At 37.6% G+C, this 72,089-nt stretch overlaps 3 protein-coding genes across 3 annotated transcripts; 2 read left to right on the top strand and 1 right to left on the bottom strand.

The window, feature by feature from the left end:
* The first annotated feature begins 25,801 nt into the window (after nucleotides 1–25,801).
* On the top strand, nucleotides 25,802–58,407 carry vstm2l (V-set and transmembrane domain containing 2 like). The gene is made up of 4 exons (XM_007253298.4): nucleotides 25,802–26,267; nucleotides 47,732–47,901; nucleotides 53,263–53,307; nucleotides 57,022–58,407. The coding sequence occupies exons 1-4, from the start codon at nucleotides 26,150–26,152 to the stop codon at nucleotides 57,655–57,657; spliced, it is 969 nt and encodes a 322-aa protein (XP_007253360.2). The 5' UTR covers nucleotides 25,802–26,149; the 3' UTR covers nucleotides 57,658–58,407.
* Nucleotides 58,408–64,488: 6,081 nt separating this feature from the next.
* Nucleotides 64,489–67,032, top strand: LOC125802245 (zinc finger BED domain-containing protein 4-like). The gene is made up of 2 exons (XM_049479628.1): nucleotides 64,489–66,057; nucleotides 66,293–67,032. The coding sequence occupies exons 1-2, from the start codon at nucleotides 64,489–64,491 to the stop codon at nucleotides 66,557–66,559; spliced, it is 1,836 nt and encodes a 611-aa protein (XP_049335585.1). The 3' UTR covers nucleotides 66,560–67,032.
* A 506-nt stretch (nucleotides 67,033–67,538) lies between these two features.
* LOC125802224 (radial spoke head protein 3 homolog B-like) lies at nucleotides 67,539–70,810 on the bottom strand. The gene is made up of 9 exons (XM_049479558.1): nucleotides 70,542–70,810; nucleotides 70,036–70,123; nucleotides 69,802–69,943; nucleotides 69,348–69,493; nucleotides 68,924–69,127; nucleotides 68,481–68,643; nucleotides 68,280–68,366; nucleotides 67,924–68,003; nucleotides 67,539–67,606 (listed from the first exon to the last, which is right to left on the bottom strand). The coding sequence occupies exons 1-8, from the start codon at nucleotides 70,646–70,648 to the stop codon at nucleotides 67,954–67,956; spliced, it is 987 nt and encodes a 328-aa protein (XP_049335515.1). The 5' UTR covers nucleotides 70,649–70,810; the 3' UTR covers nucleotides 67,539–67,606; nucleotides 67,924–67,953.
* Nucleotides 70,811–72,089: the final 1,279 nt, after the last annotated feature.

Below are 72,089 nucleotides of genomic sequence, written 5' to 3'. Positions count from 1 at the left end.
GAGACCTCCATCAGTCTGGCCGGACAGGTGACAGGAGAACCTGAGGGTCAAACATCCATAGCTATCAGGGCAGAGAGGTGGGCTTTTAATAACTCTGATGAAAGATGGAATTATGGAGGACAGAGCAACATGATCCGAATTTGGCTAACAACTAATAACTCTAACTTAAGCCTTACTAAGGAGAGAGCCAGAGGGTAACATAGACATGGAGGCACCCATGACAGTGTGGACTTGTAAAGGTATAATGGTATGTATTTGCATAGCTTGACAGAAAATGCTGTAGAATGCATATAAATTACAGTTATTCACAACTATTGGTTGACAAACATCATTGCTGTTCATTTATTTAACAGTATTTTACAATTAATATTACAGCAAAATTTAAAAAATTACAAATTGCACAAACTTCTCAGAATATTTACAGCAGTTCATTACAGTGTAGACTTCTCAGAAAAAAAATCTAATAGATATTGAAAAAACAGTAAGATTGTAGAGTCTATTGTAAATTGCCTGTTCAGGTTAATGGAAACACTACAATACATCTGATCATAACTTATGTAGGATGTCAACGTTGGTGCAAATCAGCCAATCAAAACAATATGGAATATCTGGAATACTGGAATGCTTTTCATTAAACAAAAACAGAACTAGCTTGGTGGAAAATACCAAATAAGCACAGTCAGCATACATTATCAAACATACACAATTGAACAGCAGTCACTTTTAAGGGGATATGCTCATAGCTATAGCATTTTACTGATTGGGTGAGAGTAAATAAGCTAAATAAGTAAATAAAATTGGAACCTCCAGAATATGTGATATACGTTTTTCAGACTTGCATAATTCAGAGAGGTAATTTAGAGAAGTGTTCACTGTAACGTTCTTTGCAGAAGAACAGTTGGTTCTTCTACAACATCACTGTAAAGAACCCTTTAGGCACCTTTATTGTAAAGAGTGTAGACACAGTGACAGAAATAATAGCAAAGCTCATAACACAACCATTATATAGAGTACCATTCCCTCCCCATATTGCATTGTCTCACTCCACTTCAGTTTGATGTATATTTTAAAATTGCATTGCTTTTTAGTCCCAGGTGCATTTGCAGCCCTGCTCTGACTCTCTTGTTTTTGCGCTAACTCAATCAGAACATTGTGTTTTTCCCTGGATGGCAGACACAGGCCCTGTGTCTTTCCATTTTCAGAGGTATCACAAGTAGTTTCCCTCCATCTCCTGCTCAGCCATTTGAAGAGGAAGAGAGCGAGAGAGAGAGAGAGAGTGGCAGGTTTGTCATCTTTTTTTATCTACATTCCATTTGCAGCTTCAGAAAGAGAGAGAAGGAAATATTAACATGTTTTGCTATTTCTAAAGGGGACACTAAAAAGCCATGTAGCTTTTGTGGCGCCTGTAAATTTACTTTTGAACCTTTCTATATAATTTAGAATGATATAAAAAGTGTGCATTTTGTTACTATGCCATCGAAGATTGGAAAACAGTGGTGTTTGAACATGTGGGGTTTTAGGATTTTTGATATTTCTGCAAAAATAAAAGTAGATTGTTTAACTTAAATAATAAACTTGGTCATTTATATTATGATGACAAGTAGCCTATGTTTCATATCTGTGAGTACCTTTGCTTCTAGTATCTGGTGAAATTTTAGCCCATTCTTCCAGACAAAACAGCTTCAGCTTGGTCATTTCAAAGCATTATTTTTTTAATAAAACAAATGTTTTTTAGGTCAATGACAGTAAGCCATCCTGGCCGAGATGTAGCAAAACCATCCTAAACTATGATACTTCCACCACCATGTTTCACAGATTTTGCTGTAGTGCAGTGTTTTGCTTTATACAAACATACTGCTTCTTATTTTAACTTTATATTTAATATATTGGTCTCATCTGTCCACAAAAAGTGTTCAATAGACTTCTGGCTTGTCCATGTGATCTGAAAAATCAACTGCAGACAGGCCTCTGATTTTTTTCTTTTTTTGGAGAACAACAACTTTCTTTTTGCAGTGCTTAAATACCTACAATTGTTGTTCAATGTTCTCCTAATGGAGGCCTTTAGTTGCTTAAAAGCTACCTTGGGTTCCTTTGGAACATTGTTCTTATATGCCTTACCCTTAGAATGATCTTTGTGGGTCTACCACCTCTGCAGTGGGTAATAATAGAAAAGAATCTTAATTTTTTTTTCCATTTGAACACAAACTGACTGTGGATTGGTGGAGTGCAAATACTTGTTGCTTTTGTAACATTTTTCCAGACTGAAAATCTGTTCTTTGTATCTCTTTTTTTGATTGTCATCCTGTTGATTAAAAACACCTGACACTAATTTCTGCTTATCCACTCACAGATATGTTATAATTTATAATTTACATTTATGTTCTAAATGGTTCACAAACTTCTAAGCATCATTGTATGTAAATAACCTTTTTTTCTGATTGGCTGCCATGTAAATTCCCTTATTCCCAAAGCAAAGTAGTCTAAAGCACTGCTTGTAACTTTATTGTAAATGAGGGATGAGCTAAACTGCTGTAGACTAAATGAATATGTAAATATGCAGCATTTTTTTTAAAGAAATCACAAGACTATGGTATTTTAAACGGGCTGTTTCTGCAGCTTAGTTTCCATATATGAATCTTCTGAACTTTAAAAGGTGAATGACGGTTGGGAGTCTGAATAGTTGCTTTGATGAGCTGGTGTGTGTTCACTGATGCTACAGTAGACTGGTGATTGCTTTATAATGGAAATGGCTCTTCTCTGATCAACCTTGCAATCTCTCATCATCAAAGGGCAAACCCTCACTCTTCCTCCTGCTCTCTCTCTCTCTCTCTCTCTCTCTCATCTAAAAGCTGAGGGTTAGACACTGAAAACAAATCAGACACAAAATCTGCTCAGTCTTCTCGTGCTGAAGTAGAGTGGTACACATACGAGGATGCGTCTGAGAGACTGTGTATTACTTATCAAGAAAAAACAAGACAATAAACAAAACACCCACAGCAATGGCTTAGAGAAGGCAAAGTGGAAAAGAGAAAGTAAGAGTGAAAAAAAAGTGTGAAAAGTGTAAGCAGTAGTAAGCAAAGAAGATTTTTTTATTATTATTTATTCAAAATAAATAAGATGAATTAATAAAAATAACAAATAATTTACACACAAAAAGAACCAAGGTATTAAAAAAAGAAAGAAAAAAAGGAACATCTTTACTATTGGCTCCTGCTATCGATTATTATCAATTATACCATCAGTGTGTAGTCTTAAGGGTTCAGTCTTAAACAATATAATTTTTCACTGCCTGTCTGCAGTGTTTTAGACCACAAGAGCAAATTAACAATTAATTTCTAGAGCTCATTTATTTTCTATAAATAGCAGCTAATTTATTGACAAAATCCTTGACCTGTATTTCCTGGAGAGCAGTGGATAACAATGCCGACTCAAGGCATTAAGACAGTATATAGCCGCATACAACCAGTAGGCCCCCAGAGCACCAAGATATCGTGATAAAAATACATATTTCTAAAAATATCATTGAATAATACAAACATAAAAGGAATACAGAATTTTAATAATTCTTATACAAGACAAAGGTAGTTTTGCATCTCCAATATTAAAGTAAAATTGTTAAGTTTATATTCTGCATAGGTTAGCTGGTTAGCTATATGATAAGATGATAATATGGTGGTTAGAGGGGCCCAAGTGAAATTCTGCTTAGACTTAAATTGGCCCTGATTCTTTTAAAGAGTATAATACTGTTACAGCACTGGGTAAAGTGTCTTTTTATTAGGAAGCATAGAAACATGTTCCTGTACTACAGCTGCTGTCCGTGGTGCTGAACCTGGGCATTTTAATCCTGCATAAGTCCAGTAAAACACTATCACAGGCTGGCAAATACAATTCAAATGTGCATCCAAGCGAGTGGTTATGTGCAACAAATAACACACTAATGGTAAGTGAGGGGGAGGATATGCAAATACAAATACATGCAAATACATGATGCCAGGAGCCAATTAAAAAGATGTATGTTATATGAAACAACACTGATGAAAAAGCCTTGGTATAACATTTAGTATACAAAAGCATTGTATACTAAAAGTAGGTTGAAAACCATTTTTAACTCATTTCATATAGTTAAGTCTTAAGTGTAGTTTCGAAATAACTTTCTAAGTTTTGGCAGGATGAACATACCTGAAATAACATATCTGAACCATCCTATAAATCCCCTTGACTTCATGACAAGTTTTACACCCTCCACTGCACCATCTCCTCCATTTAACTCCTCTAAGTTATCACTCCTTACTTTCTCTACTTATAGAGAGGGAAACTCGCTTTCTACGATAAGCTGAAGCTGCCTGAACTCCAGCCCAAAGTTCTCTGAGTTCTCTCCTCTTTCTCCTCTTCTTCTTCCTGCATTGCAATATTCTGATGGCATGTTTCCAACCAGAAAACTAAGCATTATGATACTAAATAAAATAATCTGACACAAAGTCACTTTTTATAGTGCATGAACTTTTAGCAGTGTGTTTTATTTAAACCACAAGCAGATCATTTGGGGAGGAGTATTACTCTGTGGTCTGGTCTGTCTGATTTAGAGGACAAGAGTGTCACTCTCTCCATTCTCTAAATAGATAGTCTGTGTAAAATAGCTTTGAAAATGCAGCAGAGTGTGAACAGCAGGCTGTTCGATCCAGATCATTTAAATTTACAGTGCTGTGTAAATCACTGAATGATACAGCACCAAAAGCTCTTATCCTCACAAAGTGCCTTTAAGGGAAGTTTCCAGGGACTTTAACAACAAGAATATGGCATGATAATGTTCTTTGAGCAGATGGGAACAAGAGGATGGTATGAGCTTGGAAACTTCACATACAACCAAATGACCCAATGGTTTAATTGACCTATCACCATCCCACACATACCAAATTCATTTGAACTTTGTGCTGATGATACACTGTTCAGTTCAGTTTAATGTGCATAATAGTTTTATAGCATTATCACAACTTTAAAGAAACTAAGTATATTCAAAACAACTGTTGCCAACTTAAGATTGATTATACAAAACCATTGACATTTTCTCATTTGATTACTTGACATTGTTTTCAATTAAATTTTGTATCCAACAACACTGCGGAAAAACATTTGTGATTGGAGCATATCATCTCTCACACTCTGGCTGCTAATGGCAAACAGCATAATCCAGGATTTTAAATGATGATCCCCTGCTCATAGCGGTAGTACCTCAGTCTGCGGAACCACTCAGGGCTGGCAAAAGATTCTTAAATTTGAATAAAAATGTATGTAAAATAAGAAGATTAATCAACACATTTAGAGCATGTCTGTTGGTCCATTCATCAAGACTTGCCTTACACAGTGTACAGAGCAACTACATACAACTTATACAACAGCCATAAGATTAAAACCACCTGCCTTATATTAAGTAGGGACCCTGCTGTCTCGTGATTTGTTAACTAATAACACCAACTCTGTGTATATATTGTAAATCTGAAGGTTTTAGGGTAAAATGTCTCTTTTTGAGTTTAACATTATGAATTTTCCAGTGTTGATTTTGCTGAGCATTTGTAGGCTGGTAAAGTTGTCCTGGTTTTAACACATCAGCTTTCTGTTCACTTGCTGTCTAAAAATTAGGATTGGTTTTAATGTTGTGGCTGGCATTGAGAAACACACCGTTTTCCTTAACTACAGCCTCCCTGTTGTTCCTACTTGTTTGCAGCTGCTACCCTCCTGATTTGCTTTCTGGGATGCACTGTTGCTCTTTTGTCCATTTGCTCATTTGCTTTGGAGCAGAGTATCAATTCTAAACACACAGCCTCTATAATAGCAGCAAATTGCTAAGGAGACAGCAAGATAGATGGAGAGAGATTAAGTGAGTGAGAGAGAGAGAGAGACAGAGAGAGAGTGCTCTCGGTGCCTCACCTCATGTGTGCATCCAAGGTGTGGGGCTGAGAGGTAATCAATAGAGCTGTGAGATTGTGTGTGTGATGCATGTCAGACAGCTGTGTGTGTGTGTGTGTGTGTGTGTGTGTGTGTTTGTGTGTGTGTTACATGCTCAGCATGCGATATCCTGGTGAGAAGGTGATGCTGGTAGGAAATCACATTCCAAGGTGCCAGCAGAATGACAATGCTCATGGCTACACACACACACACACACACACACACACACACATTAGGCTAAAAGGTGTAAAATACTATTTGATTTGTTTCTGCTTTTCTTCTTTAACATAAATGATTAGCACCATCTTTTTATGCTTATTGTCTCTTCAATTTAAAATGTGATTAATTCACAAATACAGTTCTGTGCAAAAAGGATTTAAATAAGCAATATACTGTAATTGTGTTTGTATTAAAGTGACAGTCTTTAGTTAGTACTTTTAAAATGTGCTTTGTGGTGCAGGCTCTTTTTAGAGTGGATACAACTAATGCTAATTTTATTAAGAACTTGGTTGCAGTCTTTTACATCTAACAGCTCTATTCAGATTCATTTTTATGTGTTTCTCTTATGTATTGATGTGTGAATGAGCATCTTTATGTTCGCAGTTCACGCTTTTATCCGTACCATCAGCTGTGGTTGCTCAGGTTACCAGCAATAACCAGCAATAGTCATTCACAGAAATATTCCTGGATGTATGTTATTTTAAATTTGTCAGATTATTAATGAATGGTCAGGCTGTAAATAAATGTGGCTATTGACAACTAACTGGTTTTGCTAAAGCCCTCTAAACATCCATTTCACTTCACTTTACTCCATTCATTCATTATCCCTATGATAGAAAAACAGTTAATATTTTCTTGCCTTTTTTAAACGAAAGAAATAATTCTCTTAAACATTTCACACCACACCATCTACTCCTGAGTTTTAATTATATATAAAACCTCTCTTTCATTTTCTCTACACTAATTCTCACCCACACTCATATTGTTCTCTTTATACTGTCTTCTACATTTCAGCAGTGCTCTTCTCCATCCACATCTCACTATCTTCTATCATTCTCTCTTCTCTCATCAGAGAAGCAGTATAAAGGAGGTGGTGAGGTCTGCAAGGTCAGCAGAATGAGACATGTGTGTGTGTGCGTGTGTGTGTGTGTGTGTGTGTAAAAGAGAGAGAGAGAGAGAGAGAGAAAGAGAGAGAGAGAGAAAGTTCCATAAAGCCATGCAGCTGAGGTTTCTCAGGTATAGATTGTTAAACCCCGTGTCTGTCTCTCAGTGTCTGTGTGAAAAGTGAAGCGAGATTGTGAAGGGAGATTCAGAGCAGGGTGGGCTGGCTGCCCTTTAAAATCTTCAGCGTAACACACATTACTCATTCTCTTTGAGCTTCCTCTCTGCAGCCCACCCTCAACACTGCTGCAAAGAACTGATTTCATATCTCTCGCTCTCTTTCTCCCTTTACTCCCTTTACTCTTTTCCTGACCTCTCGTCATTGGCTGATGGTGTGTTACAGAATAAACCTTTATCAGGCTGTATATAATGATACCCTGCATAAATTACTGAGCTTATTGTGTTATGACTAAGTAAACTGTAAAATTTAATTTAAAGTTGATTTTATGTATTTATTAGAATTTAGGAAAATGCTTGCTGTTTTAAATCACCTAATAACTCTAAATAGTAATTTTTAAATGTTGACATTTTAGATAGCTAGTATTTTGGCAGTGCAAAGTATAAGGGAATTGGGTCTTAGGAGAATGTGTGTATGTTTTGTTTAGTTTAGTTATAGTGGTTCTGCTGCTGGAGTGTCACTGACACTCCTGATATTGGGGTGTAGAGTGGATAAGGGTCTCTGCCGGCAGAGCCAACATTTGGAGAGAGAACTGATGCTCTTTAGAGGTTATTTAATGCAATTTCCCTATTCTAAATAAAGTTGCTAAACAAGACTATGGCCGGGCTTCAGTATCCGGCCACTAGTGATGTTACTGTATGAACTGAACCCTAATATTATTTTTTCTTTTTCTGTTCTGCTTGTCAATTCATAGTCTCTCTGTCTCTTTCTTTTTCTCTCTCTCTTTTCCTCTCAACACACACACACACACATACACACACATCGGCTATTTGACTTTCACCTCGTTTTTATTGTCCACACTCATGTGTGCTAATAGAGCTGTCAGATGGACAGCGTTTTTTACAGCCTTAGGCTAGCTCTCAGTGCAAACAGAGAGAGATAAATGACTAGGTCTAATTCTGGGCTGTTTTATTGCTGGCCTGTAAAAGCAGTCATTTACATATGAGAGAACAGACACAGGGCAGAGACCCATTCTAACAGGGGTAGTCCTCTAGGCCTGAAATAACTCACTTAGATACATACTAATAATGACTATTGCTATTCATCAAATGAGACATCTTTTAGCCATGACTAACTCACCCAGAACAAACACTGCTTAAGAGCTTTGGCCCAGTACATGTTTAAATTGAGCTTTATGATTCCAGGGCTGAATCCAGGTTGTGATAATGCATAAATACAGAGAAAATAAACTGCTGTTAGATGTGTTGATTATTCATGCTTTGTAGTCGATGATATTGAGATAATGTCTGCATTGAAAAGGGCAAAAATAAGATCGCTGGGGCGCCGAGTGGTCCAGCGGTCTAAAGCGCTGCCACTACGAGCAGGAGGTCGCAGGTTCGAACCCCAGCTCATGCAGCGTTGCCATCAAGCTGCCGGCGTCAGAGGGAGCAAAATTGGCCCTGCTCCCTCTGGGAGGGTAGATGGCGCTCTCTCCCCACATCACTCCTACGGTGATGTCTGCAGCACAGGGCGTCTGTGAGCTGATGTACCGGAGCCGAGCCGCTGTGCTTTCCTCCAAGCGCGCTGGCTGCTCGGTAATGCTCCATCAGCAGCAGCTCGAAAAGAGGCGGTGGCTGGCTTCACATGTATCGGAGGAAGCATGTGTTAGTCTTCACCCTCCTGGTGTGCTGGGGCATCACTAGTGATAGGGGGAGTCCTAGTGGGTGTGTTGGGTAATTGGCCGTGTAAATTGGGGAGAAAATGGGAAAAATTTGAAATAAAATTATAAAAAAAAAATAAATAAATAAGATCGCTGTCTATGGTTATACAGAGTATGAGTGCTGATCAACACTAATAACATTTCTCTTGGTTTGACCTAAAACAACTAAACATGTATGCGTAGTGTTTTCTCAATTAAAATAAATGAGTTTTTTTGCGATATTTCATTATTTCTTGTAGACGCTGCCTACTTCATTTGTATTCAAAATTCTGCACACAGGCTATGATCAGGTATGGCCATCCCTTCAACTAATTTCACTGGTCACTGACGGTTTGTGGCTTGAGAGTGCCTTTCCAAAGCATGGTTAATGATGAGTAAAACTTTAGTAAAACTCTTCAAAGTCTTCGCATTGGCTCCTGGCACCTTCTTTTTTCATGCTGGGTCTATTTTTTCACTGACACTCACCATCAACATGTTGTCTTTACTTCTGGCCTACCTTCTCTTAGGTTTTCTTTATATAGATTTTAATGGTTGCTTGTTAACCATTTCTCTTCTACAGATAATGACCACTCGTGCACTAAAATCTAAGTTTATGAAAACTGTACTGAGATGCATTGTTTCAGTAACATACAATATAGTTTACACCCCAAGTTTCCTCTTTACTCTACTCAAAATAATTGGGTTTTCATGCTTAATTTAAAGTAAAGTTAAATAATTATATTTTGCTTTTAGAGTATACATAGAGTATACATTATACCATGCTAATGGATTGTTTATTTCAATCTGTTATTTATTTAGTTTAAACAAAATATTCAAACAAAGCAGCAGTTTATGAAGTATGAACAGATCAGTCTCAAACCTTATCCGGGCAGGATTAGTTTCTCAGGGGGTCTCAGGAGGTATTGGAGTTCCTCTGTGATTTTATTCCTCTGTGGAATTACCATGTATGTGTTTTTCTTAGACATCCTCTGAGAAAATTACAGGCTGAATTATCTACTGTTTTTTTCTGAACTCCGTGGTCCTCCGGTAATTTTAGTCCCGTCCGGACGCACATATCTGAGTTTCGTCTCCTCACATTCAATAAAATAGCTACTTGGCCACTGGCATGCACCATAATTACACATTGGACGCACGTTTACATGCAGATGCACGTAAACACAACAGTGAGTGGAAATGGAGGAGCTACTGAACACAATGTTATGGACCGAGAAAGCCAAAAACTCACTGGTCCTCCTGTTTTTTTTTAGTTGCAGTCCGAATGCAAGAGTTTTATCACGGAGTAAAAGTGTGAAATATTTTTCACAAGACGGCCCCCTGAGAAACTAATTCTATCTGGATAGGGCTTTAGTGTATGAAAATTGTACTCTACTCTACTTGAAAGAATTGGGTTTTCATGCTTATTTTTTTAGTAAAGTTAAATAATTAGATTAGCTTTTACAGTATACATAGACAATGCCAATGGATTGTTTATTATATATTATATCATCAGTTATTTATTTAGTTTAAACAAAATATTCAAACAAAGCATCAGGTTATGAAGTATGAGCAGATCAGTCTTACAGAAATTTCTCATTCTGTGTGTTCTTTAGTGCTTCTAGAATGCAGTAAGTCTTTTAAAGCTAAGGAAATCCCAAACATTTAGAGCTCAGCACTCTCCCCATATCCCTCTGCTTTTTATTCTGCCTCTTACCCATCCCTCTCTCCGCTTTGTTAGGCAGGAATTGCAGAGGTGTTTGAGTATTAAACTGATGTGACAGGCTGAGGTAGAGTACAGGGGGGACAGAGACGATAAGAGAGGGATGGAAAGAGGGATGAAGGGAGAAAACATGTTCTAAATATAAAAGAGGAGCTCTGGCAAATCTCAGTTTTATTGATTCCTTATGTTCTGTTTGAGACTGAAAAAGTGACTGTCTGAAAAGTGACTTCATATCAATAAAATATAGCCATATACCTGCAGTCTATAGCAATGTAAGGACTAGTCAAGAGTACTAAGAAGTTTTTCTGCATATTTGTTTATTTACTGGATCCATTTAGGTTCTCTGTGCTAATTAGAATGAAGTGCTCTCCATTTTCTATTGTTTTTCCGCCAGTGATTTTAGGTGCAGTCATTTGTTTCTATTAGCCTCGTCAGGTGCACAATGAAGCTGCGGCTTGGACTCCTGCTGGTGCCTTCTCTCTTATTTCTTTACAGCCTTATTACCAAACACTTGCTTTTGTCCTTGAAAAAGAGTAAATTATTGTCCGTTAGCTCTCTCTCGCTCTCATTTTCTCTCACTCTCTCTTTCCCTCTCACACGCTCTCTCTCTCTCTCTCTCTCCCTCTCTCTGTGTAGGTGTATGTATATGTGTGTGTCTGTGTTTTTGCACCTATGTGCAAAAATAACTTGTGACTGGCTTTTTATTTGTAAGAGACAAAACAGAAAAGAACCAGATATAAAATACTGGGAACAAAAGGAATATTTGTCTTGTTTTGTGCCGGTTTATGATCATTTCATCTCTACCTCAAATGGTTTATGCAGCCACCAAAAAAGAAATATCATTTTACTGGTATACCTATAAACAATATTAACTTTAATCCTGCAGGCAGCAAATGTGTTTGTCTATTGCACATGAAGCAATATTACTGAGAGAGAGAGAGAGAGAGAGAGAGAGAGAGAGAGAGAGAGAGAGGGAGAGAGAGGGAGAGAAATAGAGAAAAGAGGAATTCTGTCCTCTGCCTCATGAGAGACAATTACCTTGCGACAGAAATACCACCTGTCATGTTCCTCTCAGCTACAGAGGCCTGATGTGGACACACAGACACAGCAGGGTAGAGTGTTGGCTGTAAAGCTGTCCATGCATTCCTGCATCCACTGACAGCAAAGGTCAATCAAATCTGAATTTAATGTAGGAGGACAGTTACAGCACCTGCAGCTTCACTACTGAGAACATGAGATACAGTGCAGTCCATAAGAAAATGGACAAAGATGCCCAGTTGTGCTCAAAATGAACATGTTTTAGTAAAAAATATATTACCAAATATTTGGGAATATTAGGCTTACAATGATTTTTCTGAACTGTTCTGTTTCTGGAACTGACTGAGTGTATAATGTGCACCTTTAAAAAAAAAAAAAAAAAAAAAAAAAAAGAGTTTTTGCAAGCTTTGATTTTTGGAGGATCTACTGCTGGTAGCTTTGCTCACATAAAGAGAAGGTGGTAACCCTTTATAATATAGCCCGCATTTTAAAGGGGTTCCCTTTACTTAATAACTTCTTTGCATGAACCAGTACATTCAAACTGCCCTACCGGTACTTAACTGTATGTATAAATAAAGTACAACCAGGAACAAGAGTGTAACAACTGGGTAACTTTCTGAAACTTACCTTGTACTTTCCCAACAATTATAAGGTAACTGTTCTCTATGAATCAGCAAATACAAAATACTCATGGGTTCCTACTCATACTTAAATGTAGGTACAAATAAAGCACGCGAGAACCTGCAATTTCCCTAAACTTGTGGTGCAATTTTCATATAAAATATTATTTAATCATTTTGAACTTTGTTCACGGCAGTTATGAAGGCTTTATTCCAGTCACATTCCAGTGAATTATAATTCTAATAATTTTATATGTTTGAAAAAGAAAATGAGAATTTTTCATTTTTGAGTTTTAAATTTGCTTTTAAAACTGTCAAGGGTGGAGTAGGAAGAAAATGTATAGTTTGTTATGTCAAGAGTAAAATACAATAATAATTATATATCTTCAATAACACAATCAGGAATGCTGAGTTTTTAAAGAAAATGTATTAATTAATACACAGAAACCACATGGTTTTATATTAATGTTTAATAAACCCACAGCTCAATTCATGTTTACTGTTCTTACTCTCTAAGTACACAGTACTTACTCAGTACTTACTTAGTTTCTGAGTACTTAAGTACTTAGAAACAACAGGGAGCGGGCTGTATTATTTAGTGTACAGTGTTTTACCATTCTTAAACATGGGCTGTATTATAAAGCGTTACCGAAAAGGTTTGTTACTTGGTTGGATTGACCAATATAATTTGTAACAAATTCAATTACAAATTCTTGGATCAAATGGTAAGGAACAATTGAACACAAGTGTTAGTTTCTACAGCGGGAGTGGACAGTGGAAGCTGGAGTCTAGCACAGATTGCTGATATTTCCGTTCTAAAATACCTTCTAAACCTGGTGAGCTGAATCAGGTGGGCTTTAACAGGAAAAAAAAAACACAAATCTGTGCAGAAATCTAGCCCTCCAGGACCTGAGCTGCCCACCTCTGGTCTACAGGTTCTACATCAAAATGGTGTAAGAGGCTGCTATCTAAAAAAGAGGCCAGTGGTCCAAAAAGCGTTTTTTTTTTTTTTGGTTTTATGAATATAACAAAATCTTTGGGAGAATGAACATCCCTTAAGCCCCTCCTCTCACTCTAATATCCTATAAATTGCTGTGACATGTCCCCCGGTCTTTTAATGTGCCCAACTGTGCTAATCAGTCCCATCGGGCTCAACCAGGCACAACTGAGCAGGGCGTGCCTCATTGTCAAAGCCTCGTCAGCTAACAAACCATTTCTGCTTCATTCGTGCAATTGTCCACCTCGTCTCCTCCCTCTAATGCTCTGTCTCTCCTTTCAGGTTCGGCTTATCACACAGGGGGACTGACATCCTTCACCCTACAATCAGAAGCTGCCTGAACTCCAGCCCAAAGAGTCCTTTCCCCTCTCTTCAGTCTCTTTTCAAATAACCACACACTGATGGCTTGTTCTGAACTAGCAAAGGGCACCTTTTAGCTTAACCCTTTCAAACCCGAATGATGTGCCAGTGATGGAGAAATATAAATAACAATAACAACACTGTTTTCTGTCTGTAATGCACACAAAAGAAAGACTCTAATATTTAAATATAAAATCTATATAAACATTAAATCCAATGAACTAAAATGAGTAATTGTTTTTTTTTTTTACATCTATTGGATTGGAACCCTATGTTTAACATTTTTATTTTAGATTTAATATTGACCTTGATGTTCACAAACCATCCCTAAACATTAAAATAAAAAATCATGGAAAATGTGATAAAAAATCACATTAAATTAGTAACAATTAACTCTCTCAATTTACCTCTTTTTTCCAGTTAGTTTTTTCCAGTGCAGTGGGCGGGGCTAAGCTATTGTTTCATTGGCTTATACATTTTTTCATTGGCTCGATAGTAGTCTATTTTGATTAACAACAGGTCTCAATTAGTGTTATGTGCAACAAAACATAAAAAAAAAAATTCAAATATCATGTGCAGCTAAACACATAAAAAATGTATTAAAGATAGCTGTGGAATGGATAAAGTTAATAACATTAAGCTTTTTTAATTGCCTTTCCAAGGTCTTAAACTAAAATATGTGAACTGTGCATAAAAGTCTAGTTTGTGCCAGAAAACAAAATTTAATTGGCAACAAGAATTCTTTCACTACCGTTAATAGCTCCGCTAAAATGTTTTTTTTTTAGTTGAAGGCTCCGCTTCCTGTATTTAGTGACCCACTATTATCACATCACACATATAATGTGCAAGCATTCTCTTTTACTAATTTTTCTTTAGTCTTACACAGTATACAGCCAATCAAATCCACAATAAATTGTGCCAAAATGAGAAATGCTATTGACTGGTAATGAGTGACTTGTTAAATCATAAGCTGTTCCAATTTAGTCCAAATGTTCCTCATTTCTTCCTTCCACTACACATTCCTCTTTATCTTATCTGTCATGACCTTTCTATTTTATAAGCTTTTCACTGGTTGGTCACGAAAAAACATTTTATGTTTATGGCAGTTTATTTTATGGCATTGGTAAAATAACCATTAAAACACCTTTACGTTCAAAAATGTATAACATTCACTTCCTATATGAAATGGCATGCATACAATCCAAAGGTTTATGGACAATTAATTATCAATTATTAAGTCTTTTTGCCTTAATAATTCATTTCAGGATTTATCTTAGCTTTGCTTCCTTTGTATTTTGTTTTCTCACTTTCAGTTGTGCAGTCCTGCACCTCTGTTTTCTTTTCTTTCTTTTTTTTTTTTTTTGCGCTGGCATCATGTGGCGGGCACTTGTTTTATGAATAGACACGCATAGCCACTGGGGGAAAAGGGAAAAAAGGAGCGTATGCCAACTACCAGTGCCAGCCTGAGCAAAATCCTGCCTGGCATCACTCAACATGAAACAGTGTAATGAAAACCCATCTGCTGCAGATATGAAGCCAACAATCAAGTGTGTGTGTGTGTGTGTTGTGTAAATGCATGTGTCTACAGTTTTCTGTCAGAAGTATTTACCATGTTAGCAAAAACAGCTTGCTGCTGAAAGAAGATACAGTTTCAGAAAGTGAAACACTGTAAAGTCTTTGGCATTTTTCACTCCAGCTGTGTTTCCATTAACAGATGTCAAATCACTTATTGCTAAAAAAATGAGATAAAAAAGTTACGTAAAAAAATGTATTATATATAGATGTTTTAGGAAAGAAATACTGTATTTTTCACACTATAAGGCACACCAGATTATAAGGCGCACTATCAATAAATGTCTATTTTCTTATAAATTATATAAAACTAAGCTTGGATAGTGGGTAATGCTAATGCTGCTTCAGCAGTGGAGCAGCAGGCTACAATCCAACAATACTCACCTCTGAACTGCGAAAGCGCTATAGGCAATTTATTATGTAAAATGTTTTTAATATGCTATAAAGCACAATACATGTTCTGCTGGTATCATAAAGCCATACTTTCCTCCTACTTTCTGGCCAGTATCACTGCAGTGTGTGTCTAGTCCTTCATTACCCTTTAATCGCTAACTCATTAAGACTGGGAAAATCAGCAAAGCTGTCTCAGCAGCAAATCAATCGCTTTAATTGATCAATTAAAAGCTGAGGTGCAAAGAAAATCTCCAAATGGCTCACGGTGCAACCTTAAGGGACTAAAGCCACACAACCATGAAATAAATGTCCCTCTGTTAACTCAATGCTATTGAACAGCCTGAAGGAGTCTTGCTAATGTACAGAATAGTGCAAAGACCACTGTGTGAACTAAAAGTGTAATTCTTGTATTATTAATTCACTGTTTGTACAAAGAAAAAGCACAAAAGCTCTCTAGTTCATGCATTTGTACATATATGTACAAATGCATGAACTAGAGAGCTTTTGTGCTTTTTCTTTGGAAAAGTTGAAAAGGTGGAGTGTAGTTTACTCAAGTAATTTAATTTAACTATAGAAAATTACACAATTACACAATTACTAAATTATAATCAGTAAAATCAATAGGCTATTATGAAAATAGTTCATGAATGCTATTTAAAAAAGTGTAATTTTACCTTTTACATTGATTTGGATTTCTAACATTTTCTGCTATGTTCTATAGAACATAGCAGAAAATGTTAGAAATCCAAATCAATGTAAAAGGTAAAATTACACTTTTTTAAATAGCATTCATGAACTATTTTCATAATAGCCTATTGATTTTACTGATTATAATTTAGTAATTGTGTAATTGTGTAATTTTCTATAGAAATCCAAATCAACCTTTTACATTGATTTGGATTTCTAACATTTTCTGCTATGTTCTATAGAACATAGCAGAAAATGTTAGAAATCCAAATCAATGTAAAAGGTAAAATTACACTTTTTTAAATAGCATTCATGAACTATTTTCATAATAGCCTATTGATTTTACTGATTATAATTTAGTAATTGTGTAATTGTGTAATTTTCTATAGTTAAATTAAATTACTTGAGTAAACTACACTCCACCTTTTCAACTTTCCACACATTAAACTTGCACTTCAAATTTGCACTTAACTTTGTTAATATAATTTGCCAACAATTACTGGAGATACTATGTTATTTGAGGTCAGTACAACTCAAAATGAGTAAATAAAACTGTATTGTAGGTACACATAAATAGTAGAAATTAAGTAAAGATAACTTGAAAATAACAGTTATATTTACATAACTTTTTTCAGACAATCAGTAAAAACAACTAATCATATTTTTAGAGTGTGGACTCTTCTCTCTGCTGCATTCAAGGTCAAACAAAAAGAGCATGTGGAGGAGGTTTTTCCTCATAAACTGTCCATTCTCTTAACCATGACATCATCTAGTATTTGACATCATTATTTTAGCTTATATTTTAAATATTCTATCTATAGCGTATCTAATATTGTATTATTTAATTTGTGTTTTATATATTCTATATATTCTAACTTATCCTATGTGTTATGTATTCTTCTTGTTATCAGGCAGTCATTAAAACCTTTTACTGCTAGCTGTATCTTGTTTGAATATATACAGGGGTTGGACAAGGAAACTGAAACACCTGTCATTTTAGTGTGGGAGGTTTCATGGCTAAATTGGAGCAGCCTGGTGGCCAATCTTCATTAATTACACATTGCACCAGTAAGAGCAGAGTGTGAAGGTTCAATTAGCAGGGTAAGAGCACAGTTTTGCTCAAAATATTCTAATGCACACAACATTATGTGTGACATACCAGAGTTCAAAAGAGGACAAATTGTTGGTGCACGTCTTGCTGGCGCATCTGTGACCAAGACAGCAAGTCTTTGTGATGTATCAAGAGCCACGGTATCCAGGGTAATGTCAGCATACCACCAAGAAGGACCAACCACATCCAACAGGATTAACTGTGGACGCTGTAAGAGGAAGCTGTCTGAAAGGGATGTTCGGGTGCTAACCCGGATTGTATCCGAAAAACAGAAAATCACGGCTGCCCAAATCACGGCAGAATTCAATGTGCACCTCAACTCTCCTGTTCCCACCAGAACTGTCCTTTGGGACAATAAATTATTGTCAAAAAAGAGACTCAATAGATTGTTGTACATTTGTATTGAATTTATTCAAAATAAAACTAGAAAACTGGAAGAAGCCCATTATAAAAGAACACAAACTGCTTTTTAAAGTTATGGAAGTGCGTTTTAGGTCAGAGTTAGGTCTGTCAAAGAGAAAAAGGACATACGAGAGGGGGTAGCTTTATAAAATAAATAAAGACTGTGAAAGAGTACATTTGCATTCAGATTGTAAAAAACATTTCTCTCTTTTTTTCAACTATACTTCCTCTACTTGATGATGAAAAAAGAAGCATCTCATTAAGCATGAATCAAAGAATGATGTAAACACAGTGCAAGATGACCTCAATTAGCTAAGCTGCTGGAATGCTCTCTGCTCCAAAATCAAACATAATGTTTTTGAGGACTGAATATTTCTTCTTTATTTGTTGCCATAAAGTGATTCTACCCAGTCAGAAGCAACTAGCGTGTGGTGAGAGGAGAAATTAGTGCAAGAGAATTTACCAGCATGACCTAGGACAAGAAGCAAAGCAGATTGTTCACTGTATACCAAGTTTGTCCAGTAAGTGTAATGTTTTAACAGTAAAAGCACAGTTCATGTATTTTAATGCAAAACAAATTTGCTTTTCCACCAAATTCCAGTTCTAGAGCTGCGATTAACCCAAACCGAAAAAAATAATTTTGCACACTGGCCAAGACCACCATGTCTATCTACTTTTAAGAGAGACATTAAGCTGTGCATGCTGCTTCTAGAGCTGCGTTCAAATACATAGGCCTTGGCTAAATATAAACCCTAGAAATGCAGCCTGCTTTTAGAAGTCTCTCTTGTGATCCTTGGTTATCCCTAAATTTCTGTGTAAAAAGAAAAAAATGCACCACAAAAATTGTGAGAAAATGGCAGGAAGACTCTGGAGTAGAGTTTGTTCTTATATCTCAGTGTTCCACAGGCTACTGAGAAAGATTCTTTTACAGGGCAGCCTTAACTGCAGTCCAGACTTTGGAACGCAGCTATAATGTCCTCTACATTAATTGGTATGGGTGTTAATCAGTACGTCCAGTTGACACAAAGTTAAACATGTCTTAAAAGTGGGCTCTTGAGTCTCATGCATTGGACATGAGACAAACGCATTTAAAGCAGTTCAAACTCTCACATACCACACAGTAGGACAGCACCCACCCTTGTGACCTGTTACTTTTAAATCATTTTCCCACGGAGTTCTCTTTGTTGTATTTAATAACTTTCCAAAGAAGACGATGTAGGAGTGTCATATTTGATGAGTAGCATACAGTAAGTCATCTCATCATTTGTTTTTTTTGTTTGTTTTATGATGTTAAATATCAGTTTGACCAGAGTCTGTGAACTTATCAAGCCTTGTTGATCTTACACTTTATAAAACCACTTAATTACACAACTCAAAATCCCAATCTGAACAAAACTTAAGGGAGATGGTTTAGAAGGATTGGTCACTTACTGTGAAAATGTATGAAGATGCAGCGGTGTAAACAGCTGTAAACAATGTAAAAACAGTTCTACCATAAATATTCTTTTCTACAGAGTTTTTTTGTCATGCTCATATGTCAGAAGATGTGTTTTGCTTGAACTATGGGCTACACTGCCCATTTGATTTCCACCTGTATCTGCAAGATGTCAAAAAACATGCTCAAGCACAGATTCAATGAATATAGAGTACAGACATAAGGCCAACATTAACCAAGCCAACTGAATTGAAAATAATATTGAAAATGATGCACCTCATTCTCGGTGCCCCCTTGTGCTATGAGTAGGCTCTTGTATAATGTAGGTATTAAACACACGCTTTTGTTTTCGTCCAATACATTCAGACATTCAAACGTGTACAACACATGTTGATAACACATGTTGGTTCAGCATACTGAGGGCTCTGCCAAAAAATATTGGGAATGTCATTTAATGGTCCAACAAGTACTAGTTTGTTAGTTACTGCTTCTGCTACTGGAGGTTGGAAACAATTGAAAACAGTAACACATTGTTTTTTTATTATGTAAAAATAAACAATTTTATATTCTTTCAACAGTGATTCAATTTAAAGTATTCTATCTTGGGTATGAGGTGGGGTTATAATCATCCTTTACTCTATTAAAAACAGAATAAAATCTTTTTTAATAGCTTTGGTTTAGGAAGAAACAATAATTGGGCCAGTGTTCCAATACTTTTGTCCATATGGTGCATTTTTCTTTTAAAAATTCAGGTAACAAGAGTGAGAAAGACACAGGGAGACTGAAACCGCTCGGCCACATCAGCCACTTTTCTGAGGCTTTCTCAGGCTGAGAGGGTCGGGGTGACTCGACAGCGGCGGCTATCAAACAGGTAGGCTGAAATTGGGCTGGAAATGAGGGCTCCTTCAATACGCCACAATCACTGACCCACAAAACACCAGCAGGAATTCCTATCACCATATTTCATTTCCTGCTCTGCTCCGGTGGGTGACAGGTGCAGAGAGAGAGAGAAAGAGAGAGGAGGTGGGCTAACCTCTATGTGTGTAATTGACAGTGCAGTGGAGTTGCTGGAGTGGAAAGATAGGGTTTCTTTCCGTGTTCAACTTCAGTTTTGATTGATATCCTGCATCAGAATAGCATTTTCCTATCTTGCAGCATTATCATACAGACAGTGTTTATATAGAGATTTACTGCTTTTGAGTTTTCCTCTTTGTATTTAATGTATTCTGTGGTTTAAACAAGAGCTGCAGAGAAATGAAACATTTTAGTTGAAACGGAAACCAAGAAAAATGTTACTTTTTTCAGGAAGACCTTATACTGAATACCGAACAAACTTCAACACTGAAAAAAGCAATTACAACACAAAACAGCTTACAAATATGTATCGAAAACTGAACAATTTTAATATCCCAAGCAGACAAAGGGGTAACAGTTAGTATAACCAGGTATTATGCAAATAATAAACCACATAGGGTATCCGTCATTAAGAAGAAATAACAGAACGTTGTGTTTTCACAAAGCTGTTCACTCATCATTTTACAGTAAACCTGGCCCACTGGACATGCCTGTGTGACCTCAATAAAGACCAGCAATTTAAGAGAAGCATGTGTGCATATATTTATGTGGGTGACTACTGACTTGTGCTGTTCATTAATACAATACACAAATATTTGGTCTTCAAACATGTCTAGGCTGATCAACTTGATCACATTACATATGTCCTAATATTAGACATTAGAGGAAACACTGCAACATGATGATGATGATTATGATGATGTTTCACATTCAATAGTTTGCTATGAATAAAAATTACACATATGTCAAACACATTGACTCTGAAATTTCTAGTATACTTATTTCTGGTGAGGATCACAGCAGATCCAGAACCAGCTCTGAATCAATGGTGGCAAGGGATATAAGGAATTCACCATGGGCAGCGCACCAGTCCAGTTCATCACAGTGTACCACATGCTTCAATTCCCTCACACATAGAGTGCAATTTAACATAGCCAATTTACTAACCATGTGTGCGTTTGGGAGGTGGGACAAAACAAGAGTAGCCAGAATAAACGCACATGGACAGGTGGAAAAACGCCTGTCCTTACTCCATTAATTCTTTCTGGTTTTGTAAAAAATTGGGATGAATTTTTTTTTTCTCAAGCAAAATGTCAAAAAACCTCTGGTTAACATTAAGTCTTGAGCTGTGGTGTTTTACATTAGATGTGATAGATACAAAACTTTAAATACAAAATAGAATATAATTATTAATCAAGCAGGTACTCTTATTACAGAACGGATGAACACTTTTAACACACCACCACCATGCCATTTTCACTGCAGTGCTGAGAATGATCCACCTACCAACTAATACCTGCTCTGTGATGATCCTGTATGGTTCTGACCACTGAATAATCATTGTAAAAACAAGGAGGTGGTCATAATATTCTGAATGAACTGTGTATTCTCATGCAGCCACTGAATATTTTGAAAGCTAGGTTTAATGGTTGTGAAATGAAAGAGCTTCTAGTGTCAGAATTAGAAATGCACTCTCTTATTGGCTGATGTTCAGTCACCCATGCAAGCGGCATTTAACCGACATGATTTACATTCTGAGCAGCACCTCCAGCCGTAGCAAAATCATGAAAATTAAACCACAACATGTATTAAATCCTCATGTGATGTGAATGTGGAGAAGGATTGAGGCTTGTTAACACTGCCTGCATGTATTCGAGAGTGGACTGTGCAGAAAAACAAGGATCACAACATTAAGGCATTCACTTCACATGCTGCCGCTCGTAGGTCATTTGGGTTCCTCTCGCTCTGAGAGCTTCATTTAATATTCATGAACTTCTCTGAAAAAACATGAAGCTTTCATGATTTTCAAGGAAAAGTGGGAGAACTACTGTGATGCCCCCTCATAAGTCGAGCAGTAGAGATCAATGGAGAAATACAGAGAGAGAGAGCGAGAGAGAGAGAGAGAGAGAGAGAGAGAGAGAGAGAGAGAGAGGGTATGGCGTCAATATCATAAACGTTCTCTGAACAAAGTTATAAAGCTTCAGTAAGCTATGAACTACAAGCCTGTTTTTATATACTGAAAAGAGTGGGTAATATAACTTACTGTGCTTCTTCAGCTAGATCACCAGGCCTTTTCTGTAAACCACAAAAAATCACTCTAGCCAACCCAGCCTGTTCAGAATAGACTGCTTCACTGGGCAGAACAAGTAATACATTAAATATACAGTATGTGAATCTCATCTAACAAGATTTTAATATAATATATTCCTTTTAAATAAGTGTAAGTGTATTGATATAATACTGTATAAATACACCAGGGAATTGATGCAGAATGCTTTGTTTTATGCCCTCCTGCCTTACTAACAGCATCGATACAATCAAGTAAAGATTATTCATCATTTAAGAATAATTCCTGGCCAGCCACCTCAGCAGATCTGTAAATGGTATGTCCAGATTTAAAGCATTGTTTATTTACAATACACTGCTCTCGTGCTCATACTCAGCAGCTACTGTCAAAAGACAAAACACAGTTGAAGCTGAGCATTTGGACACATAGTTTGGGACTGGGTTTTTGGATGATGGTGATTAGTGATGAGTGGGCTGTCAATTATGTTGTCAGTTTATCCAGGAAGTCTCACAGTAAAAACACAAGTGCTCATTGCTATCTTAATTCCTGCCAAGAGTCTATTTTTGCACTTTCAGCCTACATCATTTGAATAGCAAAGGTGCTTGCGAATACATCCACATAGATGTAAGTGAGGTGTGTTCAGGTATTTTTTAGGTGTATTGCTATCTTATCTCAACGAAAAAACACTGGTGTGTCAACAGTCAGACGTTCATCGCTATCTTGGCAGTGAATTTTTAACACAAGCGCATGCCCAACGTGCATACACTCCACTTTTAACACATAAATGGACATGCAGCAGTGCTTAAACCCATAGTGCAAACAGCCCGTGCAAACTTTTACATCAACAATAAACAGAATACAAAATAAAATAACATTATTCTACATTAACTCAAAATATATTTTATTGTCATATTACTTTTGTTAGTGTTTGCTAATTCAAGAGACACATTTGCCACTCCTCCCATGCCTACTTCACCTTGGGTATAAACAAGCTTTTTTTTTTGCTGAGAGGAGGTTGATGCACCATTAAAATAGCACTCTGCCAAAGTGAGAGCGCACCTGGCTTTTAAAGAGAATGAAGAATGACACGCCGATCGGTTTCTTTCATGCTATGCCCAAAACACACCCATGATTAATTAAGAGAATAAGTACATGCCTTATGCACGTTTCAAGCCATGCAAGGTGTACTTTCACTGCCCTAAATCAAGCTGCAATGCATGCGATTGACAGCTCACCTACCTAAGCGATTAAAAGTGATTTTCCCATTTCCTATGCTATGAGAAACTAATGTGGCTGTCCATGCTCTGCCTGCAAATGTATTCTTTTAACTTTTAACCATTAGTTTTGCCAGGATTTAACACAAATAGTAAACTTCACAGGTAACCATAATTTAGAAATAGTAACAAGTGTTTTCACAAAGCTGTTCACTCCTCACTTTACAATAAATCTGGCCCACTGGACATGTCTGTGTGACCTTGGTGAGCACTCCCAATTTAAGAATAGTATGTGTACATATATTAATGATCAGAGGAAAGAAAAAATTGTGAATTTGGTTACTCCTTTAAACAAGCCCTTCATTAAACAAGAGCAAAACATTACACTAAAACTGTTAAAGATACTCAGAGACCAGGACTGGGGACTACTGTCCCAGAGGCAAACTGGTGTGACTTTCCTGACCTGCTTTTGTGTTGTTAGGAGGAGAGCTATCCTCTGCCGCAGTGCAGCTTCCATGTGAGCGACCACTCTACAAGGTCCTAAAGTGGGGTAGCAGTGGTGTTATCATACCCAGGTAATACACCCAGTGTTTTTTTTCTAGTCTCCCACTGAAACCTGAGGATGTAATAGCAATCAAAAGACATACAAAAGCGGTACAGTAACTGTCTACAGGACACAGCAGTGCCATCAAGGCCTGTAGGCAGTTATCACTCTGACGCTTGTGTCTGTCAAGTGGCATTAGCAGCCTCCTGATGCTGGAAAACCTGGCTTGCGCTCTTACTGGTGAGAGCACTATGTGTGCCATTAATTAAAAATAAAGAGAGCTTGTATTGTCAGTGACCCCGTGTTTCTTGTGTTAAGAGGGTTATAATCACTAGGGATAAAGAGATAAAAAGTGGTTTGTCACATGTGGGTTAGAAATTCCTCCAGCGACACCTCAACATCCAGCCCACAGTCACACAGCTGCTTTACACCACAAAGAGTGTGAATTAATAATTTCACACTGATTAAAACTTAATTAAGAAGTCGTTGCTTTGTGACTCTGATATCAGTCTGCTCTTGCTCTCTCTCTCTATCTCTCTCTCTCTCTCTCTCTCTCTCTCTGTAACACACTAGCCTAGATTAAAACGAACAAAATTAGTCCCCATAAAGGCCTGGTCGTCTTTCCATGTCACTAATACAATTCATTTAACTGAACATTCAAGACTGTGATAATTTTCAGATTGTTAATTGCATTTGTTCCACGTCACAATGGAAATCTCCTGAGCACGCGCACACAGAGAGAGAGATACAGAGAAAGAGAGAGAGAGAAACAGAGTGAGAGAGAGATGGAGAGAGAGACGGACAAAGAGAAGAGAAACAGACTATGAAAAAGATAGACAGAGACAGATCAGAGAGATGGAGAGAGAGAAACAGAGTGAGAAAAAGGAGACAAAGATCAGAGAGAGAGAAAAAAAAGAGACAGAGAGAGAGAGAGATGGAGAGAGAAGAAAGAGAGACAGAGAGAAGAGGGGCAGGAAAAAGAGAGAAACAGAGAGAAAAAGAGAGAGATGAACAAAAAGAGAGACAGGGTGAAAGAGAAAGAGAGAGAGACAGAGTGAGAGAGAAAGAGAGAGAGAGATATACAGAGAGATGGAGAGAGAAGAAAGAAAGACGGACAGAGATAGACAAAGCGGTAGAGAGAGAAACTAAGAGAGAGAGAAAGAGAGATGAAGAGAGAAGAAAGAAAGACGGACAGAGGTAGACAAAGAGGTGGAGAGAGAGACAGAGAGAGAGACGAAAGAGAGACCAAAACAGATAGCCAGAGAGATCGTGAGAGAGGTACAGAGAGAGAAAGGGAGATACAGAGAGAGTAGAAAGAAAGACGGACAGAGAAAGACAAAGAGATAGAGAGACAGAGAGAGAGAATAAAAAGAGACCAAAATAGATAACCAGAGAGGTAGAGAGAGATAAGGAGAGAGGTATATAGAGAGAGTCTATTTGATGAATTATCCAGGGTTAGATTTTTTTCCAGGTGAAATTTAAGCCCGAGCCTCGGTGCGCTTTAAATGTTTAATGAATTAATTACCTCTTGGTATCACTCCGCCTAATTGATTATACAGCAGAGCCCTGCCTCCTTACTCCTCCTCCTCCTCCTGCTCACTCCTCCTCCTCGCGCTTTTCTCCCTCCGCCACAGTCGCGCCGCTCGCTAATTCGTGCGCGCCGGAGCGAGGCGGAGGAGGGAGGAAACGGAGAAAGTGTGTGTGTGAGAGAGAGAGAGAGTGTGTGTGTGTGTGTGTGTGTGTGTGTGTTTCGGTAAGTGAGGCGGCGGAGGAAATTCAGCGACACTTCCACTGTTTTCTTTTCTCCTCCCTGAAGCGCTAACGCTGACTCCCACTCCCTCTCCGCGGAGGACAGCAGGGCAGTAGCGCACCTGGACGGAATATTATATTATATATAAATATATATATATATATATATATATATTTTAGCAGTAGGTAGGTCGCCTCATGTGTCTGAACTAGACTAACTCTTGCTGAAGAGCGTCAGAAAGCAGAAATGGGGCCGTTTGGAGCGCTGCTGTGGATTTCACATTATGTGGGACTTTTCCTTCAACTAAGCGCCGCTTCTCAGGCGAGTGGAGACGCCGAGGTGGACAACCACTTATCAGGCAACGGTAAGCTGGGCTTCCCGCTGGATTCGCTGGATTTCCTTCACTAAAAACGGCTGAAATTAGAGAATTAGGGTCGCCTTGCCCCGGTATGAAGGAACACACTTGATGTGAAGGGGCGGGTCTGATGAATGAACGCTGCTGCTGCTCACTGTAGGCTTATCGATCAATTTCAACTTTTTGGCGTATCAGATAATAAGCCCTTCAGGCTGGACTTATTTGGCCTACTTTGCGTAAATCGCTCGTTGTTTAGTTATAACCCTAGGCCTGTCACGATAACAATTTTTTTTGTGTGGACCGTATATCGTCCCAGATTATTTAGCAATGATATTAATGATATTATTTTCATTTTAGTACTTAAAACATTAGGGACCACTGATATAATCATAACAAAATAGCTTAACAAAGCAATTATACCCCTTTAAAGACAACTAAATTTGGTATGGTTCATTATACAGCTCTGGGGAAAAAAAATTAAGAGTCTACTTAAGTTTCTAAATCAGTTTCTCTGATTTTGCTATTTATAGGTATAATCTTGAGTAAAATGGACACTGTTATTTTATTCTATAAAATATGGACAATATTTTTCCCAAATTCCAAATAAAAAATTGTCATTTATTTGCAGAAAATAAGAAATGGCTGGAATGTATGCAGAGCTTTCAGATCTCAAATAATGCGAAGAAAACAAGTTCATATTCAAAAAGTTTGAAGAGATCAGATATCAATATTTGGTGGAATAACCCTGGTTTTTAATAATAATTTTCATGTATCTTGGCATGTTCTCCTCCACCAGTCTTACACACTGCTTTTGGATAACTTTAGGCCGCTCCTGGTGCAAAAATTCAAGAAGTTCAGCTTAGTTTGATGGTTTGATTAAATTGTCACTTTTTTCCAGAGCTGTAGATGCCTCGTAGATGCTTAACTAACGTTTAAACTGAACTATGCATTTAATAGGCAAAAGGTGAAAGTAAATAATTCTATATTCAATGTAACCATACACCCAAAGCTAAAGCAACAGCTATTCTTGTCATGTAAGGGTTGGTTAGGAATAAGTGTAGGGTAAGGTTCTTTACAAAATAATTTACATTGAAATAAGAGTTCAACATTGTTTGGGAAATAATTTATTCTATATATGTGTGAACAAACATACAAATAACACTATATATGATATCACCATTATCAAAAAATATTCAGGTGATGTTTATTTATTGTACGATAAGTTGATTATGTAATTATATGTAACTATCTGTATACACTGCCTAAGCAAACAGGTAAGGTCCTCTTATTGGATAATTACTGCATTGGTGATTATGTTTCATCCAGTTTACACCTAAATGATGCAGTTAGTAACTTTTTTGTTAAACAAGCATGTGGAAAGATACAATCCATTGGTTGTAGAAAATATGTCTCTGTTTTAGAAGGTTCAAATTATTGGCATGCATAAAGCAGAGAAAATATTTAAGGAGTTTGCCGAAGATACTCAAATCGGTTTAAGAACTGTCCAACACATTATTACGTGGTCAGAAAAAAATACTCAATGATCGTGATCGATGATCATTTAAGTGTTTGGTGAAATCAAATCATAGAAAAACAACACTACCATACAAAACAACAACCATACAAGCATGTGGGGGCAGATCTAAGATTGTTGCAGTTGCTCAGGTGTAGGTTCTGCGACGTTATGTGCCCAAAAAGTGAGGTCAGCTGGCTAGCTGAATTCACAGAATATAGACCAGGTTATTCCATTAGTGGATTTTTTTCTTCCCTAATGGCACGGGCATATTTCAAGAAGACAATGCCAGAATTCATGGGGCTGGAATTGTTAAAGAGTGGTTCAGTGAGCATGAGATCATAATTTTCACACATAGATTGTTCCAGACCTAAAACATATTGAGAATCTTTAAGATGTGCTGGAGAAGCAACTCAGGGCAGAAATACATGTTGCGACAGTGCAGAAGGTTGTGGAAACTATAAAACAGCGAATGCAAGTTATAGTCGTATATTTACAATATTCTTAGTGACATAAAAAACACTGACAATTAATTTAAGAATAACTGATCATTAATTTAAGAATATACAACTGCAACTAAATAAATGTTTTTTTTTAGTATAACAGTTTCAGAAAATATTTTACAAACTCTAATCAGTGTCTAATAATGTAACAACAAAAGTGACAAGACATGTATGAATATTATGCAGCCTTAAACCCCCTAAAACAGAGAATTATCGATGACATAATATTGACATGAATGTCTCTCTCTTGCTGCTTAGCTCAACTTTAATCAAACTGACATTGAATGTTGGTTTAATGCTATGCTTGTAATGATTGGTGAATGTGTTAATACAAAATTAGTCAGAATAATACACTATTGATTCTATCAGATGGCATAATGCACTATTGCACATCATTATAAAATATCCACAACTGAATTAAAAGAATAAATGATTATCTATTTTTTTGCCATTCATATACAGCACTACCTACGGTGTCAATTGGATTCAGTGCACCTTTCTCTCATTGACACTGAGGCATAAATACTCTCACTGTTTGAGTTACAGTCCACCTACTTTTATCACTAAGTATAAATCTAATATCCCTGCATTAATAGTGGGCCTGTAAATTAATGTGGGATGATAAAGGTGCCAAAGCAAAAAATCTCAATCCTTGTCAAAGCCAGATGGAAGAAATTCAGATCAGTATCAAATGAGCATGTTTCTGCAGTGGTCTGAGCCCTACTGCCCATACCTTTAAAGTTATATAATACATGTATTATATTTTCTACCTGCAGTTTTCATTCATGCTCTGTCGCACAGCTGTGGTGTTATTAAAAAAATCCCAGTGGTGATAGTTTTATATTTGTTTAATTATGGGGCAGTTTCCCCAGACAGAGATAAAGGCTAGTCTTGGACTGCACAACATTTCCAATGAAGGTTTGTCTACTGAAAGTAATATATAGCCCTTGACTAAGCTTAATCCCTTTCTGTGAACTGCAGATATATGTTTTATTATGGTACCTTCTCATCTCTAGCGTTTTTGCCCAAAAATAGTGATTAAATAAAGATAGCTAAATAAAGAAAGCTAACTGTCAGATCTCTTCGGGAGCAAAGTATCTTTCAGGAAGGATAAAGCTTTAATTCACACAACTGTTGCTTCCTGAGCTCCGTGTATCTTAAGTCTTTTAGATTACCAAAAATCTGCAATGTACCATACATTTGGATTAACCAAGAATTCAACTGCTATGTGTTTGTGGTCTCAATACAACAGCAAAATTCCTTAAAAATAATTTTCTCATGAATATTCAAACACTCTCTGTTTATATCAGTTGTTTTTTTGAACCATATTCCCTGCAGGTCTAAACTCCAGACCCATCTAGACACATTTAGCAACATCACAGTGAGAAAATATCAACACAAGTGCTGTCATGCTGAGGTTCTGGGGCTTCTTTGTAATCATTATTATATTTTATCAGAAGCATTTTATTAAGCTGTCTTTTGAAGATGTGATGATCCGTGGAGATCTGAAGCTCTGAAGTCTTTTGTAGCCGCTATAGATTTCCATTTGATAAGCACAGAACACCGTTCTGTAAATTAGCTGGCAACTGATTAACTCGTGAGTTGTCAAAGCCTGTTAGTACATCCAGCTGTCCCTTTGGGAGGTCATTAAGCACTGTCTAAACTGTACCGCTGTCGCAAACAGCTCTATTATCATTATTTATTATTAGGTGCATTGAATTTTCAGTTTTTCTGAGTTTACAGCAGATGATGTGCTAGTATGAATAGTTCTTGGCTTTATGTGCAGCTCTAGATATTTAGAGATTTCAGTGCCAAACAGAGTTCTTCTGAAAAATGCCAAAGAGCAAAGCGACCTTCGTTTATAAAAGTGTGGCAAAAAGTGTGGAATCATTACTTCCTGTGGAGGATTTTTAAAGGTTAAAAGGCTTGTTCACGCTCCACACCCCCAACATGAGCCATCCACAAAAAAGCTCTTAATGGACACAAAGGTGATTCTTTTATGGCAAAGCTCCAAATAACCCATTTTAGTACCTTTTATTGTTGCAGTTTTCCTGTAAATGAAGCAAAGATTGTACAGTAAGAGGCACTCAGTTGTAGCACAGACTCAAAGAACATTAGCCCTAAAAGCTCCCACAAAGGACTGTAGCTCTACCTCCAGCTTTACAACAACAAGGGGGCTTAAACTGTTACATATAGTAACAACCCTAACAACCCACATTCAGTTCTATTCCAGGATTTAGTTGAAAAAAAATATATATTGTTTAGCACAAGCTTTAATAAAAAGTAAAGAGAAAACAGGAACATGTGAACAGCCTTAAAAAAGAAGAACTCGTTATAAAACATTTTTAGAATGCTTTCTTGTGTTTATTTTATAGACATGCTGTGATTGCATACAGAGCCATAGTTTGATGTTTGATAAAGCTTTATTCCCCTAAATGACAAAGAATTTATAGAAGATGGTCACACATGCAAGAGGTTATTTTTAGGAGATTCTAGGCTACTCAAATACATCTTAAAGTGTAACTAAACCCCTGAGACATTTTTACATTAATAGCTAAAATGTTGCTCTGTAACAATAACATATACCAGCTCTGCTTAAAATGCTAAAAATGAAATGCAAATATTATTATGATCTTTGACCATATTTTGATCAAAGGGTTATTTATGATACATCATGTCGCTCTCATTTGTTTAGGTGTCCTTAACTTTGTAGGTGTATCTTTGTTGGAGGCATTTCTCTCCCTCTCTCTCTATATATATATTTCTTTCTTTTTCAGGTCACGAGGGCCTGGTTTGATAAATTGGTTTAGCAGCAGTGTGATGTCTGTGCTCATGTAGAACAGACTGTAGTGTGTCTCCGACTCTGGAGGGTCATCCTTCCAGGTGCTCTAAGGTGTAGTCTGTTTCTGCAAGGCTCCTTAGCCAAGATAGGAGCAAAAGAGCCTTCAGCTGGACATGACCTCCAGCATGCTTCCTGTCCTTTACTTTCTCAGCATGGAAATCTTACTCCAGCAGTGTTGGGTCCTTTACCTTTAGCTGCAGATATCAGAACACGAAAGACAACAGCATCATTCCAACCACCCTGCTAGAGATCCAACATTACAGTTTTCTGTCAGCAGCATATAAAGATTTGTTGTCATTTTTTTTTCTCTTCACCCTTTTCTTGATACAATGTCAGGATGTGAGGTCTTTTGATCCGACCAAAAGAGGTAGCTTTGGTCCAGATTAGCTGAACCATGGTCCAGTTTGGACTTTCGAACGAATTAGGAATTGATTCGAAATTCCAGTTAGGAACAACAGGAATTTCAAACAGGCTATTGTCAGACAGCAGAAAAAATAACAGGTTTTGTGCTAAAATTAAACTCTTCTTCATGTGCACTTGTGTAACACGGGAGTACGGGCAAATAGGCTTATGCTAATGACTCTTCTATGATAGATGAATTAATTTAACAATGTATAAACTGACATGAAAGGATATCCAGTGGTGATCTGTTGCTCTCATTCCACTGAATGATGCCTATGTACACAAACTGAGTCTGATTTGGTACAATACCTGGAAAGGCATTTCGCCAAAAGTAAAGTATAGAGAGATGAAGCCCACCCAAAACGTAGCAGAGTTCTGACTTTCAGATTTGAAAATGCACCAAAACAAAAGCAGTGCCTCGAATACCCATTCTTGGTTACTATTTTTTAATGGTTCTTCAAAAGGCATACATTTTTACACTGATTTTTGTTCGGCTATATCCATTTAAATAGGACTAATAATTATTTACTTGTAATGATTCATGTATTGTGTTTACAATATTATGCAGTGTGCAGAATGTGGGCATAATTTTCATAAAACAGATGCAGAAAACGAGACAAAAAAATGAAAAATCTGAACAGAATGTGGGAGGTTTCTTCATATTATACAAATATAAATGTCATGAATATGAATAATATGTAGGAGGGCCCTATATATAAATAATATGACTAATATGTGGAAGAGTCCTGCATATTATTTGATGCAAAAAAAAAACAAATTTTGGAATTGAGTCATAAAACAGATCAAAACAAAATCACCCACCACAGATCAGCTGCTCATCATCCATCTTACTCTTCACTACAGATTACATCCAAGCTTACATGAACTCAAAGTGCTTCCATTAGTGGCGCTACTATGCTCCTGAATATATAAAACCTATGTGAATGTATAAAGACTTTTTAAAATTAATTTAAAAGCAATTTGACCAGTGGTAGGATGGTCCCCCCTTAAATTTGAGTCTTGGTCCTCCCAAGGTTTCTTCCTCCTCCTGCAGCTCTGAGGGAGATTTTCCTTGCCTCCGCGCTCACTGGGGGTTCTGTATTCTGTATTTTCTATGTTTAATGTTTTGCCTGATTCTTTGTCCTGTGATCATGTTTCTGTAAAACTGCTTTGTGACAACACCAAGAGTAAAAAGCCCTATACAAATAAATTTGATTTGATTTGAAAATAAAATCTAAATCAGAATCATGATCATGCTTATCAAAATAACAATGGAATACTGTAATGGTACAATACCACTGCATTTTCCTTATAAGTCTTATATATGACAGTTTTTATGATTAATTTCCCATATTTAACAGAAAGAAATCACAACGGAAAGTTCTTTTCACAACAACGTTTCACAGAGCTGCTTTACAGAGATCTGCTCCAAGCCTTTTTTGTGTCCAGGAAAACTCTTTCAGATCAGGAGAAAAAAAAACTTTGGAGGACTGAGAAGAACCTGTACTAATGAAACGCTTATAATCAATAAATACTGTAGCCTATTGATTTTAGTAAGAGTGGCACTGCGGAATTAGAGCTGGAAATAGTCCTGGTTATCATCCCTCCCTGTTTAGTGGCCATAAGGGGAAGGTGGTACTTAGACAATAGCGATGGTGCATCAGTGGCCCTGGCTAATTACTGTAATGGCTGCAGAATGGAGAGAAGCTGTGCATATTAAGGACCAGTGAAGCCACAGGAGAGACAGTTTTTTGTTTCTCTTGCTCTTTGTTTCTCTAATTAGGATGTGCATCCCTGACTGACTGTGCTCCTCCTGCAGAGAGAGAGAGAGAGAGAGAGAGAGAGAGAATGAGAGAGCAAAGGGAACGTTGATTTGTTTATTGTGTTGAGGCTCATGACAGCTCTGCTGTGGTTGTAAGTAATTAATTATCATCTAAATGTAGTCACTGATAGAGAAAAGGAAGTCAGGCAAATGTGCTGTGAAGGAAAGGAAACGATGGACAGCTGATGTGGAGGATCTGTTATGTTAATATTTAGGGGTGTTACTCATTTTTCAGCAGAGTTGTGAGAGTTGTGAGACCATATGCACTTTGAATACAGTCCATTTTAATGCTGACATTGTTTCAAATGAATGGTTTCCAGTTTTCTATTAAAACTTACATCCGACATTGTCCCTTTTTTATTTTATGCATGAAAAATAGGAGCCTCTTTAACCAGTAAGAATTAAAGGGGCGATAATTAAGAATGAACGAACATGTCTATGACCTCTAGCTGTTAAGAGGCAGGTCCGGTATTGGTAAGAACCTGGCGATATAATACATATCTATATACAGGTGTTACTATTCAATATAGTATGGTTATATATAGCATATGTTTTAATCTAATTTTAGGGAAACCCTTATAGTATAAAAATCTATCATATTAAAGAAAAGTTTGCCCATAATTTGTGTAATTTTTAACACCCAGTTTTCTGTTTAAGATTCAGTTGTTCTCATATTTCTTTTTAATTTATTTTCTTTCTTGGCTTTCACTGTTGTATACGAATGTAAAAATGAATCATATAGTAATGCAATCCACAATGCTGTAACATGTCAAAAAAAAACTGCTGCTACATATTGATATGTGATTCAAAACAAAGAAAAAAATATTTTTTAGAAATGCTCTCTACACACTCTACAGATTATTTTCTCAAACTCCTGTGTTTAAGGGGCATGATGGTGTTAGCATTGTTATTGTGTCCTGATATGTAGTGCTGCCCACTATGGAATTCCGCTTTTGGTAAACACTTTACTTAAATCATAAGTTAAACTGCTTCTCAGACATTTTAAGTGTATTTGCTGTCCGGTAGTTATATATGAGTTAAAAGCTCCAGTGAGTTTATCAGTCACAACCTGTGTTAGATTTAGCATTGTTAGATGCAGAGGACCAGTGATACATATATTTCACTATACTTAGTTCAACCAAAGCACTACTAGGCAGTGGCTGTGGTTTTCAACAAAGTTTTGTAACAATGTGTGCTGTTACTATTGGAAAAACAATGATTTATTTACTTTAATTTAGATTTTAAATTAGTTTTAAAAGGAAGAGAAACTCAAATAATGCACCAATTAAACAGACCTTTGCTGCTTTGTTACTTATGTCTTTGAGATTGCATTCTAGAGGCCCTATATTTTGCTTCTTTTTTATACATTTAGAGAGAATAGGCAGGGCTAAACAATCGTAAGCTGAAAATGCTCATGCAGGTAAGAGTTCAGAACAGGTGTTACGGAGCAAATGCTTGGAGTGTTTTAGAACTTTAACAGTGCTTATGTTAATTATATTTTATTTTTATTTAAAACACTGTGGAAAATTGAGCTCTTTATAATACTTTCTGCTATAATACTTTTACTTTGGGCATTAAATGTATTTTTCTTCCAAAGCAATATCTTGTTTACCAGTATACTTTTTTGCAAAGCATTGTACTTATATTTGTACTATAAATACATTGTGACTCAGTGTAAACATTACAATACATACAGTGTTGTGAACTTTGTATATCATTTCATCAGTTCTTTTAAAAGCCTTGAATTCTTATTAACTTTTCCCTTTTAAACTGATGCAGCGAAAACCTTTAGTTGATACATCGTGACTATCAAAAGCGCTTTAGCTTCCCTATCGTTTCATTATAAACTCACTTTCACAGCTTTCATAATGTCCCCCGTGTGAAAGAGAGTCTTGAAATACACACACACAGGCACACTGAAACACTCTCTCTTTCACTCTCCCACACACACTCATTCTACCTGTCCCTGGGGTTATAAGAGATTCGTGAAGTGCAGGCTACGGGGTCGCTGTGCCTGAGATGTGGTCTTATTTCATTAGTCTCTCTGCAGCCTTCAATTCAGCCTGATTTCACATGCTACCTGTGCTTATTTCCCAAAGGAGAGGCCATATACAAACACATACATATATATATATACACACATATACACACACACACATGCAAAGCATAAAAGGTATAAAAGGCATACTGAACAAAAATTTATTTCATTTGAAATTACCTCTCAATATGTATTTGATTTATTACACATAATATAATGCATTACATTAACAAAAGCATTAAGTAGAAACTGAACTGAACAAAGCTTTGTTGATATAGGCCTAATAATTTAATGATTATTTTGTACTGATACATATTAGGTTTAAGTCCAGTCAATTACATTTTTTTCTAATATTTTTGCCTTCTGTTGTATTTTGGACACAGCATTTCTGTCATTATATTGCCTTATTTAGCATTGTCAGGGTTCTAGAGGGATGCAAAGGCGAACAAACATGCAAACAATATTTTTATTACAAAATAACGGAAAAACAAAGACAAACACAAAAAAAACAAACACAAGCAGATATTGATATAAAACAACAGAAACAAACTGACTAAACTGGACAGGACCAAACTGAAGGCAGTCGTAACCTGACATGGCAACATTAACAAGACCAGACAAAGAAACACTGAAACATTAAAAGTATATAAACACAGAGACAGACCTGGAACACCTGGGGAAGATAACCAGAGGGCTGGGTTACATATGAGACACAGGTGGGAAAACTAATGGCAAGGCGGGGCTAGGGCAGAGACAAGACAGATACAAAAAAGAGACATACAGGAAGGGACAAAATTGGACAAAAGCATGACAAGTATAGCTCGATTTCACTTTTAGTTTGTTAGTATTATTTCACCTTGTGTAGTATTGTTTAGCATTGTTTTGGCTTATTTAACCATATTTAGTATTGTTTAGCTGTAACTCACTTTTTATTTAGCATTATTTAACCTAATTTGTAAACTGAAGTGCTCAAAGTACCAGTTGCCTGGACACAGATTCAGTTATAGGCTATGAATATAAATGCAAGCATGAAAAACATTTTGTACATTGCCGACAACCGTCTCCAGCCAATCTAAACGGAATTAATCCTAATTAGCCATCTCAGTCTGTGACTTCTCCCGCTCATAACTGTCTGCGCTGCATGAGATGCTGTGATTCATTCTTTTATTGTCATGAGAATGCAAATGACACACCACCTGCAATGCTTGTTGCTTAGGTTGAGAGCGGGAGAGAGAGGAATGCTGGACTTGCAGAGGGCGGGCTGTGGATGGCTGTTCTCTGGAGAGCCGACTTGCACCTTTACTTATTTATTTGTTTGTTTGTCTATTTAATTATTTATATCCTCTCTTCTCTTGCTCTTTCATATTTAATGCGAAAGCTGGAAAGAGCAGGCAACCGGGGCATTGCATGCATTTGAGTGGGTTTTTTTTTTACACTGTCATGAAGCATGAAACCTGCGTACACACACTTACACACTCTAATGCCACAAAATAGAGAGCATAGAGAGCCTGTACACATACTGTGCACTCAGGTACTCAGTTGTGCATATATTTCAAGGAGTCAATTAAAGTGATACTCCAGAAAATGAACGAAAGCTGCCTGCTCTGCTTCTAATGCAGGATAGATCAAATAAAGAGGCCCGTGTTTGAAGCTCATACTGTGGCTGAACTTGTAAGATATTTTCATGAAAATATTGTTTGCTTGGAAGCCCTTTAAATGTTTCATATTGTATTCATATTCAAAGCTTTTTCAGCTGTACAGTATTGTATCCATGGAGATGTTTCAAATTGAGAGGCTCCACAGTAATGTGTAACTGGCAGTGTGCCGGTAATCTCCACAGTGGGGGGATATGCTAACTCAAGAGGGCTGTGCTTTGCACGGTTGATGCAGCGAGTGGCCAAGGTTACTGCATTGATTTGTGATGCTGCTGATTTGATTTAAGTGTCACACCTTTCCCGGCCATTCTGGAAGGATCTGTCAGGGTCTGACAAAAGCACAAAGCACCCTGGGATACTCCCTGTTTGTCAAGGAGCCATGTTTCATAAGCAGGATAGAGGAGGAGAGCTGAGACCTGAGCTGTAAAGCAATCCGACAAGCCTCAAATCGATACAGACAAACAAGGGGAGAGAGAGGCAGGAGGGAAAGAGAGTGAGAGTGAGAGAGAGGGAGGGAGATGTTTTTTTAGCTTACTGATAATGACTGTTCTGCACTCTGTGTGTGTGTGTGTGTGTGTGTTAAAGAGTGAGAGCGGATGACATCATTACCATCAAGAGTTGCATTTGGTTCAAGCAAAACCAACATAGCACGAACTATAACAGAATGAAGGGTAATGTAACATGTATGAGTGTAACATTTTCTTGGAATTGCAGTGGAAACATGTTAATTATAAATGTTCCAGATTTAGTAAGTGCACTTCACCAGAGTTTATACAGCTTTAGATTATATATTCAGAATCATCTCCTTGATATATACAGCACCATTTACCTCAACAACTGAAACCTGTAGCCTTTTAAAGAGAGTAGTGGTTATAGATTTGCGTCCCTCAGTCTCAGTTTGTACTATTATAAGGTATGCACTCTGATCCAGTGACTCAGAGTTGTGGTAGATCCAGGCATATTTAATGAAATAGGAGTCGGCTATTTTTATCCCATTACAGTCCTGAGTGTTTGTTTTAACCAGGTGTCTACAGTGCCATCAGGTGTCCTCAAGGGAGAGTTCTCAGAAGGTAATTAAGAGACAGTGTGTTAGACTAGACGGTGTGGAGCGTGAAGACAAAATATCTAAAACTGTATATAACTATCGCAAAAACACAATGACACGTTCAGGAGGCTAATGCCAAATCTCACACACTATAAAAATGAGGGATGCACAATGATATTCAAATTATATATCGTTATCGGCCGATAACGTATTTATTATTTTTTTGTAAGTTATATGTATACTGGTACTGCCATTGGCAGATATGCATATGTGTATCCATAATAAGATACCTAAATCATGGCACATTCACCTCACTACAAAACAGTTAACAGTTATATGAAAACACTACAAACACACACACACTGAGTTTACTACAGTGTTCTAAAGAAGCTGAGATCTGGATGGTCAATCAGACTGATAAGATATAATTAGATACAATTACAATATAATACAAATATAAAACAAAAAATCTAAATAAAAACTGCTGAACTAAATAAATATGTTCAAGTAAACTAACTGTTATAAGGGTTAAAATAAGAGTAAAGTTATATTATAAGCAACACATCTTATCTAGAGTGCAGCTGTCATAACAGAAGTGAATGCTTGTGTGTTCCAGCTATGTCTGTGTAGTTGATAAGATATAGACTAGAAAGTCGAGAAAGATTAATTAATAATATAAATAGTTACATGTACAGGATACAGTGATGGAAAAGTCCATGTTCTGTTGAGTTAGAATAGACAAAAATATGTAAAAAAACAAATATGTACTATGTTGTTTATGTATGTCCTTATCTAAGTACCTTAGTGATGACTGTCAGCCAATACTTATCCAATAAATAATACAGCTAACGACACAGCATGTTGTTAAATCACTCTAGTAAGCACAAGTACATTTACTTAATTGTTAGTGAACAGTTTTTGTAATATATTGTAAACTAATATATTTTGTTTAGCAGCTTTTTGTATGAATGTTTTAAATTTAAAGTGTGTTAAGTATATTCTAAATCACTCCGACTGACCTAAATGGTCATCCTGCACCCTTGAAACACTGCAGCCAAGTCTTTCTTGGTGTGTGTGTGTGTGTATGAGACTTCTCCCTCATTTCAAAATGAACCATTCAGTGCTGGTTTAAAACCAAAGATAGGAGTCTGATTCTCACACTGGTAGAATGGCCACACTGATTTTAAATTAACTCCTATGTACTCCTAGTACTATGGTGTCACTTGTTTGCCAGCTTTCACACTGATGGATGCATATCAGCTACTTTTTAAATGGCTTGAAACCATTCATTATGAATCATTTCAAAGTCTTTATGGAGAGAAGATAAACTCTTTTATTTATTTACAGATATCAAGTCTAATTTTATTACAAATGAGTAGATTTCAGAATTTCATTATGCTTTTATCACCCTTCTCTATAGAGGTTTTATTGTCTATTTGTCTCTTTGATGCATTGAGAGAGCTCTCTGGTGTATCGATGTGTAGTAATTCCACAGGCTTTTAATTTGATTTCATTGGTTGCTGTCATTTTGATACATTTGTCTAAGGCACCTCTGACTGAGAAAGATGGATTGCAGACTATAAAAAAGTGAAGTCTGAGGAGAAGAAAAAGAGAGGACAAAGAGAGTTATTTAAAGCTGTAATCAAGGACTAGTACCACTGGCAGCCTGTTTTTTGGCCCAGTAATAACAGAGGCTGACAGCTCCTAGTAAAGTGTACAATATGGATGTGTACCATGCTCTTGTCTGAAAACAGCAGAACTTGCCCTGAGAATATGGTTTGTGTTATTTTGAACATATCAGAGTTTTTTTTTGTAAAATGCTTGTAAGATATAATTCATACAAACACAAATACAAAATATAAGTCCAACACTGTGTAGATATGCATTGCAACTGGTGAATTCAGCTACTTGCTACTTAATATTTTGTTCCAGCCCTACTTCAGAGGAGTCCTTGCCCTCTTTTGGCAACACAAGGGGGACCCACGAAAAATAAGGCAGGTGGTTTTAATGTTATTTAATGATGATTAGTTTGCTTACTGCTGCTTATTTTTGTATAATCATTGTTTTTTCCATTGCCTATTTACCTAACCACCAACACCCCCCAAAGCTCCCTTTGGGATAGGCTCTCCTTTGATGTCTATAACACTGGTGCCAGTGTTTGGGTAGATGGTAACTGAAAGCTTCGCCTCTGCATTATAACTCACGTGCTGCAGTGAAATGGGCAGATAGAGATTTTGCGCTCTCTGGTTCTTTTTGTTTCAGTGTTTTTAGTGTTTGTGTGTGTGTGTGTGTTTGTGTGTGTGCATGCATCTTTCCACCTATATCCTAATGTACAGTGCAGCTGTTCTCCTTTTCAGACTGGAGCATTTCCTCTGCGGCTTATTAGAACTGGCATGTCATGATGCTCTGAGTTTGAAGTGCTTGTCATTTTGCATATGCGAATAAATCTGACTGCAAGCAGTGGCTTTGTCATGAATCATGCATGGGCCTTTGGAGGGGCTGTGGTTTGAGTTGTGAGGAAATTAATTCATGCTTGGGGGTGGAGAAAAGATACATCTGGATATGAACAGGCTTTGGCTGGAATGGGATATGACAGAATTCACGCCTGGCTCCCCCGTGATCCACAGAGAATAGTTTAGCCTACCCAACCAACTCCTGTGGGTAATGGTTAAGTCCCTTTAGGCTACAAACACCTGCCAGAGTTGACTGAGTGTGTGTGTGTGATTGTGTGTGTGTGTGTGTATCTGATCTGAATTTTAAGGAAATTTCTAAAAGGATTGCTGAACTTATTGTATAATTCTGATTGCTGACGTATTTGTTTTAAACAATACATAGTTGAAACCTTGTGAATATGGAGGACGATCTCTACAAGTATAATACATAAATGCTGTAATGTATATTGGCTTAAATGGCTAAAAATATTGTATGAAATTTTTAGCCATTCATATCTTAATGAAGAAAAAATTACAAAGACGAAGAACATGTAAATACCATAAAAATACTAACAATCTTATGCTATTCATGTTAAAAAAATAAATGTTAAAAATTTGAAATTTCTATATTAACTGATATACACTATTTTCCCTCACTACTGCTAATTTATTCATTATGTCATTATGACAGATTTACTGCTTGTCTTCTTCCATCATTGGTAGCTTTGAAAAGAGCCTCTTCATGGAAAGACTGGCTAGACACACATTTCTGCCTTCATATAAAAAAGACTGAAATGCCTAATGATAATGTCCAAAATGTGGTGATTTTGTATAAATGGCTAAAATGACTGAATGGCTTCATACAATATTTTTTTTGTATTTTGCAGTGGGCTATTGTGTACCATACTGACTATACTGTGTACTATTTTGAGCCATTTTTCTCTACAGCAGACGTTTTAGAGGGTGATAGCCTTCTGCAGACTGAATACTGATTGACTGCACATAAGGTTGTGGTGGAAAGTCCTATGCCTCTAGTTAAATGTCAGTTTAAAATATGACGGCAATACTGAAATGTTGAGAAAATGAGTGCAGCTTTTATGCATAGAATCAATGAATAATTTAAAGATTACTGTTTTGCACAAAAGCTTTATATGATCCCATTTATTTTTGATTCACTCAGGAGAGTCTCCTTGTGCCTGGCCAACTCTGAGAAAACACGATCAAGTTCTCATGTTCTCTGCTTTGAAGACCAGAAGAAGGCATGTTCACATATAGATCCCAAGTGGGCTAGAGCCTCTTTCTTTCCCCCTTCATGCAGCATACGAATCCTTTTAGTCAGGATGTAAAACTGACAAACCTTTCACAGTATGAATCAGTGTTTGTTAATGAAAAAAACAGCAGATTAGCAAATGAACCATGTTGCATATGAGCTTATTGCTGACATGTTTGGCCGTTGTTCAGAATAACCCAGAATCTTCCAGTGTGGCAGTGTCTTAAAGAGAATATTAGGGCATTGTTGGCAGGATTTCTAGTGCTGTGGATTTCCACAGTTAGTCAGTGCTGCACTGACACAAAAAGCTCAAGTGGGAACAACTTGGACTCCAAGAGGACCCACTAATTTTATTCCCAAATCAAGACTGAGCTAAGCATTATTTAAAACATATATTTGGAAAACACTGGAAAACTAATTTATTTTGCTTAATTTTCAGCATTGCATAAATGAAATATCCTAAATATATTATTGTCTGGCTTTTTAAAGAAATTACAAAACTGGAATTGTATTGCCTCCACTTTTTTTGTGTCGTGAAGTTGCATATAAAAACCCGCAAAGGACTTTTAATTTTACATGAGGGATGTTGACACAGCTGGAGGGTTTTAGCCATAGGTGCTAACAGGGAGAACAGCTAGGCTCAACTAGGCTGGAGCCCTGTAGCTATGATGCTGGGTAACTATTTTTCTGAGCTGGATTACTCACTTTATGAGTTTATGACAGGACAGGTTTCTGTGTGAGCTCAATCTTCTCACAGTCCCTATGGCTATAGAGATCCCTCTTGTCTGTTGGTAGCTTTAGACTCACTTTTACATTTTTGGCTTCATTTTCTGTAAAGTGCCTAGAGAAAACACTGCAGTATGTAACCTAAAATAAATGAGTGTTTGTTCTGTATAACATAATTAGTCTTTTCATTAAAATGTTCCCTGAAAGTGCTTTTTTGCTATTTTCAGTCAAATATTTTCAATGACCTAATATCTTTGGTTGGCAAATATTTTTCATATACATTACTTCTAAGAAATTTTTAACAGGGCATTATTGTCAGACCTGCACTTTTATTGATATCCTAGAATTATTGCTTGAGAATGTCAGATTGGTGCCAACACAACAAATAAAAGACAATAGCTGATGTAAAAAGTATAAAAAGCTGCTAAAATGTGCAGTGCACATTTAGTTTTCTTTTTCTTTTTTTTTTTTGAGTCAAATGAAGTCTTCACGCCAGGCTAGCTTTGCGTATTTGTGGCCTACATTAGGGTGTTTGTGCCTTCTGGGGTACTTCAGAGTTGATAGTCATATTGTTTCTCCTGAGAACAAGCCTGTTTGATTAGTGGTAATAGACGTTACAGAATGTTTTTAAATGTTATGCGATTACACACCCACTTTATCCTTTCCATCCATTACTTAGATGCCGCAGGCCTTCCAAAATGAGATTTACATGAAGTAGTGGATTCATTTTCTTTTATGCTTGGTAGTAAAAGATGATCTGATTTTCAAGGCATAAAGTCAAAGAAGAAACATCTTTAATATTTAAAGCTAAAGTACTTTTTTATTTCCAGTTTTATAATAACAATAAATAAAAAGGTTTCGAAGTAAATTCTGGGTATCTTGCGTGTTGCTAGGTGATAACCCCTTGCTTTTTGTTTGGAAAGTGTTTCCTCCATGAGATTCTTGGGACATCTGCATGCACTTTCGAATATCGAATATTTTTAATAATGTTAGAATCATGGACTTTGAGAATCATGGCAAAACATGACAGGTAGTTCATTGTGGATTGATTGAGTTTTGTCAAAGTCATTCTGTCAAAGTCATTCAAAGGCAGTGTGATGTTTGCTTTCAGAATTTGCAGGTAGCTCATTGAATTAATTCTTCCTTCATCCACTGTAAGGCAAAAGTTCTAAAGCATGATCAGTACAACCTCATGCTAAAGGTATTTTAAGCTGGTGCTGCTGTACTTTTATCGTGTTTAACTGTGGTCTGCAATACTTGCTGCTTTGTTTGGATAGTGGTGTTTGTTAGCTGACTCATCTGTGTTGCTGTGCTAATAGCTACTTATTGTATTGGCTAATCCTGGTGTTAAAAGTCTTTGTTGTCTTTTCTATCGCCAACATTTTTGAATATTGTGAACGATATTATACCTTGAAATATTGTGCCATATCATCCACCCCTAATTATCACATCAGGGTACTTGTATTTTTAAATATCTCAGTTAGGGTTGTACAATATGTATGCAATATGTATGCAATACAAAAAAAAACATTTTTATTTTGTTGCAGTGGTGTATTCTTGAAAATATTTTTTTTAGTCAGTGTTTTGTCATATCGCCAAGAGTATCGTTATCGCGAAAATACCATGAAATATCGTGATATTATTTTAGGGGCATAATGCTCACCCCTAATCAACAGTCAGCCTTGCACTGAGATGCTGCAATTATTAATCACCAAATATGATGGGATTTGGTTGCAGATACCAGTACATATATATCTTTAGGATTATGCCTTTTCCATGTCAACATTTTTAGCATGGGTGCCTAAAGCTTTGTAAGCAATTTAATTGTGTCTTCTACAGGAGTGAAATTACAGGTTTACTTGTTTTCATTTGTTTTTCTTTTATACACACACTCACATGAGCATGTAGAACCTGTACAAGTAACTCATTAGTGTTTATTGTAAAGCATGGGTGTTTAATTATCTCTAATATTGTTTACAATCCATTTGTTTGCTGTAGAGCTCAATTTGAAAGTGTTGCCTTTCTAGACCTGCAAAAAAGAAATCTCATTATTTTTGCCACTGTTCTTCCGTAATCGCTGTGGAGATAATGATGGCTCCAGGCTTGAGGCATTTGTAATTAGACAAAGTGCCTCCTCCAACACAAAGACGCTGATGTGTAGATACACTTTAGTATTAATTTTCCAGTCAGTGTCCCTGTGTTTCAGTTTGACATCATAGCGGAAATCATTTTAGTCTGTGTAGCTTTTCAATTACATTGAATTGAACCGACAGCGAGCAGCAAAATGTTTTCACCTCAGACCTCAGCGTCATTTCTTGACCTGGGTTATCAGAGGACAGGTGTAAAGACTGCCACAGCAATCTGTGGAAGTTCTGCTCCACTTCCAGTCACTGAAGATAAAATGCCAGCAGTGCAGCTCTGACCCAGCATCCTCATGCTGTGGAAGGAGCGTGTTTGTAGTCAGGAGGCATTTCTGTCTGAATGTCACTGCTTCTGCAGTTACTACTGACTCATATAAAATCAATAGCGAGAGAAGCAGAGAGTTGCTGAGCATATCAATCTCATAAATAAGAGATCATATGAGTGACTGCTCAACGAGGCGTGGGCAGCACACAATAAGCCATGACCTTGGGCCTTGCCTCAGGTCACAGGGAGGAACATGCTGAGAGTGAGTTTAATACTGCATCACAGTGCTGGTTAGACCGAAAGATCAGGAACATGGGAAAATGTATTTGAACACGCAATTACCAACTACCAGCAGTAATCAATCATGATCACTACACAATGTTTAGAGTGGTCTTGGCTTGTGTATCCTTTTACACCTGGTTTGAGTTCATATGTTTGGAGGAATCAGCTCAGCAGTGTTGAAGCGGGTTAGCCACAATGCTAACCGTCGGTCTTGGATGTGTTGAAGCTGAGATGCTAACAGATACAACAGCCTGGCTCAGACATTTTAGTAGGTAATAATGATCCTAGGAGTAGGTCTCTGCAGGGTTGGAGCCATAATGCTAACAGACACAGCAGCCTGGCTCAGAAAGTTAGGAGCAGTTTAGCCACTTTGCTAACAGCTGGCCTTGAAGCCACAGTGTAACAACAATCTGTGCCTCAGGAGGGTTGGTGTGGGTTAGCCAAAGGTCTCTACAAGGTTGGAACCACAGTGCTAACAGATACAGCAGCCTAGCTCAGAAGGTTTGGAGCAGGTTAGCCACAATGCTAACAGCTGGGCTTTTTTAAGGTTGGAGCCACAATGTAACAACAGTCTAACATACTGCCTTTGGAAGGGTAGAGTGGGTTAGCCACGATGCTAACAGTCAGGCTTGGAGTAATTGAAACAGAATAGCAGTACAGCAGTCAGATACTGATAAGGATAAGAATCACACAAAAGGTGTGGCTGAATACAAAGCATTTGTTGTGTTCAGATGTGCGACATTAACTGGCAAAAATCGCGTACTGCCTAGTTTGAGTAGGTTTTTGAAGCATGGAGATGCCAAGTTTATGGGAAATAGCCAAAGAATGTTGTGTTTTTCACCTTTTACATCACTAAAGCTAGTTCATTGTGTAGTTCCCTTCATATATGATGTATAATGTTTGCAAAAACGTATCTGCCGTTCCTGAGAAACGCAACTTTTACTCAAAGTTTAAAACTACTTTTCGATTGGTGAGCTTTAAATATTATTCATTGTTCAATTCAGTGTTTTTAAATGAAAGAGTTTAAATCATCAGTGTCATGTTGCTTATGTCACTATATTGTGACATGTTGTTTAATTCTGCTAAGGCGTTTGCTGACTGACTGGGCCCTGCCCATCAGGGATACCAAGATCTGTCCTATCACATGAGATGTGTTAAGTACATGCAGTGTTGTGCGTGAACAAGTTCAAAAGAACGCTTTCATTGATCACGCTCATTTTTTCGTGAAGGTTGAACTGAACGCAACACATTTTTTAATAAAGAACTTGAACGTGAATTAGTTCACATTATGTGCCATGAACGGCAGACATCACTGTAAATGAACGTTGGCTAGAGAGCGCAAGGGCGAGAGAGAGAGAGGGAGCGCGGAGTGCGAGGGCGAGAGAGAGAGAGAGAGCGCGGAGCACGAGGGCGAGAGAGTGAACTGTTCACTTTGAGCATGTATGAACTGAACTTGAACTAGTTCAGAAAAACTGAACTGGCACAACACTGAGTACATGATGGTTCAAGCCCTGTTATAACCTGTAGGTTTAACCAAACAACAGATGTTGTGTTTGTTTTATTTAATAATGTACAATGTTGAAGATATACTGGACCAAAATTGGGGCTCTTTAAGATTGCATTTAAACAAGCTCTATTTAACGGCAGCCACCATCTCTGCAGAGAGAGATATTACTGCTGTCATTTCAGCTTTATTTACAGAAGCATACAGCTAAAGCCCACGCAAAGCTGGCAAAATAATTACACTTCCACAGTCTTTACGCTTCATCTCTCACACCTACGGACTCCGCTAGATGCTAGGATATAAAACACAGTATTTGGGATAATGATAAATTGTGCTTGTTTCAGCAGAATCTGTTAGAGACCCAATTTTTGTCCAGTAAATCCGCAACATTGTATTTTGTTAAGTAAAACAAAGACAACATCTGAATGCAAAACTATGTTGTTTGGAGAACAGGGCAGGCACTGTATAAGTTGTGTAAGTAAGTACATACATTATAGTCAGCAATGATGTTCTGTTGTTTTCAGGTAGTGAAATCTCCATTGTTTAAACACTAGGTTTCTGATGTAAAGAATAGTGTTCACTTATGAGCAGAGGTGTGGTGGGTTTTAAGAACCTGGGCTGCAGTTCTAGACAGCGTCTGCTTACATTAGAAGACTTATCTGCCCTTTTATGAACTAAAAGGCATAAAAACCAGATCAGACAGGAATAGAGAGGGGGTGGACAGGTTGATTAGTTGATTACTCACAGAATTTCTTTTGTTTAGAGCTGCACAGATAATAATCAGCAAACAAAATGTGTCTCAAATTTGTCCAAACACATTCAGTGCATCCCTACTTAAAATATACAGTACAGCTCTGGGAAAAAAAAGACCACCAAGATACGTTAGATAGGACAAAGGATGCCAGTGTAAAAATCTGTGGGGACTAGTGATTGGGTAAAACGTTAAACTAATACAATGTTGTTGGGTTGTTTTTTAATCAAGGTTAATTCCTCAAACTACAACATATTCTTCTTTTTTGTCTTTTTCTTCCAGCCCTTTTCACAGAGGTTCCTCATGACATAATCACTCAAAGTGGTCGAGATGTGGAGATGGCGTGCTCCTTCAGGGGGGCTGGCTCTTCCTCCGTGTCCTTGGAGATCCAGTGGTGGTACCTTCGGCAGCACAGGGAATGGACTGAGAAACCAGCCTGGACAACCAATCAGGTGTGTCTCTTTGTCTAAAAATGGACGTAATTTAAGATCATACTGCATATCTTAAATTCATTCCATAGCTTAAGATTATTATCATTAAGGCTTATTATCCTATAAACACTTTCAACACATAACTATATATCAACAATGTTTGCCGTTTGGGAGAAATAGTTTTCTTTACTATTGTAAGTTATTAAGAGTTAGTAAGATTTTTGTTTTTTAGAGTGAGAAATAGAAATGTGTATCCCCAAAAGTCCCCAACTATTTTATTAAATCAGTGCTTAATGATATTAAAATGGTGATGATGTTAGTGATGGACACATTCATACGTGGCTGGGGGTCTCCAGGATATGTTTTTTTTTTGTTTGTTTTGTTCACTTACTTCTGTTTTAATGTGATTAAAAGTTTCGTAAAAGTTAAACACTTCATTTGAAGGTAAATGATTATACACAATTCTATAGTTCTGTTTTTTTTGTCTCTAGTTAGAAATAGAACAGTGTTCAAACGAATACATGGAAAGAGGCATAAAGCTACATTACATCTCTATTAAGTCATGCTCAACCACATCATGCATGCACTGTGGGAATAAGCCTTTATAAACGTTATAGTAGGCTATTGTCAATTGTTACGAATGATTGTAGAGTATTTGTTGTGTAGCCTTATAAATCCCACCCTTGAGTAAAGTCTTATAGATGTTGGCATGGTGAGCTGTATGAGATGTAAAGACAATATGAAAGTCCTGATTGCTGTTCTGAGTCTGTAATAAAAGTACAGTTAAGTAGGCGGAACCTTTATTGCCCAGAAGATTCAGTATTAAACGAATCCTATATTCAATTCAATTCAATTCAATTTTATTTATATAGCGCTTTTTACAACAAAGGTTGTCACAAAGCCGCTTTACAGGAAAAACAGGTCCACGCCTCTTATGAGCAGCACCACAGAGATGCCAATTTTATGGTGACACAGTGGCAAGGAAAAACTCCCTTTAAGAGGAAGAAACCTTGGAAGGAACCAAGACTCAGTCCGAGGAACCCATCCTACTCGGGTTGACCCGCTCAGTACAAACAAACAACAAACAAATAACAGAACAAAAACAGTACAGAGAATTAATGTGAACTATGGCTAATATAACAGGTACTAATTTATGAATATAAGAATGTGATGGGCACAAACTATAGAGCTATGGCTAATACAGAAACAGATACTGAGTGTGTTAATGGTAATCAGTGCAGGGTTGCAGAGCCGGAGAACGACACAGCGGGCAGTGGAGAGCCAGGCTGGGAACATCAGGAACAGGGCATCTCCATACATGTAAAAGAGATAGATAGAGAAAACAGAAAGGAAAGGAAGAGAAAAAAAAGCAGGAGTTAGAAGGGCTGTGTAATAACTCTGATGAATAGAAGGACAGGGCTGATTCCTGAAAGCTGGAACCACAGACGGACGCATCCAGGAAGACCGGCTGGCCAGGCGTCTCAGCACATGTGAGAAAGACAGAGAGAGAAAACAGAGAGGGGAGGGAAGAAAAAGGGGTTAGAATGGTTTTATAAAACTCTGCTGGAGTGGGATGGGCACTGGTAGCAGCAGTTCAGGACATGGGGAGAGAAAGAGAAAGCAGATGATTAGGACAGGGTTTATATTTGCTGGATAAGCTGTAAGAGGAAGAAAATTGTAATGAGACATTACTCAAAAGCTTGAGCAAATAGAAATGTTTTGAGTCTAGATTTAAAGATTGAGAGTGTGTCTGAGTCCCGTATATTAATAGGGAGGTTATTCCAAAGTTGGGGAGCTTTATAAAAGAACGCTCTTCCTCCTGCATAGTTTTTTCTAATACGTGGGACTAATAACAGGCCAGCGTCTTGGGAGCGGAGTGAACGCGGCGGATTGTAAGGAGTAAGGAGTTCCTGTAGATAATGCGGGGCCAGACCATTAAGGGATTTATACGTCAGGAGAAGTATTTTATAATCTATACGAAATCTAACAGGTAGCCAATGTAGGGATGAAAGAATAGGTGTAATGTGATCGAACTTTCTAGCTCTGGTAAGCACTCTTGCGGCTGCATTCTGAACTAGCTGGAGTTTATGGAGTAATTTATGTGGACTTCCAGCCAACAACGCGTTGCAGTAGTCCAGCCTGGAGGTTATGAATGCATGTACCAGCTTCTCAGCATCTTCCAGAGAGAGTATACTGCGGATTTTAGCTATATTTCTTAAGTGGAAGAATGCAGTTTTGACTATGCTACATATGTGAGCATCAAACGAAAGAATTGGGTCAAAGATGACCCCAAGGTTTCTCACAGTTTTACCAGGTATAATTAAGTGACCGTCTATGTCTACAGTATTAACATTTATGTTTTTATCAATATTAGGACCTAATAGAAGGACCTCAGTTTTATCAGAATTAAGTAAGAGAAAGTTGTGTGTCATCCAATTTTTAATGTCTTTAATACAGTCTGTTATTTGATTTATACAGAGCTCCTCGTTGGGTTTAGCAGATATGTAAAGTTGCGTGTCATCAGCATAGCAGTGAAAGTTAATACCATGCCTACGGATAATTTTACCCAGTGGTAGCATATAAAGTGTAAAGAGTAATGGACCCAGTATTGATCCTTGAGGGACACCATATTTTACTCTAGACTGATAAGAGCATTCGTTATTTAAGTAAACACACTGGAATCGATCTCTCAGATAAGATCTGAACCAGGTGAGGGCTGATCCTTTAATTCCTATAAGATTTTCTAACCTATCAAGTAGAATAGCGTGATCTATGGTGTCAAAGGCAGCACTTAGATCTAGCAGTACAAGGATGGCATTACTGCCCCTATCAAGAGCTGAAAGTAAATCATTAGTTACTCTAAGTAGAGCTGTTTCAGTACTATGGTTTTGTCTAAATCCAGATTGAAAAACCTCATGCATACTATTACTTTGTAGATACAAGCGCAGCTGGTTAAACACAATTTTTTCTAGGATTTTGGCTATAAAGGAAAGATTAGAAATTGGTCTATAATTAGCAAGCTCGCGGGGGTCCAGATTTGGCTTTTTGATAATGGGCTTAATGACCGCCAATTTAAGAGAATTGGGTACGTAGCCCATGCTAAGGGATGAATTTACTATTTCTAGTATTGATGTTCCCACCTTTGGCAGTGCCTGTTTCAATAATTGTGTGGGTACTGGATCTAATATACATGATGGTGATTTTGATGAGTTAATTACACTAAGTAAATCTTTTTCTGTAACCGGGCTGAAACACTCTAGGTGTGTCTCAGAGCTGGAGCAGCATTCATCGATATCTATAAGTAAATTTTGGGGGTGATACTGAATTTTTTGTCTAATGCTATTAATTTTATCATCAAAGAACTTCATGAAATCATTACTATTAATGTCGACAGGGATAACGGAGCTAGTTTGTTTTTGACTGCCGGTGAGTTTAGCCACAGTAGTGAAAAGGAATCTAGGATTGTCTCTATTTTTCTCAATAAGCGATGAAATATACTGGGATTTTGTTTTAATTAGGGCTTTTTTGTAGTCTGTGAGACTATGCTGCCATGCTAGCCGGAAAAATTCTAGTTTTGTGTGTCGCCATTTACGTTCAAAGTTACGAGCGGTTTGTTTTAATGTACGTGTGTGGTCATTATACCACGGTGCTAGCTTTTTATCCCTGATTTGTTTTATTTTTGTCGGCGCTACGCGGTCAAGGTTAGAGCGGAGCACAGTTTGTAGATTTTCTGTTTTGTGCTCGAGATCATGCTCATAGGACGAAAGGGAGATGGTTAAGTCGGGGAGTTTATTTACAAATTCATTAGCAATTGCGGTTGTTATTTTACGCTTGCTGATATAGCGGGGCGGGAGGAGGATATTTTGATTAAAAACTATTTCAAACATAATTAGATAATGATCGGATATTGAGTCATGTTGAGAAAGAGTAACTATATTCTCAGCCTCAATACCCAGTGTCAAAACTAAGTCTAATGTATGACTACATCGGTGAGTGGGGCCAATTACATTTTGTTTAAAGCCTAGAGCATCTAAAACTGATTTAAATGCAATTTTTAGTGGATCCTGGTCCTTTTCAAAGTGGATATTAAAGTCTCCGACAATTATGATCTTATCAGAAAGAAGAATTACTGCTGCTAGAAAGTCAGCAAATTCACTAATAAAATTTGAGTATGGTCCAGGAGGACGATACAGTGTTATAAGCAGGAACGAATGCTGCGTTTTGGAAGCAGGAGACGGGCCTGCTACTTTAAGACTAAGAACTTCAAACGACTTAGCATCCAATTGTGAGTTTTGAGATATACCTAACATTGAGTCATAGATTGTGGCAACACCACCGCCACGACCAGAGCTGCGTGGGTAACTGAAATAGCTAAAACCTGAGGGGGTAGACTCATTTAAAGCGATATATTCATCAGGTTTAATCCAGGTTTCACACAGACATAGTGCATTAAGGTGATTATCAGTAATAATATCATTAACAATAACTGATTTTGGTGCTAGCGATCTTATATTTAATAGCCCTAGTTTCATACGGACGCTGCTGGTACTCTGAGAGACGGATGCTGTTGTTTTAATTTTAATAAGATTATTAAAACAGATTTTCTGAGTTTTTCGGTTTCGAGCGACACGGGGGACAGACACAGTCTCAATCCTACAAGGTAAAAATGCACTTGTATCTGAAAAAGGCACATAATTAAAACTCACAGCCTTATGCACAGGAAAGTGGCAAGATAACTCATTAGTACAATGTATATTACTAAACTGCCCATTACTTAGACCACTAACCTGGCCGGTATGACTGGTTAGAGCCAGTCAGTCCCGGCGTAGCACCGCCTCAATGTTACCAGAGAGGACGGTGGATCCCAGGCGGCTGGGGTGAAGCCCGTCTCGGTGGAAGAGGGCTGGACGTTCCCGGAAACTCTCCCAGTTGTCCACGTAGCCAACTCCACTAGCAGAGCACCAGTCCCACAGCCAGCAGTGGAGAGCGTAGAGGCGGCTGAACGGCTGGCTCCCGCGGCGGTAGGTGGGCATCGGACCAGAGATGAGGAGGCGGGCGCGGGTCAGTCTGCGAGCGGTGTCCAGAAGAGTGCGAAAGTGCTCCTTCAGGACCTCACTGCGCCGGGCGGACGTGTATATCTATATCTGCTCTGCCAGAGAATAATAGGCTAAGACGGCTGGCAGGAGATCCACTTTGTAATTACTGATTAATGCATGCAGTTCAGTATCATAGTCTGCTGGCTGATTTCAGCCCAAAGTACGAGAGTATGAATGCGAACCAGCCAGCATCCTGCTGAGCCAACACAGAATAATTAACATGGGCAGTCTAACACACAATGAATACGTCTTTCATTTTCCTTCCTTCCCTTCTTTTTCTCTATAGGTTGCTCCTGTTGAAGAGATGACAAGGGACGCCACTAAAATAAGCGTGAGTTCTCAATGTCAAATCTTTGTTTTGAGGTTTCCTATAACAGCAGTTTGTCATCTGTCATGTCGACAGTTCTCAGTTATCTGATAAGACTGTGCTTCAGCTTCAGATTTATAAAAGGATGGTGTCATCCTAGCCTGTTATAGAATTTCCATCTCAGTGGAGAATGGGATGCAAAACCCTACTCATCAGTCATCTCTTACTTTCATGGTTCCTGAGCAGCTCATGGCTTAAGCTGCACTTCTAAAGTTCACATTAATCCTGCAAGACAAGATGCGACAAGACATTTTTAGAAGGTCTTATATGTACCAAACTCTCCAGTTTTAGAATGATAAACACTACTGGGTGGCAATTTATAAAGCACAGCATATTCAGTTCTTAGAGCCCAGATTTAGAATTAGGTCTGCACGATATATCGCTTAAATATCGTCATCGTGATTTGTGCATGTGCAATAGTCACATCGCAGGACGTGCGATGTCACTTAAGGCAATTAAATCAGATACATCATGTTGCAATGTTTTGAGCGCTTTTAATACCAGAAAAAACTTTTATTTACCTTTTAAAAAGTCATTTAAATGTCTGATTAAATGTAATCTAAAATGGAAAACTGTATGTTCCAATTCAACATTGCTACTGCAGCAATAGCTTAGCAGCTACTAGGCACATTTGACATTGCTAATGTGGCTCATCCAATATCTCTACTGTAGTGTTGGCATGTCGGCAACAGGGCTTATCTCACATCACTAATGTGCCGTTAGCATGCCCCAGCAACCATACTCATCCAATTTCACTACCATAGGATTAGCACACTGGCGACTAGGGTTGTCCCATGTTGCTTATGTGGCATTACCATGCCGGCTACAGACCTCATTTACATTGCTGATGTAGCATTAGCACACGCTAGCACTGGCTAGCCAAAATGCAGATCCTTTAGTCTTTAAACCCTCCCAATCAGCAGTTCTGCATACCTAGGTACTTTTAACTTACCTTGCAAAAAAAAAACAGGCCCATTCCAGTCTATAAGGCCAATAACCACCAGAACACTTTCCCTCTTTGCTCAGAACCGGCAAATGTAAGGAAACATCCACGAAACATTTCCTCAGGCAGAGGCAAATATCTGATCTTGATGTATTATACCTGCAAACACTGGGTGCAAGTGAGGTATACACCCTAGACAAGGCACCAGTTCATCACAGAGCAGGACACACCTGTTTATTTATAAGCTCATGAACTACTTTCTCCCAGATGTGGAGGAGAAAGCATTCCAGTCGACCAGTTCTGAAAAAAAGGTCTGTTGGCAGCCACAGCAGACCCTCTCTGGCTTTACCATTGTCTTCAGGGAACTAAAGATTTATCTTTTATCTTTGTGGCATTCCTCCAAAGAACAGTTCACAGTGCCACCAGCTAGACCAACTGAGGCAAAACATATATAATAAAGTGTGAAAAAACATTAGCATCTTCTGCTTTCATCTTCACAGTATGCCATCAAAGAAACATTTACTTATGATTTAAATTGTTCAATTAGACATATGGAAGCAATTTAAATTTACATTAAAATTTAACAAGAACCTGACACTTTGATTATTAGAATTTATTTAATTAATGTAAAATCAAACCAAAACAATATATCTCTCAAAATATTGTGTTTGTTTTTTAAGAAACAGTCATGTAAATATATTTGCTTTTTTTTTTACTGTGGTCTGCAGCGTTTTAAAACTACATTGTCTTGTCTCATCAGATAAGTGTAAACCATGCTTATCTCTGTCAGCCAAGGTCAAGACTGTTTTGACCCAGGCAGTTATCTCATGCAGCTTCATGAAACTGTTTTAAGGAGATGTGCTGGCAACCTAAAGAAACTGTCACAGCTGTAACCTTTACTGACTGCTGGTGGTCCAAAATGATATGGAGGATCATCTAACTGCAACAGGGAGCTTTTACAGTTTTCTGCAGATATATGGGTCTAAATAAACTATTATAATAATGTGTATTCATTTCAGATTTTATATTGTGTGTGTGTGTGTGTGTGTGTATGTGTGTGTGAATGTCATTACACAATCCAAATGGCTCAGGTTACTAAGAATATAATTTAACTGAATGTTTGATTCGGTTCCTCAGTTTATTTACAGACCCAAAAAGTTAGGATGTTGTCCAAAATGTAAATTAAAAAAAACGAACGCAATGATTTGTAAATCTCACATACCCATATTGTATTCAAAGTAGAACATATAACACATATCAGATGTTAAGAGATGTTGAAAGGTTGGCACAGGACACCCAAAGGCTGGAAAAGTAAATGGTATTTATAAGAAACAATGTGAGCCAAAGCTTATTTAAAATGGAAAAATGTTTTGTGGTCAAGTGAATCATTATATGACATTTTAAATAAGCTTTGGCACAGAGAAGATGGCAGCGTTTCACAATGATGTTGATGTATGACTCTTTACAAAATAACACTTTAACTTGCATTTGTTTATTTCCACTGTGCTGCAAACTTTTTGAGACGCTGCCATCTAGTTTTAATTTGTACTTTATGGACTATAAGGCACACCGTATTATAAGGGGCACTGTCAATGAATGTCTGTAAATTAAATTAGAGGATGGGTAAATTAAAGGATTATAAATGCGCCTTATAGTGCGAAAAATATGTGAACCTAAAATTTGTCATTGCGAATAAAATGTGGGTATATGATGTTTGCAGATCATTGCATTCAGTTTTATTTATATTTGTTTACACTTTATACACATTCTAAACTGTGACATTGTTCTATTTATTTTTTCCATTTTTCTGAACTTTCTCAGGCAACCTGAACAGAACTCAACCAGTTATAGTAGTCTTTAGCATTGATGTGGTAACAACTAATTAACAAGCTAATTAATCAGCTCAAACTTTTTCAAACCTACTCAATTAAATATTAATTAGTGAGAGTGGCAGCATGTATAGAAGTAGACAATTGTGAGCATATCGTCACTGTCCAATGAAAAACATTTTTTGTTTACTGCATAGTTTGAACACCAAAACTGTTGATTACATTGACTTCCACTGAAAGTTAATATTTTATCTTTCTCTTGTAAAATTGCCTTTTGACATTTTTTAATTGAACAGTAATGATGACCAGCACGACCAGAAAAACAAGTTTCTACATTTTTTGTTTACTGCATAGTTTGAACACCAAAACTGTTGATTACATTGACTTCCACTGAAAGTTAATATTGTATCTTTCTCTTGTAAAATTGCCTTTTGACAATTTTTAATTGAACAGTAATGATGGTCCAGCACGACCAGATTCTGCAACAGCTTCTACCCCCAAGCCATCAGACTCCTCAACTGCAGAGACTGAACTGATGGTTTTCTGTACATGCGCACACACTCTTACCCCACTTACCCCAGAAAATGGAAGCACCAAAAACCCTACTACCTCACTGGACTCTATTGCACACTGTGTAATAGAGGTAATTACTACCTCACTGGTCTTTTTTGCACACTGCATAATTTGCACACTGTCTTGTTATTTATTATTCTTTGTCTGTATTGTGTTGTATTGTCTGTCTGCACTTTTGTACTGTTGCACTTATTGTTCTGTCTACACTGTGTTTATGTGCACCATGGTCCCTGGAGGAACGTTGTTTCGTTTCACTGTGTACTCTGTATATAGCTGAAATGACAATAAAAACCGCTTTGACTTTGACCCTTCTTCTTGTATGTTCATTTAAAGGTGGTGAAAGTGGCTGGCAGCAACATCTCTCACAGGCTTCGTCTGTCCAGTGTTAAACCTACAGATGAAGGCACTTACGAATGTAGAGTCATCGACTTCAGTGACAGCCACGCCCAGCACCACAGAGTCCGTGCCTACCTGCAAGTACAGCCTACAGGCCCCAATGTGCAGCTCCACAATGAGGACCAGCAGCTGCACAGCGACGGCCAGCTCCAGAGTGAGGAGCAGAATCTCCTCCAAGGCAGCCATCCCCTGCAGAAGGGCCACAGTCAGATCACAGATAGAGAAATGCAGAAGAAAGCAGATCAAGATCTTCAACATGGAGACCATAAGCTTCATCACCAAGTACATCACAAGAGCCATGGCAGTGATTCAGCCAACAAAAGTGAAAAGATGGATTCACCCCCTGCTCTGCATCATGATGAACATCACCGGCAGGACCAGGACCATCAACATCATTTTCATGAGGGGGGCCACCATCAAGCACTAGAGCGAGAGGGCCACCAACAGATGAGCAAACATACACAAGCAAGCAAGAAGAGTCAACCCAAAAGCCACCAATCAGAGGTCAGAGCCCACAAGGGACATGCTAGAGAGAATTCCAATGACTGCTCAACTGATGACTGTGTTCTCTAGAGAACGAGGAGGAAAGGTCCCAGTGAGAAAAAAAGACAGAAGACGATAGAAGGAACATCTAAGGCAGAATGTGAATGGAGTGCATGTGAAAACATCTTCATAAGAATGTTCATTAATCTCAAGGAGAAGTAGACAAACTTGAGCAGTGTGCGCTACATGTTACTAGGTGATATTTCCATTTATTTACTCTGCCATGCTTTTGCTCCTCAGTACACGTCTTTCAGACACGCCTACTTTTCATATGTTGGCCTTGGCGATCTGTCCAAAGACTGGGTTTGGCTAGTGGGCATCTTTTTGCTGTACCTCTCTGCTTTCTCTGAAATCTTCGAATGCTCTTTGTGTATGCAAGTGCACAGATGCACTTGTGTGTGTGTGCGCGTGTGCGTGCTCATGTGTGTGTGTTCAGGTGGGTAAATCTGTGTACTCTGTACAGTAATTTTTTTGGAATAATAAGTCTGTATGCTTTGAAATACAACCAAAATTCAAATCAGCTTTTGCATAATGGTTCACCAAAAAGAACTGCAGCATAGCAGTGTTTTGATGTTTTCTGCTTTCATATTGTAGGTAAGTATATACAGTATATATGTATATTAAATGCTGTGTCTCTCTTGACTTTACTTTGTTCTGCTTTGATGTTTTGTATCAACTTTAAAGGACAAATTCTGTACATTTCTAAATACCTTCTCATGTGTTGCGTGGGTGGAGAAATTCCCCTCTGCAATATTAAACTGAATCATGTTAACATACAAAGCAGTTTTTGTTTTTAATTCTCGTTTAACATTCAGTATCCTAAGTTAACTGCAGGAATTCAGGATTTTTTGGCAGTAATGAGATCAACATGGTTGCATGTATTTGGGTAATCCAGAACTGTAACTGTAACTGTGTTAGTTTGGGGCCAAAAACTTAGTGCTAAATTATCAAATATCTGACATACAAGTCTGTCACATCCAGTTATGTGTGCATGCATGTGCTGACTGAGAAAACAAACCAAAAAATAAGAGTAAGCATATACATGCACTAAGTACTCCAACTACTGAGCTAAAATCATTGAGAGAATTGCATTTTAATGCCTTAAAAAACTAAATAATAAAAAAAAAATACAGAAATTATTTTTGTGATTTTTTGTGAAATTATAATCACATTCTTTCGTTCATGTAAACCCATGCAGCCTTTCCCAACATCAAAATTTAGTAAAATACATGCATTTAGTATGGTATGGTGCTGTCTGCTAAACATCTGCTAAACATCATTCAATTAACCTCCAGAAAACATAGAATTCATGGCATTAAGTAACCATAATGTAAAGTCTGTCTATTGTTGGGGTTTGAACCAATATCAAAATTCAACATTTTCTTGAAACTAAAATAAAATAAAAAGTTTATGTAAAGTTTAACATCAGCCTAATTTTAACTGTCAATTAAATTTAGCATCTTTCTGATGTTAAATCTTTATAAGTTAAAATGACATCCATCGCATTGTTGAGCTGACACTGGAATGGAAATGGACACTAAATCATGACAGCTTGCACATTTAATATTCTTAAACCTGGTGCAACAGTGCCTCCTTCTGTACACTTTAAAAAGTTTATTTTTCATTAAACGCTTGCTTGAACAAGGCTGGGTTAAAGCAATTTTTTAGGTGTCCTTAACATGACAAAGAATATTCTTATTAGATTACCAGAGACTCCTATAATAAATGCAGGGATTAGCACTACAGTGTAAAATATTAACTATATAACTTTCACCAGCATGTTACCACAAGTATGATAATGTAAATGTGATCTTTCAGCTTACATTATTGTGGAAGATACACTGGATTATTATCACATTAATCATACTGACCCAATATGTTTACAGATGCAGAAGAAATGCTTAGTTGGGCAGATACGTCAAAAGACATGCAGAATCTAAACAAGGTCTGATTACAATGAGAATAAAATGACCACAGTACCAACACAAAATATGTGCACTGTTTATATGTTAGTTAAACACCTGAAAAAGACCCAAACCTGCTCTTTTTCTAATTCTTAAAATTGCCTCCCGAACAGACTGGTTAATTAAAGAAGGAACTCGTCCATGTGGTTAATTACTCCACATAAAGGTGTCAGTGAATGCATTTATTCAGTATTTCTAATGTTTAATTTTAAAGTAGGTAAAAAAACTTGAGCAAAGTTGTACAAATTTATTTAGAACCCTATTCTTTTACATCAGAATGAAGAACACTAAATCTTCATTTCCTCTGTAATGTTTCATGGATATCTGGAGTTTTCATTTATAAAATTAATATTAATATTACTTTTTTTATTTCCACCCACCCAGATGATTCTACCAATAAGTTTTTTATTTTCTTCAGTGACCTACAGTATTATTTTACTTTGGGCAATAAATGTACAATTTGTAGAATTATGTTCACGTTTTTTGGTTGCCACTAGATGTCAGCCTTAATCTATTTTATTTCCTTTACCTGCAGTGTTTAGGTTTTTTCCACTGCACTGTTGTTAGCACAAAATAACACCAGTATAATACCAGCAGTGAATTTTATATATTGCTAAATATGTTAAAAAAAAATAATAACAGTTAAAAGTCTTAAATTTAAGTCACAATAAGTCAACCGTCGAGCACAAATAGTAAGATATTTTAAGCAATGTTTATATACATTGTTGTTGATTCTTTGCATTCTTATATCAACAGTAACCAGATATTTTCAGCAACAGTTGGAATTTATGCATTTCCAAGGAATTTATTTTGCAATATGCTCAACTATCCTACCTATTCGTACCTACCTATATGCTCGATGTTTGACTTATTGTGACTTAAATTAAAGATGGCGGCGCCCGGAGATTTTCCTACGCTATGGGATGTAAACAGTGGCTTTTTTTTTGTCTTGTGCAGTTTTAAAGTTATTTATGCCTCGTTTTAAATGTCGGGGCTCTCTGGAGTCTACCAATGAAGTGTGGAGCTACTTTGAGGCTGGATAACGGTGTAAAAAGCCATTTATCTGCAGGCGCAAACTGTGCCCTGTGTTATCTATTCTAAAAGCCTGCTTGGGCAAAGTGCACAAAATACTGACTCTCAGAAAGCTGCAGGAGAACGGAGAAGGGCTATTTAACAAAGGTAAGTACTTTTTAATACGTTTTAGTACACCCAGAATCCATTTCACACCGAAATTGTTCATTTAATATGTTACAGGCCAGCCATTATTAGGTGCCCTAAGCACAAATGCTTCCTGAAATACAGTATATTAAGTAAAGTTGACTAATAATTGGCTAATGGCTTCTAGTGGCTAAAAGAAACAGCCAGCCCTAAGTTAAGCTTGATCAGAAATACCATAGATAGCTAGCAGTCTGAGAAAGCATTGCAAGTCCTATTCACCAATTGCTAACTGAAGCTGAGTGACCATAATGAATTGCATTTAACATACAATGCAAAATCTAATTTTAAAATAACTAGCTAGCCAGCATCAATTGCTTACAACATAACACTTAAGTCTGAACAAGGTTAGTCAGAGCTTCTCCTATCCAAAACTGAAAAAAATAAAGATTTCATTCTTCATTTTCATTTCTCTTTATTTAAGTTTCTCAGCATATGTTAGTACTCTCTTTTACAATTCCAACCCCATGAATCCTGGCTTTGTCATGTTGGAATATGCCCGTGCCATCAAGAAATCCATCAACACACTGTTGCTAAACCTAGACCTGACCAACTGCAGCAACTACAGATCATTAATTTACTTAGCTACAGTGAGTCCAAGAAGTATTTGATCCCTTGCTGATTTTCTTCGTTGGCCCACTAATAAAGACATGATCATTCTATACTTTTAATGGTAGATGTATTCTTACATGGAGAGACAGAATATTAAAAAGAAAATCCAGAAAATAAATCTAAGGAATATATATTAATTGATTTGTATTTCATGGAGTGAAATAAGTATTTGATCCCTTAGTATTCATTAGCAGTTCTGGCTTTTACAGACCAGTTAGACACTCCCAATCAACTTGTTACCTGACCTGAAGCCACCTGTTCTCACTAATCACTTGTGTGAAAAACACCTGTCCACAGAATCAGACAGATCACACAGATTTCAAGTCTCCAACATGGGTAAAACCAAAGAGCTGTCGCAGGACCTCAGAGTCAGAATTGTTGACATTCACAAAGCTGGAATGGGCTACAAAAAGATTAGTAAGGTGTTGGATGTGAAAGTAACAACTATTGGTGCAATTATCAGAAAGTTTAAAGAGTATAACATGACAATCAACAGACCTCGGCCCGGTGCTCCAAAGAAGATTTCGCCTCGTGGGGTGGCAATGATGCTGAGAACGGTCAGAAATCGTCCTGCAACCACTCGGCAGGAGTTAGCAAATGACCTGAAGGCAGCTGGGACCACAGTTTGCAAGGAAACAATTGGCAACACTTTGCGCAACAATGGATTCACATCCTGCAGTGCCCGAAAGGTACCCCTGCTGAAGAGAGCACATGTGGAGGCGCGCCTCAAGTATGCCAATGATCATTTGAAAGATGAACCAAGTTATTGGGAGAAGGTTTTGTGGTCAGACGAGACCAAAATTGAACTTTTTGGCCTCAACTCCACCCGCCATGTGTGGAGGAAGAAAAATGCTGCCTATGACCCCAAGAACACTGTGCCCACCGTCAAGCATGGAGGTGGAAGCATAATGTTTTGGGGGTGTTTCTCTGCCAAGGGTACAGGGCTACTTCACCGCATCACTGGGAAGATGGATGGAGCCATGTACCGCACAATCCTGAGGGACAACCTCCTCCCCTCTGCCAGGGATCTGAAAATGGGCCGTGGTTGGGTCTTCCAACATGATAACGACCCTAAACATACAGCAAAGGCAACAAAGGATTGGCTCAAGAAAAATCACATTAAGGTCATGGAGTGGCCCAGCCAGTCGCCAGACCTCAATCCGATCGAAAATCTATGGAGGGAGCTGAAGGTCAGAGTTGCCAAGCGACAGCCCACCAACCTTCATGATTTAGAGAGGATCTGCAAAGAAGAGTGGGCCAAAATTCCCCCTGGTGTGTGTGCTAAACTTGTGGTTAACTACAACAAACGTCTCACCGCTGTGCTTGCAAACAAAGGCTTTGCCACTAAGTATTGAGTGTGTTTGGCAAGAGGGATCAAATACTTATTTTCCTCATTGAAATACAAATTAATTAAAATATATTCTTTAAAATTATATTCTGGATTTTTGTCTTGATATTCTGTCTCTCCATGTTAGAATATATCTACCATTAAAAGTGCAGAAGGATAGTGTCTTTATTAGTGGGCAAACAAAGAAAATCAGCAAGGGATCAAATACTTCTTGGACTCACTGTAAATACAGGTGGAGACATTTTTTGACCAGGCATTTTATAATAATTATATAAAATTATTATGATTATGTAATAAATATTTATATTTCTCACACATAATGCTGCTGTGTTAATTAAAAGTGTGTTTGTAATTTTGGAGTTTTTTGAGCCGAAAAAGGTCTATGAATATGCGTATTTTGGTGAGAACAAATGGGTAAAACTTTTTATGTGAATACACCCTGACTAAATATTTAAACTTTTTTTATTTATTTATTGGAAAGTTTTATTTTTAACACAAGAGAATGTAGCTGTTCGAAGATGAAAGCAGAGTAATAAGATGTTTTATAGCAATGCCACAACAGCAGCACTACAGCCTCATAAATGACCTTTGCACTCCACTTAAAAAACCCACGTAAAGGCCAGCAGATGCTTTTGCTCTTTCTGTGAATGCAATGTAACAATGTGAATGTGTTGTTTACATTAATTTGGTTGTCATCTAGTACAGCAGGACCAATCGCTTTTGTTCAGGATCGGTGTTTGAACACTGCCTGTCTCTTCTGAACTGTGTTAACCTTCAGAAGCAGCAGCCAAGATTCCATGTAGCTTGTTGACTGTAGTTTAAAGGCATATCCCACCATTGTCCTTTAAAGGTTCATATTTCATCTGCAGCTCTGTCTCAAGGGAACTCTGACACAAAGGTTAAAACCCAGTGAAGTGGAAATAATGAAGACTTGATGAGACATGTACGATCGGTTGTGTACGCCTGGACAGTGACAGAGCCGAACTGAGGAAAGTTTATCAGAAGTTTGACCTCATTAAAAGGTCTTTGTTAGATTGTACCTTGCAGCAGGATGTGTTCCTATATAGCAGGGGAAGTCAAACACCCACAAGTGACAAATGACAGGTTTCGCCTTTTACCCAGGAGGCACAAAAAGCTACAGTGGAGTGTATTTGTTATTCTCTTACCTAAATGGCATGAACACATGAATAGACGTGTCTCACACTGCTGTCCATTATGTTGCATAGTGTCAACTGATGAGGCAATCTAGAGTAGTCCAGTGATTCACTGTATATACAAGGCGTGTCTGTGAGGAAGTGCTGGAAATACAGACCCGCAGGAATGTCTTTTTAATAACGCCCCTGTGTGCACACTTCATCTGTATGATGTATTGTTTCAGTAGATATTCTGTGCCCTTAACATGCCCTCATACACACTGAGAGGAAAAATTGGAGCACTTCATTTGGATGTAGGAAAATAGCTTCTGTGTTTAGAAAATTATATATATATATATATATATATATATATATATATATATATATATATATATATATATTAGGGGTGCACGATGATATCGGTTCAATATCTGTATCGGCCGATAACAGCTTTTTTTTTAATCATCGGCATCGGGCCGATGCCTAAGTTTTGCCGATTTTTCAAACCGATACTTGCTGACGCATTTAATGTATGCCGGAACATGACCGAGCGACGCTAGGCGGGCTGTGCAACAGCGGTGCAGCTAAAATGTCGGCGGTGTGGAGGTTTTTCAGAGTGAGTGAGCAGGACATAAAGCACGCAGTTTGCAACACTTGCTCAGCTAACGTCTTGCGTGGAGGAAGCAAAGTAAGAAATTTCAACACCACAAATTTGATTACACATTTGAAGGCGCACCACCCGGACAAATATACAGAGTACATGACTGTGAAAGAGGAGACTCGAACAGCACCACGCACACCAGCGAAACCTGCTGCTTCTCAGCCTATTGACGAGCTGCTTCAAAAATCAAAGAAATTTGACAGAAACAGTCCCAAAGCCACAGCTATCACAGCAAAGGTGATGGAATTCATTGCTCTAGATGATCAGCCGTTCTCAGTGGTGGAGGACATTGGGTTTCGACGGCTTGTCGAGCATCTTGAGCCTCGGTACACTATACCTAGCCGTCGCTACTTTTCCGACGTAGCCCTGCCGGAGCTACACAGCTTGGTAGAGACTCGCGTTCACAAGCTCATTAACGACAATGTGACCGGCATTAGCCTGACCACCGACATCTGGACATCTGATGTGAGTCCTGTGAGCATTCTCAGTTTAACCGCGCAGTGGATTGACAACAACTTTGAATTGCAGAAGGCTGTTTTGCATGCAAACGAATGCTCTGGATCACACACAAGCTCGGCACTCTCTATGGCGTTTGAGAATATGTTTGAAACATGGAAGATTTCTAAGGAAAACATACATGTTGTATTGCGTGACAATGCACGTAACATTGCAAAAGCTATGGTGGAATGTGGGGTTCCGAGCTTACCTTGTATGGCCCACACGCTCCAGCTCGCCGTACACGACGGTGTGTTTTCTCAGCGCAGTATCTCGGATGTGGTTGCAGTTAGCAGGCGGATAGTTGGCCATTTCAAGCACTCACATTTAGCCAGCTCTCGTCTCAAAACTATTCAAACGGAGGTGGGTTTGCAGCCGAAAGTGCTTCAACAAGACGTATCTACTCGATGGAACAGTACGTTCTACATGCTGCAAACCTTGCTGGAGCAGAAGAGAGCAATCGGTGCTTACGCCGCTGATTTCGAGTTACCAGCTACTCTCACGGCTTCTCAGTGGAGTTTAATCGAAAACATAGTCACACTCCTTGCTCCTTTCGAACAGTTAACCAGAGAGATTTGCCAGGCTGATGCATTGGCATCAAACGTGATTCCTTCAGTCAACGCTTTAAAACGGCTGTTGAGCAAGAGTGCTCGCTCTGACTTCGGAGTTAAAACCAGCAAAAACGCTCTGTTAGAAGCTGTAAACACACGCTTCAGTGATATTTACACAGAGCCTCTGTACTGCGTTGCTACAATGGTCGACCCAAGATACAAAGATCGCTATTTTGCCGCAGAAGTGAAACTACAGGCACAAGAAATGCTCCAAACCGAGATGGAGAAAGCATCAAGTGAGCGCTCAGAGCAAACAAGTGAGCTACAAGAACGCCCACGAGAAAAAAGAGCCAGGACGGATGACCAAGCGACGTGCTCCCTCTTTGATATGTACGACGAAATTCTGGAAGAAACGCTGACCCCTCAGGAAAACACCCAGACAACAACTGAGGTTAGCGCAAAAACAGATGAACAAGATATATTTTTTATAAATAATAATAAATAATAAATAATAATAATAATAAATAAATAAATAAATGTTTAAAATATGTACATTTAGACATTAGTGAAGTAGCTAGTTATTTCCAAAAACCCAACTGTAATTGTTGGTGCAGTATTTTAATGTGTCAGTCTTATTTTGTATATTAAAAATACACCTGTATATATTTTATGTATTTATTGATCAGGTGCAGGGATTCCTGTCAGAAGCTCCAGTAGCAAGGACAGAAAGCCCACTGCAGTACTGGAATAACAACAAAAGTCGATTCCCTACTATTGCCAAAGTAGCAAAGAAGTTCCTGTCTGCTCCATCCACTAGTGTTGACAGCGAGAGGTTATTTAGTGCAACTAGCAATGTGATCAATGAAAAGAGGAACAGAATTGCATGTGATAAAGCAGAGATGCTCCTGTTAGTGAAGAAAAACCTTCCTCTCCTTCTGAAAAATACAGACTGATGAACTTCTAGAAAAAAAAATGGTTTGCTCAGATTTTTTTGTGAAGAAGCACAAAGGCAAAGGATTATTTCTGTACTACTGTATCAAAAAAGGTCCACTGGTATTGGTTTATGTTTAAGGATTTGCTTTAAGTTAATTTTCATTTATTTATTTATTTGATTTCATTTATTATTTTTAGTATAAAGCTAATGTTTTATTTAAATTTTTATTTAAAAACCACAAATAGTCATAAGTAAGGACCAGTTATCTAAGTAAATATGGCTAGCATTTTTCTCAGGAGACACCTTTTCATTTTATTTGCACACAGATTGAAATCTAAAATGTTATGCAAATAAACGTTATTACTTAACGATGTGGGGTATCTTACTGTATTTTTTAAAATGTCCATGTATATCGGCATCGGCATCTGCAGATATGTACATGTATAATATCGGATATCGGCATCGGCCCATAATTACCATATCGGTGCACCCCTAATATATATATATATATATATATATATATATATATATATATATATATATATATATATATATATATATTTTTTTTTTTTTTTTTTTTTTTTTTCCCCCCCCTCCTTCTGTGTGCACTTTAAAAATTGCCCTTCTATGGACTCAGGACAGTTGACTTTGTACATAATGTGAACAATTTATGTCTGCTTCCTTTTAGAACAAACATACGATACTTAAAAAAAGCCATAAGATTTTCTAGACCATGCATATACATATGACACAAGGATATTGTGTTAAACAGCATTTTAAAACGAATTAAAAGTTGAATTGACTGATCAACGTAATACTTAAAACTACTGTATACTTAAAAACACATTTTCCATTTTGGAAAAAAAAAAATAATGAAGATCTCAAAAACATACATAAAACCAGCTTGCCACATGTGGTTTGGTGTAAGAAATTACACCACTTCCTGCTGTTAGATCATTTGTGCACAGCTTTACACTTATGAACACACAAGACACAAATGATATCACACAATGTTTTATTTAAAGCTTTGAGGTGCTGGTTATTTAAATCATATCTCAGACGTGACCTGTAACATGAAAATAAAAAATAAAAAGACAGAAGATTTGGGTAAGTTTTACATTCTTGAATATTTATTTTTTTCCATAAATAGAATAACAGATAACAGTTTTAGCAGGCAGGGTTCAAGCTGCAGGTGTGATTAAAATGAAAAACACATTTAATGCTTAAACAAGTTACAACAAATAGAGTGTAAATAAACTAAAATAAACTATAAGATCTGACCTTTAAGGTGCAGTATGTTTTGCTGAAATAGTGTTTTTTTTTTTTATAAACCCTCTAATGGTCAAACTCCTGATGTAAATTTTAAGTAAAGTGTGAATTTACCAACAGTGGAAGAGGGCCTACATTCCAAATCTAATCTTTCGAAGTCTCCTGTCTGCTGTTGGCCACATCATAGGTGAGAGCTGTAATAGAGACGTAAAGATAAGGTTAAGCAGATTCACTTCTCTAAAATATTAAGAGAAGAAACATATAGATTTATTCCAGCATAAGCTGGAGAACTGATTATGTTTTGAATATTGCAACACAGTGTACACAGAGAAGCAAAACAGAACATTGGTAAACAGTGTAAGGTGTGGGGACCCACTTGGAAGCTTAATCTCTATGCTAATTCTTAACTTTTACAGTGTAAAAATACAAATTGTCTATGTTTAAAAGAAAACACAAAATTCTAAACTCACTGTCAAGCACTGTAAGGGCAATCTCTCGTTTCTCCAAAGCATTGTCCACTTCTGCCATCAGCCAGGGGAGGAATCCTGTCTCTATATCTGAGATACAATGGAAAGAATATATACAAAAAATATATAATAAAAAACAGACTGATTTATTAGATGTTTAACTGTGTAACCTCAAATGGCATATTTTAAAAGAATAATAATCACCTCTCTGCACTGGGTCGTAGAAATAGCCCTGTTCTCTCAGAGTGCTGTAGACGGAGGGCAGCAGGTCAGCCAGGTATTGCTGAGCAAATCCTCTAGCTGCTATTTTCTCTGCTATCACTCTCTCATTCTCCAAGACTTCTCTCTGCTGCTTAAGTCTGCGAACCTACATCAGGAAAGCAACAAACAAGTCTAAAGAGCTGAAGGGAGATTATGGCCATATTATGCCAATTTATGTTTTTTAATTGGCTATTTATGACCTCCTGGGGCATCACACAGGCAACAAAATCATGCATGGGAACAGACCTGTAGCACTGGTGAGTATTATGAACACATATAAAACATAATAAAGCAATGAATAAATAAAATTAAATAGCAAAAACTGTAGTTCTTGGCTTACTAGGAAGATACTAAATCATAGAAGCTCATAATTCAGGTGAGGTTACCTTCTCCTCTCTGTGGCGCCTCTCCTGTTCCTCCAGTCGCTGTACCTCCACAAGTTCAGCATTACGCAGCTCCTGGAAAGCGCGCTGTTGAGCCCTAAGAGACGCCAGCTCTTCCTCTTCCAAAACTTCCAGCAGAGCCTGTTCCATGGGCTTTCCTATCAGCACCTCTAACACAGGCTGCACCTCTGTGTCAAAGTCAAACAGCTGTAACAAGAATGGAAAGATTTAGTCTAATGAAGAGTAAACATAAAGCTGTGTAATCCTTTCTAAAAAGGATTGCTGTGGGTAAGCTATGGGTTTAACTTATTGTAGCTGAATGCTTTAACCTGAAGGGGTGTCCACAAACATTTAAACATACAGTGTAAGTAAGGCTCTGGTAATGTTAAATACATTTTAAAAAACAATAAATGTGTTTGGTCTGTACCTCTCCTTCTTCTATTTGTGTGGCTACATCTTTTCCAGACTTGGCAGGGATAAAGAGAGGAGTGGCTGGTTCGTCTAGAAATGCGTCGGTCTGACATCCCATACTGGCATCTTCAGGATGATCACTCAGCTCCTCCAAGTACAGCTCTAAGCCACAAATCAAATATAGATTACAATTATTTATTAAAATACTTTTTGACTCATTAAACTCATTGAAACATGAAGGCTTTGGGTCCATTCCCTTTCATTCTATAACCAGTTTTCCTGGTAAGTACAATGTTTCAACAGTGAAAGTACTGTTATTGTAATTTCTACTGCAGCTCAGCTACTCCATGAGTTGGAAATTAATATACACCGAAAGGGTGTGATGTAGATGACTAACCTCTTCCTGCCAATATTAACAAGAAGCAGCAGCATCACAGTAATTGTCTCTTTCTAAAACACATAAAGCTCACCAGTCTGCACATCCGTGTGTTTCCTCCCTTCAGGTGCTTTTGGGGTTAATAAGCGGAACTGCTCTTTAGCCATCTTTCTTTCCAGGGCTCTCCTTCTGGCCTCTTGCTTTTTTTTAAGCTCAGCAGGGTCAGGCTGTGACCTCTGTTACACAAAGGTTTTTAAATCATTAATTTTAAACAAAGTGACACCTTATATAGCTATATATTGTACAGCGGATAAATAATATCACTTACAAGTGTCAGAGTGTGTTTTGCATAGGTATTTCCTCTGACAACACGCCGATCGTACATAATGTTTCCATATACACGTGATCCTTCATTTCTGCATACAATAAAAAAAAACAAAATATATATATATATATATACAATTAGTTATACAAACTAATGTCACTTATTGATAAATGATGCAAGTCAAAAAGCTATTTTACCATTCAAATCAAACTGAAGGAAACATTAATTTCTAGTACACATTCTTATTTAAAAGATTATCAATTAAATGTTTATTATTATTATTATTATTATTATTTGATCCACAACCCACTCTGACTTTACCAAGGTAAATTATCGGATATTATAACTAGTAAAACTGTAGTAGCTGATTCTAATAGTAAAATGGAGTAACAGTTACAGATATTTCAGTCAGATTTTACTTTAGTAAATAAAGTCACAGTTAGCTGGTTTTACTCTGCTCGCTGTAAATAGTTAAACTATGTCAGGTGAATTAATAGTTCCTGTCTTACTGAATCACCGCAGGGTCCTTGTATTTGAGGCGCGTTGAAGCAGGTTGTGGTCGAGTAGAGGACACATACGCTCCGTTTGGAGCCTGGTTGTAGCGCTGTGAAGCCATTCTTGCTCAGTAAAATATCTGTTAAGATATAATATAAATAAAGAGACGCAGCGGAGTAAACAATATAATGAACCTCTGCTGCTGCTGCTGTTAGTGGTGGTTTCTTATATACCTTCAGGTTAGTGACGTATTATTCGCGATAGTGACGTCAAAGCCGGCTCTTTGAAGTGCCGGCTTTGACGTCACCGATTGGAACCGGCTCCCATTATTCGCGATAGTGACGTCAAAGCCGGCTGTTTGAAGTGAACGATTGGAACCGACTCCACAATGGCCATTTTAGGATTCTATTTGGGAGCCATTTTTTCCTTCAGTATCTCGCTGTCTCTCCGCTTTTTCACAATACACACGTACTGTGGTGTGTATTTGTGTTTAATACAGTGTCAGTGAGTTCTCCATCTCTAGTGGTTCAAAACTGGTGTTGTTCACATGGTCTTTTTTTATCATTCATAGTTTTATACTTTCATTTAAAAGCACTGTATTTAATATTTGTATTGTGGCACCTTTTTTGTAATGAAGCTACTTTAATACTTTTTCGTATTGTGTTGGGTGATTGTATTTGTTACGTGCAACGAGTGCACGTGTGTTTTGGTTTTCTTTTTGTTCCCCTGTGTCTCTCTCTCTCTCTCTCTCGCTCGCTCGCTCGCTCTCTCTCTCTCTCTCTCTCTCTCTCTCTCTCTCTCTCTCTCTCTCTCTCTCTCTGTGTTTCTGTAAGGTTACGTTAATGGAGAGAGGTGATTGGCTGAGCACCAATGAAGATCCTCCTCCAGCTTGGCTGCAGCTGCCAATCACACTCTGCGCTGAGACAGGAAGAGGCGGGCCTTAACAGTGTAAGAGGAGCCTGAGGGGAGCCGCATGGCACGCAGCAGCATGGAGCGGTGTGAGCGCGTCCGAGGCGGCAGATACAAACGCTGGTTGTGAGAGTGAGAGCGATTTAAGAGTGTGTGTGCATCTGAGTGAGTGTGTTTGTTGCCCAGTTAATGCTGAGGTTGTTTTGTTTAATACTTGTGCTGTGAGTTTGTTCGTTCTGATCCTGTGTAGACCCTAGTGTTGCACTTTAGTTTAATTGTGCTGTGAGTTTATTGATTCTGATCCTGTGCACTCTAATGCTACACTCTAGTTTTTAAAGGTACTCTTTGGTAACAACTTTTGCTGTACCTCTCTGCTTTCTCTGAAATCTTCGAATGCTCTTTGTGTATGCAAGTGCACAGATGCACTTGTGTGTGTGTGCGCGTGTGCGTGCTCATGTGTGTGTGTGTGTTCAGGTGGGTAAATCTGTGTACTCTGTACAGTAATTTTTTTGGAATAATAAGTCTGTATGCTTTGAAATACAACCAAAATTCAAATCAGCTTTTGCATAATGGTTCACCAAAAAGAACTGCAGCATAGCAGTGTTTTGATGTTTTCTGCTTTCATATTGTAGGTAAGTATATACAGTATATAT

Source organism: Astyanax mexicanus, chromosome 5, assembly GCF_023375975.1.
Source record: "Astyanax mexicanus isolate ESR-SI-001 chromosome 5, AstMex3_surface, whole genome shotgun sequence".
Lineage (NCBI taxonomy): Eukaryota > Metazoa > Chordata > Actinopteri > Characiformes > Acestrorhamphidae > Astyanax > Astyanax mexicanus.
This window is presented reverse-complemented; position numbering and strand designations above follow the sequence as displayed.

What these genes read in the sequence shown, in the direction of transcription:
- LOC125802245 (XM_049479628.1), top strand. Translation starts at nt 64,489, where the DNA reads ATGTCGGCGGTGTGGAGGTTTTTCAGAGTGAGTGAGCAGGACATAAAG. An exon ending in ACACCCAGACAACAACTGAG is followed by an intron (nt 66,058 to 66,292) that starts GTTAGCGCAAAA and finishes TTTATTGATCAG; the next exon opens with GTGCAGGGATTCCTGTCAGA.
- vstm2l (XM_007253298.4), top strand. Translation starts at nt 26,150, where the DNA reads ATGGGGCCGTTTGGAGCGCTGCTGTGGATTTCACATTATGTGGGACTT. An exon ending in CAACCACTTATCAGGCAACG is followed by an intron (nt 26,268 to 47,731) that starts GTAAGCTGGGCT and finishes TTTTTCTTCCAG; the next exon opens with CCCTTTTCACAGAGGTTCCT. An exon ending in CAGCCTGGACAACCAATCAG is followed by an intron (nt 47,902 to 53,262) that starts GTGTGTCTCTTT and finishes TTTTCTCTATAG; the next exon opens with GTTGCTCCTGTTGAAGAGAT.
- LOC125802224 (XM_049479558.1), bottom strand. Translation starts at nt 70,648, where the DNA reads ATGGCTTCACAGCGCTACAACCAGGCTCCAAACGGAGCGTATGTGTCC. An exon ending in GGCGCCACAGAGAGGAGAAG is followed by an intron (nt 68,644 to 68,923) that starts GTAACCTCACCT and finishes TTCCTGATGTAG; the next exon opens with GTTCGCAGACTTAAGCAGCA. An exon ending in TGCCCTTACAGTGCTTGACA is followed by an intron (nt 68,004 to 68,279) that starts GTGAGTTTAGAA and finishes TCTCTATTACAG; the next exon opens with CTCTCACCTATGATGTGGCC.